The sequence below is a fragment of the Suricata suricatta genome, chromosome 1 (assembly GCF_006229205.1).
Source record: "Suricata suricatta isolate VVHF042 chromosome 1, meerkat_22Aug2017_6uvM2_HiC, whole genome shotgun sequence".
NCBI classification, from domain to species: domain Eukaryota; kingdom Metazoa; phylum Chordata; class Mammalia; order Carnivora; family Herpestidae; genus Suricata; species Suricata suricatta.
In genome coordinates, this window is record NC_043700.1 from 32,887,903 (window position 1) to 32,948,850 (window position 60,948).

Sequence of the window (60,948 nt, forward strand, 5' to 3'; positions counted from 1 at the left end):
AGCTGAAACCAAGAGTCAGATGCTTAACTGACTGAGTCACCCAGGTGCCCTGCACCTTGCTTATTTTAACTTAACAATATATGTCTGTGATCTTTCCGTACATACATAATAGCTTCCCACTTTTAATATTCCATAATAAAACTATACCATAATCTATGAAACTAATGGAGATCTAATTTACTTCCAATCTTTACTAATAGATGATAGTGCAGTGAATAACTTGAAACATGTCATTTCACATGTGTGTAAGTATATTTATGGAATAAATTTCTGCAGGGGCACCTGGGTGGCTCAGTCGGTTAAGCATCCAATTTGAGCTCAGGTCATGCTCTCAAGGTTGTTGGTAGGTTTGAACCAGGCATTGGACTCTGTGCTGAAGCCTGCTTCCGATTCTGTGTGTGTGTGTGTGTGTGTGTGTGTGTGTGTGTGTGTGTGTTTCCCTCTCACTCTCTCTGTCCCTCCCCCATTTGCACTCTGTTTCTCTCTCTCTCTCAAAAATAAACATTAAAGGGGAGCCTGGGTGTCTCTGTTGGTTAAGCATCCAACTTCGGCTCAGGTCATGATCTCCTGGTTTGTGGGTTCAGGCCCCACGTTGGGCTCTGTGCTGACAGCTAGCTCAGAGCCTGGAGCTGGCTTCAGATTCTGTATCTCCCTCTCTCTCTCTCTATGACCCTCCCCTGCTTGCACTGTCTCTCTCTGTCTCTCAAAAATAAATTTTAAAAAAAGCATAAAAATTAAAAAAAATAAACATTAAAAAAATTCTTAAAGAATAAATTCCTGCAGATAGAATTGCCATATAATAATTTGCCAATTTACATTTGCAACTTAAACTTACTGCCAAATTACACTCCCCAGGCAATGTACCCATGTACACCCTTGCTATCATTTTTTTTTTCTTGCCATCATTTTTGCCAGCCAGCTGGAGGTTGGAGGCAAGTGACCTGCTGCTCCGGGAAGTTGTCCTAATGACTAGCCCCAGGAGAGCCAGTGCTGCCTGGTCTGTAAAGGTCATCCAACTCTGGGCAGAAGCATACATTGCCCAGAGAGAGCTTTACTCTGGCCCTGGGCCCCCAAATGACCTTTGTTCTGTGCCCTTGGAAGCAGACAGTGAATGTGAGCCTCTTAATCTGCTGAATTAAGGCCCCCTGAGCTGCTGTTTATGTGTTGGGGGCTCCAAGGGTGCAAATTATCCTGTTGGGTTAAAGGGCAGTTGTGTGATGGTCTGTGATTTAGAATATGCGGTCAGCAGAACCAGAAAAGGCAGAGGCTGACTGGTGGGTAGAGGCTCTAATAGTAGGAGGGAGAGACTGTCCCTCCCTTGCTTTGGTAGCTTGTGGTGGGTCTTATGTGGATCACAGCTCTGTGTGTGTGTGTGTGTGTGTGTGTGTGTGTGTGTGTGAGTGAGAGAGAGAGAGAGGTTAGAAAGAAGCCTAGGGGAGTTTTGGTGACTAAGAGCCTTATACCTCATCCAAGACTACATGTGTTTGAGGTGGTGGAGGCCATGATTTATCATTTCTCCATTTTGCTTTAAAGTTCTTGGAAGGGACCACGAACTAGATGGAAGTTTCTCTCCTCTTTACCCTACCTATCTTCTCCAATTAGTCCAGGGGGATTAGGTGGTGGTGACATAGAATTGGAGCCAAAGAAGTCTTAAAGATCAAATCTAACAACATTTTACAGAATTAAAAGGTCGAGGGCCAGAGGAGAAACTGAGTCTTGACCACGATCACATAGTAAAGGTTCATTCCTATCGGATGCACAGGCATCCAAGGAGCTGGATCCTTTTCCTGAGCACCTCCCCTCACTCCCACCATGGCCCCAGGATGGACCACCGCCCTGCCTCTGGAACTGAAAAGAAGTCCCCAACCTAAGACTTCCCTGATGTTCTGTAACCTGGCATGGCCAACTCTACACACATCTGATGTTTACCAAGGAAAGGAGCTTGAAGGAAGGCAGAGAAGGGGCCTCCATTCTTTGGAAACAAAAGGTCCTCTGGTGCCTAAGTGCTAGCCTGGGCCAAGATCTTATATAGGCCGAGAAAAAGTAGATATTTAGGGTTTTCTAGCAGTGCCTTTTCTCTTTCTTCCTGGCCGTGAAAAGAAGAGACCAGGATATATTTCTTTGACTCCTGAAGTAGAAAAAGAAATATTTGCTTTAGTCTCTTTGAGTAATCTTTAAGGTCCTTGACTCTTGGTGAAGCTACCCACCGCCCCAAGGGGCTGGGAAAGGTCACACACCCAGCCTGCAGACAAGACTTCCTTGAGGATCAGTAAGGCACCACCTCCCAGGAAGGTGGGGTGAGATTAATCCATTGTGGGAGAGAGAGAGCAGGAGAGGGTGCCCACTAACCCACAGATACATTTCTCCTAACCTTCCAAGGCACCCCTGGATACTGCTTTGGCTGATCTCTTTGCACCTCCTTTCTTTGACCAGGAGGAGGAATCAGCTTGGAAGAGGGCAAATCCACCATGTCTTTTGGATCTGTGGTCTCTCTTCTTACTCTTTCCTGGGAAGGAAAGCTCAGACAAGGCAGGAGCTTGTCCGGCTTAAGAGGCTGGTACTCAAGCTGAACACACTCTAGCCCCTTCTCTCACATCGACCTTCACTTTTCCCAAGGAAGCAGGTCCCAGGGAAAGGGTGGCTGGTGCCTGGAAGGAAAAGGAGCAAAACAACCAGGATGGTTTCTCCTCCAACTAAGAAACTAATGCCTCACATGATTTGACCCTTCCTACTGAGCCAGAAGGAGGAGCTATCCCAACTAAAAAGAGGAAGGAAGCTACGTCCTGCAATCCCTTTTAGATTGCCAAAAGCCCACTGGGGAAGAATCAAGTCTGGGGGTAGTCTAGATCCAGATGCCAGTGGAGAGGCTGGGGCAGGGGTAAAGGAAAGCATTTCCTGTTTTTGAAGAAGGCGTGGATGGGGAAAATGGCCCTTTTTTTTTAATCCCAAGAGGAGGCAAGGCATTTTGTTTCTAGTCAGGAAGGGCCTGTCTTCCCCTCTCATGATAAATGGGCAACAAGAGGAGACAAGACATTCTCAGGCTCGCCATTCACAGGAGGACCTCACTGGCGGAGGTGTGGCCTCCTGGTCTTCCCGGCACAGCTCAGCACACTTTCTCTTGTGCCAGTCCCCAGTGATAGATGGGTGACTAGGACCCATCCCCTGCCTGCAGAGTAGAGAGCTCCCAGCCCCAAAGAGGGAGTTGGGTTTCACTTTGTTCCCCCAAAGCCATCCTGCCAGTGCGGTGGTAGGGAGCTTTGGACAAAGACACTGGAAAGGGTCGCTTTATCCCATGATGGAGAAAAGAAAGCAAGCAAGGAGGGCATCTCTTGGGAGCATCAAGGTGACATCTTAGAGGAGGGCCTGCTGTACCTTCCACCCAGCCCCCCACGAGCAGACAGGTCCTTTCCCACTGCTAGTAAGATAGTCACACTTTAACCCTCTGCCTTCAGTCCTGGGTCACATATGCTACCTATCACATGCCTGGGCTCCTGTGAAAATACTGCTTCGTGGATGCTCTACAAGATATTAGCAGCAAAAGGAGGCTGGGACAATCACATATCTTTTCTAAATGGTGCTATTCAGATGAAGCAAGGAGATTGTTGGGGGTCACAAAGGAAATGACACAAAGGTTGAGGCCAGGAAGAGAAGCCAGGTGTCCTGGGTCTCCGGCCTCTGGCTTTGGCTGGTAGCTTGTCCTATCTTCTCTGCTGGAGGGGAACTGGGGTGTAGGGGAGGGGAATGGAGGTACAGGGAAGGCTGGAGACTAGAAGCAAGTCATTAACATTGACCTCCTCTGTCTGCTTCCTGGACTTTGAATTCCACGTTGATCCCCTGTAGGAGATGAAGGGGTTAATGCAGTGGTGAAGGAGTGTGTCCAGGAAGAGTGGAGGAAGGAAAGGCAGGATTCTGAGCTGTGGCAGGTCAGGGTGGAGCCGGCCTCCTCCAGAGCAGGAAAGAGGTCTTTGTTTATAGGGGCACCATTTATCTGTGAGCCCTAAGTGAGGAGGTCCTGGAAGGGGAGGGGAACAGAGAGCAAGGAAGAAAAGAATGTAAACAGTGCTAAGAATGTCAGCTCTCTCCTGGGAGGTGGGGGCAGTGGAAGACAGCCTTGGATTTCTAAAAAGGGTCTTCCCTTTTTGGCACCTGGACCCCATTAAAATATTCTGAATGATGCCAAATGATGCTCTTGTGGGTCCCGGGGCCCTCTCAGAACCAGAGAGTACCAAGAAGAAATGGCATTATGAAGGATAAGAGTCTTTGCTAGGGACACCGGGGGCCTCCTCCATTCCTTCATCCCCCTCTCCAGAAGGAGAAGGAGGAGCCAATGGACCAATTGGAATCCATTGCATGCGGTGCCATGATTAGGGTCTGGGGACAAAAAAGGAGCCATCGTTCTTGAAAACCAGTTGGAGAGCTGCTTACATTCGCTTTGGGTGGACACACATCCTGGAAGCTGAGACACACCGAAGTGCGTACCCAGGAAGGCAGAACTGAAATGGCAGAGCTCTCCCAGATAGGCACACACACAGATGGGCACAAACGTAACATGCACACGACACACCCACACATGCAGATAAGTACACCCCACCTTCAGAGTCACACACACAGAGATACATACACGCAATCTATAGAGACTGAGGTACTCAGATGTACCTCCAAGGAGAGCCATCACATCCGTATGCACACTCACGTGCGCCCAGCTGAAGTCCACCCACTGGTAGATGCAAATCCACACCCCCAGACCGAAGCCCAGACTTTGTACTCCACGAGGGCACGCTCCATCTGTTGAGCTGGGAATGAAACCGCAAACCGCATTGCTACGAAAAGCTCCAAGCCCAGCGCAAAAGCAGAACCAGGTTAGAGGCCGGCACACTTGGCTGCATCTCTCACCACCCATCTCTCAGTAGTGGTGCTAATGGCACAGAACCGCAGGTCCCGAGTCTGTCGTGGGAAAGTCCTTTTAAAGCATGAAAGGCAGAGCAGCCTAAATTAAACCCAGCACCAGCCCTGCTTGCTCCGAGGGAACAAGTCCCTGGCTAGCCAGCTCCCCACGTTTCATTGTCCTTTGTCCCAGGGATATTCCTCGAGGGGAGTCCTTTTTTTGGAAAAAGATGGCTGAGAAAAAATGCCTGCCCCACTGCGTCGATGATCCATTCATCAGTCAGCACTTACTTCACACAACCATGTGCTGGGCACCAAGCCAGGCGCTGGGAGACACCGAGAGGGACCCAACATGAGCGCTCCCTTCCAACAGGTTCCATTCTAGAAGGTGAGATTTACACAACTGGAGAATTAACAGTCACATGACAAGAGCAAGAAGACGGGAAGAGGTGAGAATCAGCAAGAGCCAGATTCTGAGCAGGAAAAAACTTCATGAAGAATGGAATTGAAGCTGAGAATTAGCAAGTGATTAGGAAGGGGAAAGGCATAGAAAAGAAAAAATGGCAGCCCAGATGCTAGGACTGGTGTAAGCAAAAATGTAGAGGCTCTGGATTGGTGTGGCTTCTTTAAGCTGCCTTACTTGCCTTGTTGAATACTCCAGGCACATGGGAAGGGGCCCGCTGACATTTACTCACCATTTTCAGCCTCAATCCTGGATGCCTTACCCTTATCCATTCATTCCTGCTTACATTCAAACTTACAGACATCATACTCATTCCATTGTGGTTCTCCCTTCTGATTTTGAGTTTGACAAAAGGTAATGCCTTCCTACTGAAAAGTTTCCTCGTTCTCAGGGCTAGATATCCACCCCAGTTTTCCTTGAATACTCTTCCCCTGACTGACTTGACTGTAGGGTGCTCATCCGCTATCACCTCCTTCAAGGAGAGCTTCTTGCCCAATTCACCAGCCTAAGAGGATGGTGAGGAACCCCATCAGGAGACATTCCCAAGAGGGGGTCTTCCTTAGGTACAGCTTCCAGACGCTGTAGCAAACCAGGAAAAACTAGGAGTCAAGAAATGTTGTTTGGGGTGCTTGGGTGGCTCAGTCAGTTAAGCATCTGACTCTTAATTTCAGTTCAAGTCAAGATCTCATGGTCTGTGAGATGGAGCCCTGAGTCGGGCTCTGCACTGACAGCTCAGAACTTGCTTGGGATTCTCTCTCTCCTTCTCTCTCTGCTCCTCTCCTACTTGCCCTCTCTCCTTCCTTCTTTCTCTCTCTCTCTCTCTGTCTCTCTCTCTCTCTCTCTCTCTCTCTCTCTCTCATAAACATTAAAAAAATTTTAAAGAAAAAAAGAAATGTTAGATGGGTACCTGGCTGGCTCAGTTGGGAGAGTATGTGACTCTTGATGTATAGTCATGAGTTCAAGCCCCATGTTGGGTATAGAGATTACTTAAATAAGTAAGTTTAAAAGTTTTTTGTTTAATTAAAAAAAAAGAAATGTTGTTAGAACCATTGTCAGGCCTACTGCTTTAAGGATGATAAAACATGTGATTTCAGGGAGATAGAAAGTTGCCTTCCTCCACAGAAAAAAAGTCTCCTAAAATTTCATCATTATAAATGCATACTTTTTACTGAAGTTAATATCACTTATTAAAATGAAAAGAGGGGCACCTGGGTGGGTCAGTCAGTTAAGCATCCAATTTCAGTTCAGGTCATGATCTCAAGGTTCGTGGGTTTGAGCCCCACATCGGGCTCTTTCCTGAAAACTCAGAGCCTAGAAGCTGCTTTGGATTCTGTGTCTCACTCTCTCTATGCCTCTCCCCTCTCCCTCCGCTTACACTCTGTCTCTCTCTCAAAAATAAACATTGAAAAAAACTAAAAAAATAAAATGAAAAGACTTCTGAAAGAGAAAGTCTCTTGGTCAGTTAAACCTTAGGGTGAATGACTTGTAAGATCCTTTCCTGACAAGTTTGTCCAAGGGATCGAATATGTGAAAACACTTGACCATTTTGGGGAGAATGGGAGAAATTTCCCTACACATACCCCAAGTATGGGCCACATCTGGGGGACTGAGCACTTCAATAAAGGGAAAGGTCCCTTTGAGCCACTTGTATGGAGTGATGTCTCATGTGATAATCATAACCATTGAAGTGGAATAGGTTGAACCATAATCTTAAGTGAATCTTTGAAACAAGAAACACTCTTGGAGGGATGCCTGACGTGCTCAGTCAGTAGAGCCTGTGATCTTATTCTTAGGGTGGTGAGTTTAAGTCCCATGTTGGGCATGGAGCTTACAGGGAGGAACTAAGGGCTCAGTGTCCTGAAAGCTAGGCTAACCAGTCATAACTGTGATTACATGTTAAATTAAAAAACTAACCTGGAGAGACAAAATTGCAAAGTGTTTTGACAGGTCATCGTGTTCAGTGTCCTGCTTTTGTAGATTGAAGCTTAAAGAGGCCAAGTGATTTATCTAAGATTTTACAGCATGTGGCTGGTCCCTCAGGTTCTTCACTCTCAGGTGGGTTTCCTTTCCACCACACTCAGCTTCACAACCAGAAAGCTGGACATTGAAAATATACCTTTTATCTTGTCTTGGCATTTTGAGTTCATTAAAATATATTCTTTAAAATGTCAGCATCCCCCTATGAAATAATGGATGTAAGCAATGATTGTCAAAAGCTGATAAAACCATTTGGTGAAAGCTGAAAATGAGTTTTATAATGAATGAATCAGGGGGCACCTGGGTGGCTCAGTCAGTTAAGCATCCGATTTGAGCTCTGGTCAGGATCTCGTGGTTCACAAGTTCAAGCCCCACATTGGGCTGTGTGCACTGACAGCTTGGAGCCTAGAGCCTGCTTTGGATTCTCTCTCTCTGCCCCTCCCTTGCTTGCACTCTGTCTCTCTCTGTTTCTCAAAAATTAATAAACATTTAAAAAACAAATAAATAAATATAATGAACCAATCAGGCTGACAGTACCCAACCCCCTAATCAATTTTAATCACCAAAAGAGAGACAGCCAGATTTTATGTGTCTTTGAATATAACACAGTAAATGTGCATGGCACCTTGACTAAGAAAAAAGAAGAGAAGACTCAAGTTACTAAAATCAGAAATAAAAGAAGGGACATTACTACCAACTTTAAAAAAATAAAAAGGACTATAAAGCAATAATATGAACAACTGTATGCCAACAAAATGGATAATCTAGCTGAAATGGGCAAATTCTTAGAAACACAAATCTCTACCAGAACTGACTCAAGAAGAAATAGAAATTTTTAATAGATCTATAAACAAGGAGATTGAATCAGTAATCAAAATCTCCCAATAGGGTGGACGGACGGGCTAAATAGGTGATGGGGATTAAAGAGAGGGCACTTGTGATGAGCACCAAGTGTTGCATGGCAGTGATGAATCCTAAAGTTCTACACCGGACACTCATATTACACTGTATATTACCTACTTGAATTTAGAGGCACCTGGGTGGTTCCGTCGGTTAAGCGTCCAGCTTCAGCTCAGGTCATATCACGGTTCATGGGTTCGAGCCTCACGTCAGGGTCTGTGCTGACAGTTGAGAGCCTGGAGCCTGCTTCAGATTCTATGTCACCCTCCCTCTCTGCCTGTCCCCCACTCGTGCTCTCTCTCTCTCTCTCAAAGATAAACATATAAAAAAAATTTTAACTAACTTAAATTTAAATAAAAACCTAAGAAAAATAACTTCCCAACAGAGTAACAAAACAAAAACACATGTCTTCACTAGTGAATTCTACCAAACATTTAAAGCAGAATTAATCCTAATGCTTCTCCAATTCTTCCAAAAGAACACTTTCTAAACTCATCCTATGAGACCAGCATCACCCTGATACCAAAGCCAGACAAAGATACTACAAGAAAAGGAAACTATAGAATTATGTCCCTTGTGAATATAGACACAAAAATCCTCAACAAAATACTAGCAAACCAAATTTTGGAGCATACTGAAAGTATAATACACTATAACCAAGTAAGATTTGTCCCAGGAATGAAACATATGAAATCAATGTAATATGTGACATTAATAGAATGAAGGGAAAAAACACATGGTCATCTCAATTGATGAAGAAAAAGTTTGATGTTGACAAAATCCAACACCTGTTAATAATAAAAACAATACAGGGTGCCTGGGTGGTTCAGTTGGTTGAGCATCCGGCTTCAGCTCAGGTCATGATCTCATGGTTCGTGGGTTTGAGCCCCACATCAGCTGTGCTGACAGCTCAGAGCCTGGAGCCTGCTTCGGATTCTGTGTCTCCCTCTCTCTCTTACCTTCCCCTGCTCATGCTGTCTCTTTCTCTCTCTCTCAAAAATAAATAAAACATTGGGGGAAAAAATTTTAATAATAATAAATAATACAATACATTAAAAATAGAGGGAAATGTTCCTCAACATGATAAAAGTGTTATATGAACAACATTACATGCAATAATAAGAGATTGAAAGCTGTTCTCTTAACATTAGGAACAAGATAAGGATGCCCACTTTGCCATTTCTATTCAACAAATTGCTAGAATCCCTGGCCAGAGCAATTAGGCAAGAATAAAAAATAAGAGGCATCCCAAGTGAAAAGTTAAACAAACTATCTCTCTTCACAATGCATGATCCTATATGTAGAAAACACTAAAGAATGCACACATACACAAAAAATTGTTAGTGCTAATAAATGAATTCAGCAAAGTTGTATAATACAAAAAATCAACACCCCAAAATTAGTTGTATTTCTATACACTACCACCAAACAATCCAGAAAAGAAATTGAGAAAATAATTCCAGTTACAATAGCATCAAAAAGAATTAAAATTTTAGGAATAAGTTTAACCAAGGAGATAAAAGACGTATACACTGAAAACTATAAAACATTGCTGAAAGAAGTTAAGAAAACCTTACATAAGTGGAAAAAAATCCCAAGTTCCTGGACTGGAAGAGTCAGTATTGTTAAGACGCCAATACTTTCCAAAGCCATCTACAGATTCAATGCAATCCTTATCAGAATCCCAATGGAGGGGCACCTAGCTGGCTCAGTTGAAAGAGCATGTGATTCTTGATCTCAGGATCATGAGTTTGAACCTCACATTGGGTGCAGATACTACTTAAAAAAATAATAATAAACTTAAAAAAAATCTCAATGGAAAAATCCCAATGATGTTTTTCCAGAGATGGAAAAATTCATCTTAAAATTCATATGAAATCTCAAGAAACCACAAATAGCCAAAACAAACTTGAAAAAAAAAAGAGCAAAGTGGAGGATTCATACTTCTTGATTTCAAAACTTACTATAAAGCAACAGTAATCAAAACAGTGTGGTACTGCCATAAGGATAAATATACGGACCAATGGAATAGAATTGAGAGCCCAGAAATGAACACTCTTGTGGTCAATTGATTGTCAAGAAGGGGGTCGAACCATTCAATAAAGAAAGAAAAGTCTCAGGGAGCCTGGGTTAAGTTACGGACCCTACTTGGGCTCAGGTCATGATCTCGTGGTCTGTGGGTTCGAGCCCCCCCTCGTCAGGCTCTGTGCTGACAGCTCTCAGAGCCTGGAGCCTGCTTCGGATATTGTGTCTTCCTCTCTCTCTCTGCTCCTCCCCCATTCATGGTCTCTCTCTCTCTCTCTCTCTAAAATAAATTTTTAAAAAGTTTAAAAAATTTTTTAAATAAATAAATAAAAACAATAAAAAAGAACAGTATCAACAAATGATGCTGGGAAAATTAGCTATCCACATACAAAAGCAGGACCTTTATGTTACAACTTTTAAACGCAAACACAAATAGAGACCAGACTTGAAAACTCCCTGAGCAGACAAAACCACTTTAATCATGCAAGCAAAGCTTAATTTAGCTTATTTTGCAAGACAAAGAAGACTAACTTGACCTGGGTCATTTCTTGCTTATGCCTCTTAAAATCATAAGTAACTCTCCCCCAAGATTTATATGAGCTAACCACTAACCTGGTCCCCATCACTGAAAAAGTTTATAACACTGTAACCAGTCACTGCAAGGAATAAAGTCACTGCCTCCTCACTATATAAGCTGCTTTATAACAACATAACTCTGACCTCACCGCGTGTTTGGTTTGATTATTCCCAGTTCACGAACTCTCCATTTTGTGTGAGCACAATACACTTCTACGAATTACTACTTTGGCGATTCATTGGTTCTGCTTCTGCTGTTGCTGAACTTTCGACGCACCATATGCAAAAATGAACGGTAAATGGGTCGATCAAAGACCTAAATTTAAGAAGTAAAACTATAAAACTCTTAAAAGGACACCTAGGGGCAAATTTTCATGACCTTAGATTTGGCAACAGTTTCTTAAATATAACACCAAGAACACAGGCATTAAAAGGAAAAATAGAGGGGCTCAGTCGGTTAAGCATCTGACTTCCGCTCGGGTCATGACCTCACGTTTCGGGGGGCTCCAGCGTCACACTGAGTAAGATGGAGCCCTGTTTGGGTGGGACCCTCCTCTCTCCCTCTCCCTCTCTCTGTACCTTCTCTCTCTCTCTCGATCACTTGCACCCTCTCTGTCTCTCAAAAAAAAAAAGGTAAGTTAGACTTTATTAGAATTAAAAGCTCTTGTGCATCAAAAAACACTATCAAGAGAGTATGACAATCCTCTGTATAAAAGAATATATTTGTAAATTACATATCTAATAAAGGTTTAATATACAGAATATATAAAGAACTCCCACAACTCAACAACAAGAAGATAAACAATCCAATTTAATAATGGGCAAAGGATTTGAATAGCTATTTCTCCAAAGAAAACAAACAGTCCATACGTATATGCAAAGATGCTCAACATCATAAGTCATTACAGAAATGCATATCGTAACGAGACATGGCATCATATCCACTCAGATGGCTATAATTTTTGAAAATGGAAAACAAGTATTGGAGAGGATGTGGAGAAATCGGAAGCCTTCTGCACGGCTGGTGGGAATGTAAAATGGTGCGGCCACTGTGAAAACCAGCCTCACCATTCCTCAAACAGTTAAACACTGAGTTATCATATGACACAGCTATTCCCCTCCTAGGTATGCACCCAGAAGGTCTGAAAACAGGGACTCAGATCCTCAAAGACCAGAGTTCATAGCAGCATTCTTCACAATGGGCAAAAAGATGTAAACAACCCAAGTGTCCATCAACAGATGAATGGATAACAAAATGCAGTCTCTATGTATATGCATATATATATTTAAGCCTTGAAAAGGAATAAGGTTCTGACACATGCTAAAACACGGATGAAAATTGGAAACATTGTGCTAAGCAAAATAAGCCAGACACAAAAGGACAAATATGCTATGGTTGTACTTACATGAAATATCTAGAATAGAGTCTGAAAATAGATTAGAAATTGCTAGGGGCTGAGGGGACAGGGAAGGGAGAGTTCCTGTGTAATGGGTACAGAATTTCTGTTTTGGGTAATGAAAAAATTTAAAAATAGTGGTAATGATCACACAACATTGTAATCAATGCCTCTGAGTTGTACATCCAAAGTAATTAAAATGGCAATTTTTTAAATGTTTACTTTTGAGAGAGACACACACACAGAGCACGAGTGGGGGAGGGGTAGAGAGAGAGGGAGACACAGAATCTGAGGACAAGCTCCAGGCTCTGAGCTGTCAGCACAGAGCCCAACTAGGGACTCGAACCCACAAGATGTGAGATCATGACCTAAGCTGAAGTCAGATGCTTAACTGACAGAGCCCCCCAGTTGCGCCTAAAATGGCAAATTTTAGGTTATATATACTTTACCCCAATTTTAAGAATTAAGAAAACTGATTAAAAATATGAGACTCCAAGGGGCGGCGCCTCGGTGGCTCAGTTGGTTAAGTGTCCAGCTTCCGGCTTCGGCTCAGGTCATGATCTCACAGTTCATGGGTTTGAGCCCCACATCAGGCTCTGTACTGACAACTCAGAGCCTGGAGCCTGCTTCCGATTCTGTGTGTCCCCTTCTCTCTCTGCCCCTCCCCTGCTCATGATCTGTGTCTCTCTCAAAAAGAAATAAAAATGTTTAAAAAAATTTTTTTAATGTTTTTAGTGTTTGTCCCTCAGTAAAAAAAAAAATTGTATCTGGATACCCTATACATGTGTGTGTGCATAAAAATTTTCGGGGCACCTGGATGGCCCAGTTGGTTGAGTTCTGACTTCAGCTCAGGTCATGATCTCACAGCTTATGAAATGGAGCCCCACATGGGGGCACAGATCCCTTTTAGATGACTTTGGATCACTCCCCCTCTTTCTCTGCCCTTGGTCCACTCAACACTGTCTCTCTCTCTCTTTCTCTCAAAAATAAATAAACATTAAAAAAATAAATTTTACGTGTATACATTTTAAGATAGTAGCTACTTTTTTGACAATTAACATTTATTGACTACCTATAATGGGCGCTGCACTGTTCCTTTTTAAATAATTTATTTATTTTTTAATCTACATCCAAGTTAGTTAGCATATGGTGCAACAGTGATTTCAGGAATAGATTCCTTAGTGCCCCCTGCCCATTCCCCCTTCCACAACCCCTCCAGCAACCCTCTGTTTGTCCCCTATATTTAAGAGTCTCTTATGTTTCGTCCCTCTCCCTGTTTTCATATTATTTTTGCTTCCCTTCCCTTATGTTCATCTGTTTTGTATCTTAAAGTCCTCATAGGAGTGAAGTCACATGATATTTGTCTTTCTCCAACTGACTTACTTCACTTAGCATAATACCCTCCAGTTCCAGTCTCGTAGTTGCAAATGGCGCTGTTCTAAGTGCTCAGCATATATTACTGCATTGTAAGAAAGGTACAAAAATTGAGATCCTATAAGAATGATATAAATATAGAGGCACTTGGGTGACTCAGTCAGTGAAGCGTCCGCTCTTGATTTCAACTCAGGCCATCATCTCAGTGTTCATGGGATTGAGCCCCACACTGGGCTCTGCACTGACAGGGCAAAGTGTGCTTGGGATTCTCTGTCTCACTCTCTCTCTGCCCCTCCCCAGCTTGCACTCTCTCTCTCAAAATAAATAAAAACTTTAAACAAGAAGAATGAAATAAATATAAACAATATTTAAAGATTTTATTTATCAGGGGTGCCTTGGTGTCTCAGTTAAGCATCCAACTTTGGCTCAGGTCATGATCTTGCAGTTTGTGAGTTCAAGCCCCTCGTCGGACTCTGTGCTGACAGTTCAGAGCCTGGAGCCTGCTTCAGATTCTGTGTTTCCCTCTCTCTCTGCCCTTCCCCACTCACGCTCTGTCTCTCTCTCTCTCTCTCTCTCTCTATCAGAAATAAATAATCATTTAAAAAATTATAAAGATTTTATTTATCAATAATTCAAAAGTTATTTTTTGTACCTGCTAATGAGAATGTTCTGGAAGTGAGTGTTTCAAATGTCAGATTAACCACAGTGGCCTCACACTATCTGTAGTTACTCTCTTAAGTTCTGCTGTACACTTACAGAGAAGTTCATCATTAAGTTTAGAGGTTGTGAAACTTATTTCAAGTGCTTTTTCTGTCCAGCTTCAAGTGAGATTGAGGTGGGTTTTTTTTACCTTGGAATGTGGTTGGTGAAGGGCTTGTGTTAGGGTATTGGAGATGTGCAAATTCAGATACGTAGAGGAAACAAGAGGCGGGCTAAGGGAAGGCTTTCTTTGTGAAGTGACGCTGCTAGCCAGATGAAAAGAAGTAGGGCATTTTAGGGAGAGGAAACAGTCTGCAACAGAATGAGCTGAGACCCAGAGGCACGGAGCAGTGGATTCAGAGAATGATTTGTTCAGCGGTGGTGAGTGTAGAGATGGTGAAGATCATGTTAACAGTTGGGTGGTTTTCTTAGTTTTTTTGTGTGTGTGATTTTTGTTTTTGTTTTTGCTTGGTGTGTTTTAGTTTGGAGGTTGGGTGGCTGTGTTAGAGTTGTTCTGGGCTTGTCTGGAAAACCCTTAGGAAAACAAATTGAACCGAGATGTGAAATTCTTCCCCACAAGAACACCTGCTCCTCAACATGGAAGAACATCCGAGAGGGTTGCGGAAGGGTCTTGCCCCTGACGCTCATGGACTTCATCCCACCCTACTACCAGCTAGGATTCTCTGCATGGGTCCATCAGTAATTCTCAGTGTCCAGGGAAAAGCTGGACATTCAAGTAACTGAGTGGCCATTGACCAACCAACTGTTTCCAAAGAGAGCCCTACCAAGAATCCAAATTCTGCCAAGGCACTGACTAAGTTGGTCTGTTTGGAGGATTCCAGCCCTCTAAAACCAGTGGGAAATGAGGAGCCATCAGATCACGGTAGAAAAAGATAAAGAGAGATTTCCGTTTCAAATCTGCTTCACTGATAGCCACCCATGGACTGATCTGCTTGAAATAAAAAGAAAGGAATCAAGGAGTTGAAGTCAGGAAACATGTGTACCAAAAAGGAGCTCAAGGTTCATGGTGCCATGTTGGAAACCACCAGTGCCCACATGGGGCAGAGGGGATGGGACTGAGTATACAAGACTACTCCTCCCATTCTGGCAGAGGTTTGAAGACCGAGATGCAGATCCTCCTTCTGCATGAGGACCCATCTGCCTGGCTCAGTGAGCACCATGACAGACTGAGAAACTGCATTCTGCAAAGTAGGAGGACCCCAACTTTATCCATGAACAGCTTCAAGGCTGTTGGTTCTGTGTTTGTTGTTTGGTGCTGCTCTGCCCTTAATAAAATCACTGCTACACTTACAGTTTTCTTATGCCAAACAAAAGTGAAACTTCATTAACTCCTTTCATGTAAAACTTAAAAAAAATTAAGGTTTATTGACACTGAGAGAAGTCACAGAAATGATTAGGGATTCTTCTTTAGGGCCCATCAGGTTAATAAAACATAGATGTTGCTGTCCTTGCTTTTCGGTAACTAATGCTGAAATGGAATCTTCAAAGTTGGCTGCTCTTGCCCACATTTTCTTTTTTTTTTTAAATTTTTTTATGACTTTTATTTATTTTTGAGAGACAGTACAAGCAGGGGAGGGTCAGAGAAAGAGGGAGACACAAAATCTGAAGCAGGCTCCAGGCTCTGAGCTAGCTGTCAGCACAGAGCCCTACGCAGGGCCCGAACCCACAAACCACGAGATCATGACCTGAGCCGAAACCAGACGCCCAACCGACTGAGCCACCCAGGCACCCCTGCCCACATTTTCTTGACCGGGGGCTGGCAAGCTCCAGCCCGTGAGCCAACTCTGGTCCACTATCCATTTTTGTATGACCTGACAGCTAGTTGTTAAACTTTTTAAGAGTTGAAAACAATCAAAAGACCTATTGTCAATAACACTGCACTGTACACTTAAAATTTAAGAGGATACATTTCATGTTAAGTGTTCTTACCACAAGAAAAAAGTCAAAAGTGTATTTTGTGACACATGAAAATTATATAAAATCCAAATTTAAGTGTCCCTACATAAAGTCTGGTTGAAACACAGCTACACTCATGCTTATGGGGTTCATGCCACAGCGATGGAGGCTAAGCAGAAGTTTGCTGCCAATGGCCTTGTGAGGCTTGGAGGTTCTCAAGATTGATCTGAATCTACCAGACTAACCTTATAATTCAGGGTTGTCTACAGAATATTAAACCTTTCACAACTACATTGGTGTCTATAAGTCAAACTCACTGTAGACCAGGTGGAGGAGTTATTCAGAGCTGACCAACTCTCAGGGGAAATCTAAGTCAAGTGGGGGTCTCTTGAGAAGTTTCTGGGTTGTGTTACGAGGCAAGTTTGCCCAGTTCCTTAGGGCCGTTGCAAGCAGGACGTCTGGGAGGCCCAGGCCTGAAGAGTCTATCTGCAATCTTTGAGGCAGCCAGCAATGTACCGCATCTGTCACATCTGTCATTTGCTACTGAGAGTAGACTAGAATGAGTCCAACCTCAGGAATGCAGCAAGTCAATGGATAGCTGCTGTTTCTCAGCTTCCTTCCAAACCCCCTCCTTCCTGTCTGCACCCTCCTCCCACATTTTCCCCAGTGCCCTAAGTGCATAGAAGAAGGAGGAGAAGGAGGAGGAGGAGGAGGAAGAAAGAGTTGGAAGAAGGCAAGAACCAGAAACGTCACTCCCGAGAGAGCCTTACTGCCTGTCCCCATTGCCCTCCAAATTTCATGCTGGCAGACAACTGGGTCCAACCTCTGCCCTACTGGGGAGGTCTTCTCCAGGAACCGTCCTTCCTCTGTCCCCTCAGTTTCCCTGAAGGGTGAAGGAGGAGTCCTCAGAGCGGAAAGGGAATGGCAACTTGGGACATGAGCCAGCCCCAGAGTCTTCTGGAGCCTTCTTCGAGGCCTGGGAGAAAGCTGGCCAGTTGAAGGGGAGGGACACAGCTTTCAATGTCAGCCGCTGTTCAGGACATTGATTGAAAGCCTTCTCCGGGTGAAATAGGGAGCAGGAGTCATGAAAAACACAGGCCAAGGGAAATCACGTGATGAGGTGGCACACTCAGCGCCGTGTTGCACTGGGCCATGGCAGCAACCATGTCTGCCCAGGTCTTGCTTGACCAATTAAGCATCAGTTAGCGCTCATTCCTTATTTCTTTGCTTGGTTTGGTTTACCTTACTTTCCACTCACATCCCTGAGCTCACATCTGCCCCAGATTAGAACGTGATCCCAGTGTTGCGATGCCCTTTGGGACCAAAGGCAGTGACCTCGGGAGGGAAAAAGGCATTCCAGTTCAGTGTGGTGGGAATGAGAAATTCCTGGGCTTGCAAGGAGCAGGAAGAGCACTCAGTCACCGGCTGTAATCACCGGGAAGCACAGTGGAGCCCATGGAATGGAGTTTCCCATACTCCACTGGGCTAGGGAATTGTCTCTTTAGCCACTGCAAGCAAGCGTCTGGGACCCTCTCTATAGGCTGCAGAGAGGAAGTCCCTCTGGTGCAGTCTTGCCATGACCCCCACTATGAAAATGAAACGCTGCCTCTCCACAAACACCTCCAGCGTGGAGACCGAGGGGTCACTGGCAACGGCCTTTCATTCCAGTCACTGTTCCCATTTCTCCAGGCTTCCACCCCAGCCCTCCCCTCCCCTTAATGAGTACCAGAAGAGGAAATTCCAGCTGGATGGGGGGCCTGGTCCCCTCTCTGGCCCCAAAGCAGAGCTTGGAGGGGGGAAGGAGGGTTGTGCTGATGTCATTGTTGTTCAAGAGGTTCTTCCTGCCCAGCTCGGGGGTTTTGGGCTCAGCAGCTGGCATGGGGAAGAGATGAAGCTTCTGAGGTCTCAAGCTGGGCCCTTGGATTGCTGATGCCCTCTGGAGACAAGATGCCTCATGGGGACGAAGAGGCCATGAGAAGAGTAGGTTGAGAATATTTATCTCAGACTGTTCTGTCTGCAAAATAACTGAATGCCCACTGGGCACAGAACACCTTCTTGGGCCTGGTGAGATGCAAATAAGTAGATGATGCAATAATGCCCTCACCAAGTCCCGTGTTATTGTAGATTCTTGAATACACACTAAACAATAGGACTACTCACTAATCTCATGTTAACAAAGGCAAAATCATTCAGTGCAATTCAAGTAGGGTATAGCAGGGGCAAGTTAAGTACAGGAGCTACTCCAGGAAGATTTGAGGAATGGAGGGGAGTTTTGAATTTTGAATTGAGTCCTGATGGATGAGGGGGCAAGGGTGTATAGATGAAGTTTATGATTAAGAAGTAATAGGGGCACCTGGGTGGTTCAGTTGGTTGAGCACAGACTCTTGATTTCTGCTTGGGTCAGGGTCTCGCAGGTTTGTGGGTTCAACCCCTGCACTGACAGTGCAGAGCCTGCTTGAGATTCTCTGTCTCCTCCTCTCTCTGCCCCTTCCCTGCTGGCTCTCTCTCTTTCTTAAAAATAAGTATACATTTGGGGTACCTGGGTCCTGTTCAGCTCAGATCATGATGTGGCAGTTTTGTGAGTTCGAGCCCCATTTCAGGCTCTGTGCTGGCAGTGGGGAGCCTGCTTAAAAATTGTCTCTCTCAACTATAGATGCTGGTGAGGATGTGGAGAAATGGGCACCCTCCTACACTGTTGGATGGGAATGTAAACTGGTGCAGCCACCCTGGAAAACAGTATGGAGGTTCCTCAAAAAATTAACAGTAGAACTCCCCTATGACCCAGCAATAGCACTGCTAGGGATTTACCCAAGGGATACAGCAGTGCTGATGCATAGGGGCACATGTACCCCAATGTTCATAGCAGCACTGTCAACAATAGCCAAATCATGGAAAGAGCCTAAATGTCCATCACCTGATGAATGGATCAAGAAGATGTGGTTTATCTATACCATGGAATACTACATGACAATGAGAAAGAATGAAATCTGGCCATTTGTAGCAAAGTGGTTGGAACTCGAGTGTGTTATGTTAAGTGAAATAAGTCAGGCAGAGGAGGACAGATACCATATGTTTTTACTCATAAGTGTAACAAGAGAAACTTAACAGAGGACCATAGGGGAGGGGAAGGGGAGAAAAATAGTTGGGAAGAGGGAGGGAGATGAACATGAGAGACTCTTGAATACTGAGAACAAACTGAGGGCTGATGGGCATGGAGGAGGGCACTTTCCAGGATGAGCACTGGGTGTTACATGGAAACCAACTTGACAATAAACTAAAAAAGAAAAATAAAGAAAAATAAATTGCCTCTCTCTCCCTCTCTCTCTACCCCTCCTCCATGCATACAGTCTCTCTTGCTCTCAAAATAAACTTTAAATAATAAATAAATAAACACTAGAAATTTCTTTTTAAAAAGAAGTAATAAGGTACATTCCTGCAGACAGATAGGATATTACCTAGAGAGAGAAGAACACAAGTGAAAAATCTTAAAACCATAGATATCCTTTTACAGCAAGAAATGTCAAGGTTTACAGGCGCCTGGGTGGCTCAATCAGTTAAACGGCTGACTTCAGCTCAGGTCATGATCTCACAGCTCATGAGTTTGAACTCCGCATCAAGCTCTGTGCTGACAGGTGGAAACCTGGAGCCTGCTTTGGATTCTGTGTCTCCCTCTCTCTCTGCCCCTCCTCCACTCACACTCTGTCTCTCTCTCTCTCTCTCTCGCTCTCAAAAAAAGAAAGAAACCTCAAGGTTGAGGTGATGGAAGACTGACCATAATTAATCAGCATGTTGATGTAATAGAATGTTCCAGCTAATCAAAATTCTTTTTTTGTAACAATGCATGTTTAAAAATTCTTTCTTACTCCAGTGGGCTCAGACCGAGTTTGCAATGACTGGGCTAAGCACACTGAGAAGGTCAGAATTGTCAGTAAGTACAGGTCCCGTTATGTGGTCCCTCCCTCAGGAAAACGGTGAAGATTGACATAAGCCAGCACACCAAGCACATTGGCTCCTGTTGTAATTTTGTTAGAATATTCCTTCTGGGGGTGCCTGGGTGGCTCAGTCAGTTAAGCATCTGACTTCGGCTCAGGTCGTGATCTCACGGTTCATGGGTTTAAGCCCCGCATCCGGCTCTGTGCTCATAGCTCAAAGTCTGGATGGAGCCTACTTCAGATTCTGTGTCTCCCTCTCTCTCTGACCCTCCCTTGCTCGCTCTGTCTCTCAAAAATAAATTTAAAAATTTTTTTAAAAAGAGAGAATCTCAAGCAGGCTCTACTTTGAGCGCAGAGCCCAACATGGGGCTCAATCCCTCCACCCTGAGATCATGACCTGAGGTGAAATCGAGTCAGAGGTTCAATGACTGAGCCACCCAGGCGACCCTCCTTTCTCCTATTAAAATGAGAGTTCACAGAAGGCAAAAAGCAAATGATACAGTCAGAATCACGTCTAGCACACAATATTAACCAGGAATGAGAAGATACCAGTCTGCTTTCAAATTCTGGGTGTGTCTGGGGAAAGAAGTAGAACAGATGGCCCCCCATGAGACACCCTGAAAAAAACAGCACCACTGCACATTCTCCCTCCCAAGCGCTATGGAGTACGTAAGTCCCTGCCATTCTTTTTTTTTTTTTTTAATGTTTATTTTTGAGAGAGAGAGAGAGTGAGAGAGAGCAAGTGCAGGAGCGGGAAGGGGCAGAGTGAGAGAGGGACTGAAAATCCGAAGCAGGCTCAGGGCTGACAGCAGCAAGCCCCATGCAGGACTTGAACTCACCAACCGTGAGATGATGACCTGAGCCAAAGTCAGGCACTCAAAGGACTGAGACACCCAGGCACCCAGTCCCTGCCATTCACGAAAGAGCTCAAAGAGGATAGGGCACTTTCTCTGGGAAATAAGACTTTCTGTGTCCCCTGGGGCCTCCTGGTGCCCCTGTGAGCACTGATTCCCGAGCCTCTGTAAGTTCCATCTCTGCCTTTTGGGGAAGGGCTGGCCAGTGTTGGATCCTCCTTTCCTTTCATCCTGAGCTCCTACAATATCTGTTTTGTCTTATATGGGATAGAGAAATTCTTCCAGTTTATTCTGTTTATTTGCTTATTTCCAAAATTGTTTTAGTTATTCTAGGGTCTGTGCTTTACTATCTAAATGTTAGGATAAGTTTATCTATGTCTACAAATATTTTGCTATGATTTTTAAACTCCAGTACAATTAACACACAATTCTATACATTACTCAGTGCTCATCACAGTAAGTGTACTGTGAATCCCCTTCACCTATTTCACCTACACCCACGCACCTCCCCTCTGATAACCATCAGTTTGTTCTCTATAGTTAAGAGTCTGGGTCTTGTGGGGGGGGCGGTTGTGGGGGGGTTGTGGGGTCTCTTTTTCTTTAATCATTTGCTTTATATCTTAAATTCCACATATGAGTGAAATCATATGGTATTTGTCTTTCTCTGACTGACTTATTTCACTCCCTTACTAGGATTTTGATAGGAAGTACATTAAACCTGTTGAGGAATGTGGGGAGAACTGACGTCTTTTGTGTGTTACGTCTTCCAATCTACGGCCACAGTATGTCTTTCCATTTATTTACGTCTTCTTTGATTTATTTCATCAGCATTTTATAGTTTTCCACATACAGATCTTGTGCATGTTTTGTTAAGTTTCAACCTACGTATTTCATTTTCTTTAGAACAATTATAAATGGTATAGCATTTTAAATTATAGTTTCTACATGTTTGTTGTTAGTATACAAAATTGTCATTGATTTTTGTGTGTTGATCTTGTATCCTGCAACCTTGCAGAACTCATATAGCAGTTAGAGGATTTTTTGGGGGGGAGTAGATTCTTTGAGATTTTCTCTATAGAGAATCATGTCATTTGCAAATAAGGACAGTTTTATTTCTTCCTTTCCATTCTGTATGACTTTTATTCTTTTTCTTGCCTTATTACAATGGCTAGAAATTCCAGGACTAAGTTAAATAAAAGTGATGAGAATAGATATTCTTGCCTTGTTCTCAGTCTTAGGGGGAAGGCATTCAGTGACGCGCCATCAACTGTGATTTTAACTGTAGGCTTTTTGTAGATGTTCTCTATCAAGTTGAGGTTGTTCCCTTTTATTCCTAACTTGCTGAGAATATTTATCTTAAATGATTGTTGGATTTTATCAATTTTTTTTCTACACCAATTGACAAGATTATATGATTTTTCTTCTTTAGCCTATTGATATTATAGACATTTTTGTCAATCCAGCCTTATTGATTACTTGATATGATGACTTTTAAAAATTGAATCAGACTATATATCTGTAATAAATTTTACTTGGTCACAATATGTAATTTTTTTGTATTTATAATTGTTTTATAATGATAGATTCAATCTGCTAATATTTTTTGAGGATTTTGAAGATCTTGATCTAAGTTCAGAAGAGATATCGGTCTATAGTTTTTTTCAAAGTTTATGACAGATACTGGCTGATAGTCTCCTTTTTGTTAGTACTATCTTTTTCTGTCCTCATAAAATGAGTTGGGAAGTGCTCTCTCTTTCTCTGTTTTCTGGAGAAGGTTGCAGAAATTTGGTGTTTATTCTTCTTTAGGAGTTTGAAAGAATTCTCCAGTGAAACTATCTGAACCTAGAGATTTCTCTCTGGAAAGGGAATCTGTTTTATCTGGATCATAACATCTTTATCCACCAAAGTCACAAAGGCTTTGGCCAAGTTTTAGAATATCGAATTGCAGAAAACCTTGGAACTCATCACCCACATCCCTCACCATGTCTGAAGAAACGGACTTGTCCACAGAGCTAGTTAGTAGCAGAAATGAGAAGAGCCTGTGGTTCAGGATACTCAGTCCAGCTTTCTTAGCTGCTGAGTAAATGGAAGCAGCTCAAGAGTTTAGACTCAATTATCAGACACCCCTCCATTCTTTGCCCACTCACTGTCTCATAGGAGGAGACTAAATGCTTCCCTGTGTAGAAGCCCTTAATAAGACTCCCCAAGCCCCTTCTAGTTCAAAGTTAGAACCAGGAAGGGCAGAGGTCAAGAGCAGCACTGGCAACCCATGGCCAAGGGGGCAGAGAGGCAAAACTTGGCAACCAAATCTCCCAAAGAAGAAGAAACCATAGGGCTGATCAGCCTGGGAATCAGCCCCCTCTGTTAGTCTGTTATACCCTTGGATGAGAGACTAAACCAAAGAGGAACAGAGACCATTAGCACCTCTCCCAATTGGGTCAGCAAACTATAGAAAGTTAGGTCTTCCTGATTACACACCCCATTTTCCTTATGGTATGAGCCAGAGGCCACTTTCCAAACCATAGATAAGAAGACAGAAGATAGAGTGCCTGGGTTGAACATCTGATTCGTGATTTCAGCTCAGGTCATGATCTCATAGTTGTGGGATCAAGCCCCACATTGGGCTCCGTGCTGACAGCTTGGAGCATGCTTGGAATTCTCTATTTCCTCTCTCTCTGCCCCCCCCCGACTTGTGCATACACGCGCATTCTCTCAAATTAAATAAACAGTAAACAATATTGAAGGCAGAGAAAGGAGAGGCAAGATTATACCTGCACAATAACATAACATGACATCCCCACAGCTGGATCCCCATCACTGCTTACAATGCAGTCGAACCTTCTGTAATAGAAATATTATATATCTGCATGGTCCAATGAGATGTCCACTAGTCCTATGGGGATATTAAACACTGGAAATGTGAGTAGTGCAACAAAAAAAACTAATTTTTTATCCTAATTTAAACTTAACTAGTCATATGTGACTAGTGGCGACAGTATTGGGCAGCACAGACCAGAGAAGCCCTGTAAATGCACTCATGAGCAAACCTGAAAAGCATATGAAAATCAGAAGCATAACTGACAATAAAGGAATTACTAAGATGCAATAACAAGTCACTTAAAATGGAAGCAAAACCTCACTCCTCAAATTTGCACCAATATTACATGATGCTCTTGTTTCACTTTATTTTGGCTCTATGTGTGCTAATTTTGGGGGAAAAAATCACTTTGGGCAGTACAAAGGAAGAAGCATATAACAGGCTTCCAGGATCCAACTGAAGTTACTAAGCCTATATTGAGTTTCTTGGAGAAAGAACATTATGGAGATTTGGTTTGTTTTATTCACCGTCATTTCTCCAGTGCCTAGACTATCTCCTGGCAAGAAACATTCTCGGTAAAAGTTTGTTGAGTGAATGAAAGGAGGGGAAGACTGTCAAAGGAAATGAAAAAAAAAAACCAAGAAAAATTTACAAAGCAAAACCTCTAGGCTCAGCGGGATGGCCACTAGAGGGCGCGCCAGCCCAGCAGCTAACAGACTGGTGACCCGCCACTGGTAAATTGGGTAAACCTTCTCCCCCTTGGGAGAATTCCCGGGTTTTCCCTAGCACTTCCCACGCTCTAGGGAGGCTGTAAAAGAGTAAATCCCAGCCGCCGCCACCCGCTTCCTATCACACCCCCGTGTCTTTTCTTTTTTATTTGCCTGTATGTTTTCTCATGTGTACCAGACACAGATGTTAGGATCACAGGCTATCTATGTATGGGCAGTGCAAGGCCCCCAGGACGCTAGAAGACTTAATAAATGTCATATTTTACGCTTCAAATAAAGGAAATGGAGAGTCAGAGGCAGCAGCCCACCCCTGGGAATCAGGAGGCGGGTTTCTAGACAACTCTACTCAATGCAAGTCCAACATGGTCCCAAACACTGTCCTGTAAGTTTCCCACAGGCAGTGCTATCACCATTTTACAGATGGGAACATGGGATTTCAGAGTAATCTGCAAAGGTCACATAGATTATAAATGGATTTTGAACCCAAGATGCTTTGTCTACAAAACCCTCGGAATTACCTCTGTAGCATTGGTTTTGAGTTCAAACTCATCAATGCTGAGAGCATGGCTTTCTAGGAGATCTGGTGAGGCTAGAAGTCAAAGTGGGGGTGCCACTGGAGTCAGGGAAGGGAAAGAAAAGCCAGCTGCATCAGAGTCCTTCCTGGGGGGTTAAGCAAAGGCAACCTTGGGCAAGGGCTCATTTTCCTCATGCATGCAATGTGGATAGTGCTTGCCCCATGAGGCTGTGGTGTGATTTATTGATTTCATCAATGCCAAACCTCTTGCATTGGGTGTAGGCACAGAGCAGGTGTTATGCCCAAGTCGCAATATCCTCAACGACCAGAGACCATCAGGGAGACCAAGGTACGCATGCAAAGGCAAAGGGCTTTATTACGGGCTCGGGCTCACAGACTTTACCAGCGCAATGGATCTGTGTGAGAACCACGAACAAGGGCTGAGCAGGGTGTTTATGGGGTTTGGGAAGGGGAGTTACAGGAAATTGTGACAGAGGTACAGTGATCCAATCATTATCGCATCACAGCATTGGCAGCAACTGTAACCATACATTTTGTTTACAGCGTTCATTACTTTTGGCGGGACCCAATCACAATATTTAGTGTTTCTTTGAAATTAACCAGTTACAGAGTGGACCCAGGACCCCCACATGGGGTGAGTAACTGGTTAATCTAGTATCAAACAACAGGTCACTATCTATAGTTTCCATCTACACTCCTGTCCTTAGGAACGTTAAGGGTGTTAGCTGGCCTTTCCTGATTGGGTGTTACAAGGGTGGTCTCTCCTGCCCTGGGCAATGTGTAACTGCCTGATAGTTTCAGGGAAACTGAAACTTAGGCCTTCTAGTTCAGAGGGGAAACTTAAAGCCTATCATGGAGTCAGTTTGGTTCCGACCTGCGTCCTTATACAGGACTCAGGAAGTGTTCATTTCCTTTTTTCCTTACTTGTGGTGTCACGAATGCCAAGGACAGTTTACATTTAGCAGAACCTTAGCTGAAAGGAAAAGGCTAAACTGGAAGAATTTCAAGCATCAACCTGTGAGTGGAGAAGATAGCGGGGGTAGAGAGAAAGATTTGAAGACCAAGACCTTGACTTCTCACCTTGGACACAGGGGATTGTGCACATGGGTCCCTGCCCTCACCTCAAAACAAGAAGAGCGCCTTGTGAGGCTCAACACACTTCCAGCACATGCATACTTACATTTGCCCAGGACCAAGATTTCCTCTGGACTGCTTTATTCTACACAGCATTCCCCTCCTGAGTTTTTCTCTACTCCAAGGTGCTGAACTCTGCTGTTTGCCTCTGTAGATCCAATCTCCCTGCACTCTTTTCTGTCCCGTCTGTGCCCCAAAAGGTTGGGCTATCAGGCAGCATCAATGGGCTCCCTTGTCCTTTTTTTGTGGATTAGGCTGTCAGGGAGTCTGACAGGAGAGTGGAGGGCTGGAGGCCAGAGAGGTGAGTTTCTGTTTCCTAGCTCCCTCCTTGGCCAGCATGGAAGGCCACACACAGCTCCAGTGTGGCCTCTCCACACAGCTGTTACTGCAAATACCCAGCGCCCAGGAAGAGACAAGCCAGAGGCACTGGGGAATCAGGAAAAGACTGTTGCACACGGGTACCAGCCCAGTGGAGTCACCTCCAAAGGCTGAGCCCCGAACCTTGGCATTGGCCTCCTTTTATGGCTGGGATGGTAGGGGGTTGAGAGACAAAAGAAAAAGGGGAGGATCAGTGGTACTAGCTACATGGGTGGTTGGTGGAAGCAGGAGGCAAACAAAATAAAAAAGGGAGGGGGTCGTTATCAGTGGTGCTATCTGGACAGTTGGTGGGCACAGGAGGCAAGTAAGATTACAGAAGCCAGAAGTATGCGAGGTGGGTATCCTGCCTTGGACATCCGCTGGCCCCTTTTATCTTGTTTTCACCAGCTTTTCTTCCCACAGTGAGTGTGTGCTTTCCTTACCAAGAACACACTCTCTCTCTTTCTGGATTTCAGTACACAAACCTTCCCCTGGCTCCTTCGGGCCCCATTACAGGGCCAGATACTGTTGTACCCAGATTTAATATCGCCCCCAAAAACCAGAGACCGCCAGGGAGACCGAATCACGCATGCAAAAGCAAAGGGCTTTATTATGAATTTAGGCCCGGTCAGCCTACACTCAGGCTCACAGACTTCAACAACACACTGGATCCACCTGGAGCGAGCCCCGAGCATGGGGGGGGGGGGGGGGGCAGGGGCTCTTTTAGGGAGGAGGCATTACAGGAAATGGCGACACAGGCACCGCGATCCAATCCCTAACCCCCCTATCAATACTGGCAGCAACTTTAACCACACATCGACAACCCCAGGGGGAGCCAATCACAACACCCAGAGTACCGACCAATCACAGAGTGGGCCCAGGAACCTCACGTAGGGCGTGACTAGTCTTAACCTCCATCTTTAGGCCCACCCCCAGAAATGTTAATGGCGTTAGCTGACCTTCAAGGTCAGAAGGGAAGCCTGAATCAGATATGCATCCTTACAATACTACAGTTTGCCAGATGGTTTCCCTTCCTCCTGTCCACACCTTCATAGACCATCCTTTTATCAAATTCTCTTCAGAGTACCCAATTTGAGTGACCCTAATCGATATAATACTGATGATGAGGGATCCTAAGTCAAGGTGAGGGCAAAGCTCGGGTGAGCATTACCCCACTCCCCAGCTGGGGTACACATAACATTCCTCAGGCCCTCCTGCCTGCCCAAGAACAAAGGAAAGAGGAATACAAATGGTTAACTGATAGAGATCACAGCTGAGAGTCTCCATCAGTTTACAAAGGTCTTAGTGAATTACAAGTAAAAGGCAATCTTATCAACGGGCTGATCTCCAGAAACCTGTGGACTCAGGTTCCTGGAGCCCTAATGTCACCCTCCCCTCCTTAGTGATGTGGGGAACAAAGGCAAGAAGAAAACAGCAGGTAACATTAAATTTCCTTATAACCTGCAGCCCATTAACAAACACTTGAGGCAAATACAGAGGAGAACATTTTTCCAGGAACCCACTTCTGTCACAACATTAATGCCTCATGGGAGGGAAAACAACCAGAGCTTGCCACTAGCAAGGCCTCAGGTGTCTTAGGAGTCCTCTTTAGCACATCCAAGTCCTTCTGGAGGCCCCCTTTTGCCTTTACCTCCCCCAACTCCATAGTACATAACCAGTCACTCTGCACAGCCCAAGCTCAGCATTTCCTGCTCAAGGGGCCTGTCCCTGTGTTTTAATAAAATCATCTTTTTCTACCAAAGACGTCTCAAGAATTCTTTCTTGACCATTGGCTCCAGACCTCCACCCCTCCAAAACCATATCACTGAGGGCTGGTTAGGCCCAAGTGGCTGGCCTCCCAATGACCCGTGGAGACCACAGGGGCCACTGTTCTTCATGCCACCGAAGGCTCTCTGCTATTTTGCTCTCCAGGCCAGGACACAAAGCCTCAGGTGGACACATCCAGACCCACCAATAGGAGGGCAATCCCCAAGCAAACTCCAAGTGGCCAGCCGCTCACAGCTCTTGGCAGCACCAAGGTATTGTGCCCACAGGGGATGAAGATGGTTTTTTATTTATTTATTTATTTATTAAGAGAGAGAAGAGAAAGGGAGAGTCCCAAGCAGGTTCCACACTGTCAGCGCAGAGACTGATGTGGGGCTCAAACTCACAAACTGTGAGATCATGAGCTGAGCTGAAATCAAGAGTGGGGTGCCCAACAAACTGAGTCTCCCCGGTGCCCTGGGAAGAAGATGATTTTGAACCTGAGAACCTGCTTGTAGGTCCTTTTAAAGATTGCATACCCTGCAATGAGCCACTAAAAATTTTTGGAATCTCTTGAACCAAGAAATGGTACTAAAATGTTAAATCTACCATTGGGAATTGTTAGAAGAGAAACAAGAAGCCCAAAATGGAGTCATTGGTCTCCAAACACAGCAAACAAGACCAAATTGTAGTTTGAAACTCTCCCAGGAATGTGTGACCTTTTAAGAGTCAATCTGAAATTTCCTGGTAATCATGTGATAAAAACCCAGCCATCCCTTCCCCCTCAAAAAGATGTAGCAAGGGGATCCTGGGTGGTAGTTGGCTGTGACTGACTCTTGGTTTCAGCTCAGGTCATGATCTGATGGTTCATGAGTTTGAGCCCCATATCAGACAGTGTGGTTCCTGCTTGAGATTCCTTCTCTCCCTCTCTCTGTTTCTACTTTGTTTGTGCTCTCTCAAAATAAATAAACTTGGAAAGAAAAAAAGATGTAACAATCCCTTCCTTTGCTGATAATGTCCTTGCCCCATCCTCCTTCCTATAAAAATCTTCCATTTTGGGGGTGCCTGGCTCAGTCAGTCCAACTTCAGCTCAGGTCACGATCTCACGGTCCATGGGTTCGAGCCCTGCATCGGGCTTTGTTCTGACAGCTCAGAGCCTGGAGCTTGTCTCAGATTCTCCATCTCCCCTCTTCTTTCTGCCCCTCCTCCACTCACACTCTGTCTCTCTTTCACAAAAAGTAAATAAACATTTAAAAAAATCTTCCATTTTGTACAAATCCTTGGCGATCCCTGTACTTGCTAGGTGTTGTTATGCCCAGATTTTAATATCGCCCCCCAAAACCAGAGACCACCAGAGAGACCGAGTCAGGCATGCAAAAGCAAAGGGCTTTATTATGGGCTTAGGCTCGCTGGGGCCTAAACTCGCGCTCACAGACTTTACCGGCGTAGTGGACCCATGCTGAGAGCCCTGAACAAAGGTGGGGTAGGGCTTTTATGAGTTTGGGAAGGGGGAGTTACAGGAAATGGTGACACAGGTACAGTGATCCAATTATTATTATACGATATTATTTTTTTTAATTTTTTTATTGCTTTTTATTTTATTTTTGAGAGACAGAGCGAGACAGCTAGAGCAGGGGAGGGGCAGAGAGAGAGGGAGACACAGAATCCGAAACAGGCTCCAGGCTCTGAGCTAGCTGTCAGCACAGAGCCCGACGCGGGGCTCGAACCCACGAACCGTGAGATCTGACCTGAGCCGAAACCGGATGCTCAACCGACTGAGCCACCCAGGTGCCCCATATTATATGATATTATTGACAGCAGGTTTAACCATTCACATTGCCTAGAGTATTTGTTATTTTTGGCGGGACCCAATCACAACAGTTACAGTGTCAACCAATTAGAGTCGGCCCAGGACCCTCACGTAGGGCGTGACTGGCCTTCTAGGCCTGCCCTTAGAAATGTTAAGGTGTTAGCTGGGATTTCCTGATTGGGCGTTACAAAGGTGGTCCCTCTTGCCTTGGGCAATGTGTGCCCTTCTGTTGTCTCATGGAGTCAGTTTCAGACCTGCTCCTTACACTGTGATGCTAACCAATTCGCAAATCGCTTGATAAAGCCAATTCAGTCCTCAAATTCCCTCAGTAGAACTTTTTTTTAACAGACTCCTTTTCGGTAGCTCATGTGACCTCCACAAAATGTCTTTGGGCTCCCCAACATTCAGCCCCTTCATGCTCAGCAGTTGTGACACCCCGGCTCTCACTTCTGCTTTGCCTCCGATGATAAGGAATGGCCAAGCTATTCCTCACTGTAAGAGATGTTTATTTTTAATGATAATCTGTTTATCCTCTAGTCAGTGGAGAATCTGCCTGTTTTTTTTTTTTAACATGTCCTTTTTTTTTTGGTATCTTTTGACCCCCTTTGAGAATTCCTCCCCACCCCGACTCCACCTCTGGCAACCACCAATCTGTTCTCTGTATCTATGAGGTTTCTGGTTTTGTTTTCTTTTGTTTTTTTTGGTTTTGTTTTTGTTTTGAACGTGTCTTTTTTTAAATGGCTGAATCTCAATCAGGGGCAGGAAGTATAGGGCTTCCTATATTGTACAAGAAAACACAATAGCCTCCAGAGGCCAGTGGGGCCAAGGCAACAGGATGCATCAGCTAATTCAAAGGACTCCCAGTGGTGAATGGGGAGCAATTTCAGCACCAAATACATTAGGGATGGATTCCCTAACCTGAGGGGCTTCCTAAACAGCCTTTATTGTAGTGTGATTCAGAGAATCTGAAAGCATAAGTCCCCCTCGTGGCTCCTGCTACTTTCTTCCCAGGCAGCCACTCCTGGGGACCCTGTCTTGGTACTGCTAAGCCCACACTGGTCCAGTTCAGCAGACATGTGCTGAGATGAACACCCGGAAGGGCCAGTGCCTGCATAAGGACTAGACCTCTGTGTCTGATTGGCTACCCAGAGAAATTCCATTTACTTAAAGTGGTAAAAATTGGCCTCTTGTCCCTCTTTGCCTACAGGTCCAAGTAGAGCAACATGGGATGGAAACTTCTCCAACCTATGTACACAGATCATTGCCAGTGTGGAGCTAAGCAGGTGCCTTCCCTGTTAGTTCAGCTCTAACCAAATATGCACATTCGATAAGACAACTGAGCAAACCCCCTTTCAAAACAGATCTTCCTGAGGCAGGAGGATGGGTCACTCTCTTTTCTAGGGTAGTGACAAAAGGGCAGGCCTGGAAAGGAGGGGATTCTGGGCCCTCTAGTTTTACCTCAGGTCTTTCATCACTGAGTGATCTTGGGCAAAACCCTGCTCTTCTCTGACACTCTGGTTTTGGTTTTTTAAAGAAAAATGTGGTGAATTAAATTAAACAAACAAAAAAAAAGCATGGAGAGCTCTAGATACTAGAACTAGGGGTGCCTGGGTGGCTCAGTCGGTTAAGCTTCCAGCTTCAGATCAGGTCATGATCTCACGGTTCATGGGTTCGAGCCTCACTTCAGAGCCTGCTTCAGATTCTGTGTCTCGGTCTCTCTCTCTGACCGTCCCTTGCTTGCACTGTCTCTCTCTGTCTCTCAAAACTACATAAAAAACATAGATACTAGAACTAGAAGATTTTGCCACAGAATGTTAGCATATTTTAGCTCAATCTGTGAAAACCTCAACTGAAGAAAATCTATATGTAGGATCATTTGAAAGCCATTTTCCGTTTACTCTCTGAGATAATTTTAGTTTTTAGTCTTTGGCCAGAACAGACTTAAAAAAAAAAAAAAAAGACCTGAGCTTAAAATTATAAGAATTATGGAATTATTTTGGGATTTCTTTTAGACCTAATGCCAATGAACGCTTTCTCTTTCCTTAATTATTAGCCTATTCCTCATAAACAGTGTAAATTGTGGCCTGAATGAATGATTGAAGAAAGTTTAAATAAATAAATAAGATGGTGGTGAATATTGTCCTGGATGACTTATAATGTAAAGGCCAGAGCTAAAATCTGATGATTGGGTAGTTTCCTAGAAGAACTTTAGGATTGCTTTCACTACTGCCTCATTCTTGAGCAGCACTATTCAGTAGAAATATATACATACATATTATATACATGTAATTTATTTTTTTAATCTTTATCTTTGAGAGAGAGAGAGAGAGACAGAGTGTGAGCGGGGGAGGAACAGAGAGAGAGGGAGACACAGAATCTGAAGCAGGCTCCAGGCTCTAAGTTGTCAGCACAGAGCCTATGGGCCCACAAACCGTGAGATCCTGACCTGAGCCAAAGTCAGATGCTTAACCAACTGAGCCACCCAGGTGCCCCTATGTACATGTAATTTCTTATAGTTTCACCAAAACAAGTAAAAAGGAACAGGTAAATTAATTGTAATGTTTTACTTATTCCAATATATTCAAAATATTTCCACATGTAATCAGCATAAATTATTGAGGTATCTCAAATGTTTTTCATGCTGAAGTCCTTGAAATCTGTATATTTTACACTTGTAGATATGGATTAGCCATATTTGAATTGCTCTGTAGGCACAGGAGGGCAGTGTCTCCCACAGCAGGCAGTGTAGACCTAGAGTTGAGCTCAGGAGTGCCCATACCTGGGTCTTCCTCCCTGGGGCCTGACCCCTCCAGTGGTCCTCTCTCAAACCCATAGCCAGCCAGTCATCTTTTGGAAACAAACAAAAACCCAACCCTAATTCTGTCACTCCCCAGTTTAAAAGATCTCTGATATCTCCTACCCTCGTAGGACAAAGTCTGAACACCTTGGCATGACTGTAAAAACCCATCGCAATCCAGCCCCAATTTCTCTCTTTTTAAAAAAATTCTATAGTTTATTTATTTTTAAAAGAGACCGAGTGCTAGTGGGGGAGGGGAAGAGAGAGAGGAGAGAGACACACAGAATCTGAAGCAGGCTCCAGGCTCTGAGCTGTCAGCATAGAGCTGGAAACTGGACTTGAACTCAGGAGCGATGAGATCATGACCTGAGCCAAGTTGGGACACTTAACCGACTGAGCCACCCAGGCGTCCCTGGCCCCAATTTCTCTTTTAAAATGTTGTCCTGTCTCCTCTCCCCTTGCTCGACGTTGCCACAATGACAGAAACTGTTCTCTCACACAACAAACAGGCTTTTCCATTCCTCCTAGCATTTTTCTGTCCCCACTTGGGGAAGTCCTTGAAGACTCGTTCGTTCGTTCATCCATTCTTTTAGAGTGCCTAGTAAAATGTCAGGCAGCCTGGGGGCCTCTGTACCCAACTCAAGGGCCTACAAGGAGCCTCTGTGGCCAGTTCTTACCCTCTCCACTCCTCCCTGCCCCCCAACCACCACCTATGTCCGACCCATCTCAGCTCCACCTAGGCTCTAGTTTTAGCTTTGATCACCCAGCAGTGTGGTTCGTTCACAGTCCTCCCACATCTTCCCCAAGCCGTGGAACGCCCATTCTTGGTTATTTCTTCACACTGTGAAGGCTCAAAAAATCGATGAAGGGTTTATGACCAATCAACCCCCATTTTCTCATCGGAGGAACTAAAGCACGGAACAGAGAGGTTTAAGGGGACCAGTTGGGCCCCAAATCCTCAGGTAGAAATCAGGCCTTCTCCAACCGCGAGGACTCCTAGGATCCCCGCACAGCTCTGAGACACGCCCCCGACCCAGCGAGGGGTTAACCAGCCGCCAGCCCCCGGCCCCACCCCAGCTCTGCCAGCGTGGAGGGGAGGGTCCCGGCAGCGAATTGGGCCGGCCGTACAGGGGCGGCGCCCGCACCTGCACGCCGAGGCCGTCGGGAAGAGGCCTCGATCCTGGTCTGTGGAGGATCGCACGTATCTGCCCCCGAGCCGAGGCTGGTGCGGCTGCGGCTGCTGCACTTGGGAACTACAAATCCCAGGGGGCGCCGAGGCGCCGTGGCGGAAGGGGTGGGCGGGGGCGGGGCGAAAGGGGAGGGCCCAGAGCGGCCAGAGGGCCACGCTCCTGCTGCAGGCACTGCGATCTGGAGATCATGTCCGGGGGCAGCAGCTGCAGCCAGACCCCAAGCCGGGCCATTCCGGCCACCCGCCGGGTGGACCTTGGCGACGGCGTGCAACTGCCGCCCGGGGACTACAGCACCACTCCCGGCGGCACGCTCTTCAGCACCACCCCGGGAGGTAAGCGCGGGCTCCGGGTGCGAGCGGCTCGGGAGGACTGACTGGGCAGAGCGGGAGGGGTCGGGAACCGCCAGTTGGACGGGGCGATCGGAGGATCGCGTTGACTGGGGAAAAAAGGGCACCACGGAGGCAGTGAGGGTCACGAGGGGAGGGCCGCTTCCCATTGCCAGCCCTCTGAATGCGTCCTCCGAAGCTCGGGCTGCAAGCTGCCCCATTCGTTCCCTCCTGGGAGAGACAGCCGCGTACCCCTACCCAAACGGATATGCACGCTTCCAGAACAGCCATATGCCGTGGTGTGCTGCCTCTTGTGGGTGTGGGGCGTACTGAGGCAAATAGCGTCCGCTCAGGGTGGCCTGGGAGCAAAAGGAGAGGCCTGACCTAGGGGTTTTAGGGGATGGGACGGACGTTCTCTTTGGGGGCAAACGACTCTTGCAGAATCCTTTTTCCTTCCCGAGGCACCCTCAGATTTGCATTGGGCCAGCACCCCTGACGCAGGATTTGGGTTGAGGGCTCTCTTCTGTTCCAGCAGCGCCTCACCTGCATCTGTGGCAGGTGGCCCACTTACGCGTGTGGAATCTCCGCAGAGGGACCTGGGGCCTCAGGCAGGACCGTGCAGGAAAACATGTTCTTCTGTCCGGGGGGAGGGGGAACCGTGTGACCTCCCTGAGTGTATGAGGAAGAGGAAGCTGAGCTGGCACGAGTTGGGGCCAACCTTAGGCTGCCGTCGGGAGCCAGGCATTCCCTCCCAGCCCGGGAACCCCACAGGCGCTGATGAAACCCTCCCGCCCGTTTGCATGATGAAATCCTCGTGGCTCACCACTTCCTTGCCGTCCTCGCGCTGCCCTCACCCCGCTGTGCCCTTCTCCGCTCCCCTACACCCTCCACCCCTCCACTACGCTCTTGCCCAAACTTCTGGAAAACGCCGCCGCCGCGGACAGTGGCGCTCCTTGGAGAGGCACGAGTGCAGGTGGAGGCGGGCGGGGCAGCAATGTCGCGGGCCACATGCTTATTTTCACAGGCGGAGGTCCCGCCATCAGCCATCAGCAAGCACAGCCAGATCCGAGGTCTCCGGCCCTTTGATCGAAAACATACAACGCGGGGCACCTGGGTGGCTCAGTCGGTTAAGTGTCCGACTTCGGCTCAGGTCATAACCTCACGGTTCGTGGATCCGAGCCCCGCTTCGGGCTCTGGGCTGACAGCTAACTCAGAGCCTGGAGCCTGTCTTTGGATTCTGTATCTCCTTCTCTCTGACCCTCCCCTGCTCCTGCTATCTCTGTCTCTCAAAAAAATTTTTTTTAAATGGGAAAGAAAAAAAGAAAACATACGTTAGAAACTGTTAGGAATCACAGATGTACTTGTTTTATTCAGGCCCCAAACTCGAATACACATGTCCGTTGTCCAATGTCACACCGTTTTCTCAGATTGAACGAAAAATAGTACCCAACTGTAGAGGGGGAAATGCTCTCTCTTCTATTAAAAATGATCCTAGGAAAAGTTCTCAGCAAGCCTTGTGTTCCCCCCTTGGCTCAAATTCCCTTTCCATACTGTATAGTTCTTTTGTAGTCCATTTGGTCTACTTTCTCTGTGTCATACTGTGTCTGCCAGGATCTTTCCTGACCGTTTTGGGTTTCTTCAAGTGAGGGTGTGCATCTCTGCTTCATCTTTCAGAGGGTGCACAGGGGCAGCCCTGAAGGCTCAGGTGCCCTTTTTTGCACCTTTTGTTGCTGCATGGGGAAAAATCAGATTGGAAGCCACGTCCAGAGGTACTGTTTATAGGGAACTCTGATCTACTTCTCACCTTGGACTGGGAAATGGGTTTTTGTTTGTTTGTTTTTGGTAAACCACAGCAAATCTTCCTGCCTTTGAAGGTCTTTAGTTGGGAGAGAGGGAAAGGGGCTCTGGGATCAGAGTATAATTTTGTTTCTAAGGCCAGCTTGTAGGAAGCTAGCAGTGCAAGGAGCCTAATGCCAGTTTTTTTGTCTGGAGTGTCCAGCGGGACAGGCATAAAGCACGGGCTGTCACCCAGAAAAACACACCTTGTTTTTGCCAAAGTCAGCCAGTCTGTTCTGCCTCAGTTAGCCAAGGTCTGGAATCTTCCTCCAAAGCCTGCTTCACCCTGCTTCTTTGCCAGGGCAAAGAAGCTTAACCTAAGAAAAGGTCATTTCTGGCACCCTTTTGCTCCAGCCTTGACTCCCGTTTCTCATTCCTCAATAGACATGTGAACTATTCTCTGATTCTTTAGGTCCTCCGGTTGGGCCTGGGATTCTACACTTCTAACCAGCGCCAAGTGCTTGATCTCAGTACCACACTGAGTACTCAGGAATTAGTGGACTTCCCTCACCTCAGGGTCTGGCAAAATGATGCTTCTATACAAGGAGACTTCTTTTCTGGGTTGGGTTTGATATCAGCCCTCCATCCAGACTCTGGAGAGAGTCTGCACAGGTGCCAACACTAGTTTCTTTACAGGTGTCAAGAGCTCTTAGAGTGTCCCCAGGTCACTCATGCTGGGAATGGCACTGCGGTGTTTGTCCCCAGAGAAACAGGAGCTGTGGTTGATTTGAACTATCTGATTCCTCAAACGCCAGTTTACTTTCTGTGGTCATTAACCTTTCACCGGCTAAAACATTGATCTGGTGAGAAGTCTGGAGAACTTCAGAGAAATTTGTTGAAAGGAGTGTTGTATATGATGAGCCTCTGGAGTCTTAAAAAGCACCAGTGACACCACAGCCTGGTAGAATCTTCGAATGGGTCTCATGAACCCTTCTTCCACCCCTCTCCCATCCACCTCCATGTCCACCAGTCCATGTTGGATGTTTGACCCCACAGCCTCTAGGGTTGCTTGGCTGGTCATCCTACCTAAACCCTGTCACTGGCTGAGGTTAATCAGAGGTAGGCAGGTAGGGCTACAGGTGTTAATGGCACCCTGGCTTAGACAAACAAAGTCTCTGCCCAGGAAGCGTACCTTGGAGGAGCTCCCAAGTCTTTGGCTATAGAACAGACAGTGCTGGGAAGAGGAGGAGGTGGCCCTTCCAGGCACTGAAGCTAGGACATAGCCAGTGTCCGGAGGCCCCAGTCACACAGCGGGAGATTACGTCTCCTAATTGCCTAGGGTCTACAGTAACTCTAATGATTAGACTAGGGTCTCGTTTTTTAAAAAGTTTTTAACATTTATTTATTTTTGAGAGACAGAAGGAGCAGGGAAGGGGCAGAGCTAGAGGGAAATACAGAATCTGAAGCAGGCTCCAGGCTCTGAGCTGTCAGCATAGAGCTGGACGTGGGGCTCGAACCCACGAACCACGAGATCATGACCTGAGCCAAAGTCAGACGCTTAACTGACTGCGCCACCCAGGCGCCCCGACTAGGGTCTCGTTATTAAGGACAGGTTAAAAGAACTTGGACATTAGGCAGTGAGGGAAATGTAACGGGTCCTCTTCTCCCATTGATCTGAGCTTCCTTTTAAGGCATTTAAAACATTCCACACTATGTTCCTCATTAAAGACTGACAGGGAACCCTGGTGTAGAGCACCCCAAACTCCGTCTGATGCCCACCAGCCTGCCCAGAACCCAGTCTGACCTCAAGGGCTTGGCTTACTACTTAGGAGGATGAAGACACACCTGAAATAGAATTAGGAGCATCAGAGTTGTAGCCGTAGAATGAGGCAATTAGGCAGACACCCCCCACCCTCCATAACCAGTAAAACTTGTATGATTCTCGTGTGAGGATTGCCAGCTTTGAGTCGGCAGCCTGCTCGGTCTTCCATTCTAGCAATGCACACACAGCTGTGAGATTTTAATGTGAGGCTCACATTTTGTTGTTTTGTTTTCCAATATCCTCAAAGGATGGCAGGGCCTTATTTGAAAGAGGAACTTGAGGGACGCCTGGGTGGCTCAGTCGGTTGGGTGTCTGTGGTTGAGGGTCTGACTTCGGCTCAGGTCATGATCTCACAGTTTGTGAGTTTGAGACCCACGTCAGGCTCTGTGCTGACAGCTCAGAGCCTGGAGCCTGTTTGGGATTCTGTGTCTCCCTCACTCTGCCCCCTCCCCTGCTCACACTCTGTCTCCTTTTCTCTCTCAAAATAAATAAACATTAAAAAACAATTTTTTTAAAGAAAGGAGTTTAATCTTCTACTAATTTTTTTTTAATGAAAGAGAAAAAAAGTCCTCCATTTCCAAATTTAGTAAAAGGACAGACAGGGTGGTACTGCATCTATCTGTTGGTATCAAGCAGAGGCCTTTTCTGGTGTGGGTCTTTAAAGTTTATTTATTATTGAGAGAGAGAGCATGTGCATGGGTGTGCACACAAGCAGAGGAGGGGCAGAGACGCCAAAACACAGAGCCCCACGCGGGGCTCGAACCCATGAACTGTGTGACATCATGACCTGAGTCCAAGTCTGATGCTTAACCAATAGCCACCCAGGTGCCCCCTCTTGGTGGGTCTTTATTTGATATCCTTGCAGAAGAAGAGCGGGGGAGGGGCAGCAGGACCTAAAAAAAGGATTGCTTCCCAGGGTGAAAGTTTTGAACTAGGAATGTTCATTCGCACACTTACATTTTACATGTTCAAACAAACAGAAAACCTGTTGCTTTCTGGGCTCAGAGCCACGCCAGTGTTCTTCCTCTGTTATGATTCATGACCAATGAGTCACATGTGCTTGTTTACATGTTTGTTCCCTGAATAGATGGGGAGATCTTTCCCAGCAGTCTTACTCATCATTGTATTGCAGTGACTGAGTGTGGAGTCTGGTGTCTAGAAGGTGAGGAGTTGAAAAGAACCTGGGAATGCCTGTATTCTCAGGGGAACCTGGCTCCTTTGCCCTTAGGCCTGGGTCTGAGCCCGCTTAATGAAGACACCTAAGTTTTTCTTTTCTCCTCTTTCAGTTGCAGGGTATAATGCTTACCCTGGAATGTCCTGGGGGCAAGACTAACTTTCCCTGAACTTTTTCACTTACCCCAGCCTTGTTAATACTACTTTTCCCAACTGTTGCACAGAAAGTTGAAGGAGGTGACCTTCATACCGATCAGGTCACTACTGGGGCCAGGGGCTCAGATGCTCCTTATTTACTTGTTTGCACCGAACATCACTGCTAGGCAGGAGGAAGTCACATCTGCCATGTCATTTGGATGCTCCAGGACATGGGCAACACAAGGTGTCTTGTAATCCCGTGTCCGTGCCCCTGAAAGTTTGAGAGAGCTCAGACACTAGGCCCCCAATATCACAACACTTGGTAACTTCAACAACAGCAGCAGCCTGTTATTTCTCTCCATTCTTTGGGCTGGTTGGGCATTCTCTGATGGTATTCCTGAGCTCACTCATCTGGCTGCATACAGTTGGCAGCTAGGTCATCTGAGGCTAGAAGGGCCAAGGTGGCCTTACCCATATATCTGGGGCATTGCTGGAGACACCTGGAAGGCTGGGAGATCTCTCTGTTTTCTTGGTCTCTTGCTGTACAGGAATCTAACCTGAGCTTATTTACATGACAGTTTTCAGGGCCTCTTAAGGCCTAGGCTCAGAGGTCACGTAACATCGCTTCTGCAGTATTCTGTTAGTCAAAGCAAGCCACAGGGCTAGCCCAGATTCTAGGAGAGGAGAGATACCTGTCTTGGAATGGGAGAAACCTGCTGTCCAGGGACAGGGATGGGAAAAGTTACGGGGCCACATTTTCAGGCAGTTTTCCCCAAGGGCCAAGCCTCAAAGAGGGGTCCTTCGAGGGCACTTAACTGCCCATCCTGTTGTACGGCCAAGCAGAGCCAAGGCCAGGTGCAGAAAAGAAGCAGACCAGAATCGCAAGCCTGTGAGTTGACTCTTGGTTTAAGAACTGAAGACTCTTTCCTGAAAACACGGAGTTCTAGATCCTTTGCCCCGTTTTCCAGGCTTTATGTTCAGCTCCACAGAGCAAAGTATACAGGTGGGCGTGAGGCCAGGCCGCTGGGCCATACCTTCCGCTCTGTGCCATGCCTCTCCTTGCTACCTAGCCTGCCTCCTCTTTCCCCCTCAAGCAGCCAGGCTTTGGGAACTCCCTTCAGGGGGCCCACGCTTGCCTGTCTGCCCAGCACTTCCATCCAAACAGCCTTGATTTTCTGGAGTGCTGGCAGTCGGATGGAGTTAAGTTCTGAGGCCAGCGGTCCAGAAATGTGTAGGGGTGAGAATTCCAGGAGGTGCAAGTGGCTTCACAACTCCCTTTGGTTTCCTGGTGACACAAACAATGCAGACATTAAACCAGGACTGTTGCCTTAGAGAGTGTGTGTGTGTGTGTGTGTGTGTGTGTGTGTGTGTGTGTGTGTGTGTAAATCGATTTCTCTCTTCTGGTCTTTGGAATAAAAGGAGAAAGCAAGCCTATCTTCATCCACTCAAGATGCCATAACAAAATACCACAGACTGGGTGGCTTAAACAACAGAAATTTATTTTCTCACAGTTCTGGCAGCTGGAAGTGCAAGGTCAAAGTGCCAACAGGGTTGGTTTCTCCCGAAGCCCCTGTCTCTGCTGCCACTCTATGTGGTGTGTGTGGTAGCTCCCTCTCTCTCTTCTTATAAGGACACTAGTATATTGGATCAGGGCCCCACCCTAACAGCCTCATTTTAACTTAATGACCTTTTTAACAACTTTATCTCCAAATTCAGTTACACTGAGGTACTGGAAGTTGGGGCTTCAGCATCTGAATTTTGATGTGGGAGGTAGGGGGCAATTCACACAAAAAACAGGCCCCCTTCTCTTTCCAACCACAGCTTTTGTCCCTGTGTGAAAGGAGGCATTTGAGGTGGTAATGAATTTCAGGGGTAGCCTTGACCTGCTTGCCACAGGTGCATTTTGAAATGTTTGGGTGGGGGAGACTAAGGGAACATGAAGGAGCTTGGCCAGTCCTTAGAATAATTATTTCAGGGGCACCTGGGTGTCTCAGTTGGTTAAGCATCTGACTTTGGCCCAGGTCATGATCTCACGGTTTGTGAATTCTAGCCCCGCGTCGGGCTCTGTGCTGACAGCTCAGAACCTGCTTTGGATTCTGTGTCTCCACCTTTTTCTGCCCCTCCCATGCTCATGCTCTCTCTCTCTCTATCTCTCAATAATAAATAAATGTTAAGAAGGAAAAAAAAGAATAATTATTTCAGCTATTGTGTTCTACTTTCCTGTAAAAGCTTTGTCCTTCCTGCTTAATTTTCTTTTTGTGTGTGTTTTTTATTTTATTTTTGAGAGACAGAGAGAGACAGTGTGAGCAGGGGAGAGTCAGAGAGAGAGGGAGACACAGAATCCAAAGCAGGCTCCAGACTCTGAGCTAGCTGTCAGCATAGAGCTGAATGCGGGGCTCAAACCGAAGAACCATGAGATCATGACCTGAGCCGAAGCTGGATGCTCAACCAACTGAGCCACCCAGGCACCCTGACCTCCTGCTTAATTTTCAAATTAAGTGGACTTTTCCCTCACAAGTCAGGGCCTCAAAGGGAGGGACTAGCCAGAGGACCCTTTGTTATTCACCGATTGCCCTCCTTTGGTATTTGAGGAGCTTCATGAGATCCCTGACCCCTAAGAAATGTCGAGATTTTGGTCTTCTTTGCAGAGCTAGCTGGTAGGGCCACAGATGAAGAAAAATCTCAGACCAAACACGCTCTGGTCGTCCCCCAGATTTTCTCCCTGACAAGGTGGCTCTTCTCGCTAAACAGACTGCCCAGCAAGGACAGCCACCCCGGTGCATCGAGTTCCTGGCCAGTGTGTGGGGGGTGGGGTGGGAGCCCCCCAGTTGACCCCGCGTGTTGGCCTCCAGGTTGACACAGAGCTGCTGGCGAGAGCTGAATGTAAAATTATCCGGAGTATGTTGCTCACAGGCCGCTGGCTTGCCTCTGAACGTAGGCATCTGAGCCTCCCCCAAGTGTGTTGTGAAATGCTCTCCCTTTCCCTGGAATGGGAACAGCAGTTCTAGGAATTCTGTTCTTGTACTCTGGCTAGGCGCCTCACCGTGGCCAGCCAGGGGAAGAATGTTTCCATCCGGAGAGGCGCAGGGGAAAGTGAGGAACCTGCAGGGCTCAATTTACAGAAGTCCCTGCCAGTCCCATTTTGAAGCCGAGTGTGGGTGCTCTGGGGAAACGGAGAAGAGATCAAGGCCAGCCTCCCTCTCAGGGAACATCCTGTTCTGGCCCAACACTCGGAAGAATAGGAAACAGTCTGAAGCCCCCTGGAATGTCCCTAGTTGCTCGTGCTGGCGGAGGCACAGTAGCCTGGTCTGCCTTGCTACTTTTAATTTTCTTCTTTCTTTTTTAATATTTTATTTATTTTTGAGACACAGAGAGCATGAGCAGGTAAGGTGCAGAGAGAGAGGGAGACACAGGATTCAAAGCAGTCTCCAGGCTCTGAGCTGTCACCACAAAGCCCAGTGTGGGGCTCGAACCCACGAACCGTGAGATCATGACCTGAGCTGAAGTCAGATGCTTAACTGGCTGAGCCACCCAGGTGCCCCTGCCTTGCTAGTTTTAAACAGAGGTTGGCTTTTAGGACTGGAGACTAGGTCTGTCCCCTGGAGGGCTATAGAGGGGACAGCCTTTCCGAGCCTCAGCTTCCTGTCTGCCAGTTGAGGATACCGTGTCTCCCTTGTGGGGAGTGGGGGATGGGGCACTGAGACCTGGCCTGTCAGGCTGTGAGCAGTGATTTAGTCTTCACACTACTCCTGTGAGCTGTGGATTTTGTTAGTACCCTCCTCTCAGAGCTGAGGAATTCAACGGCCATTCAGAGTTGAGGGGCTGGTACATGGCAGACCCAGGTTTGAGCCCAGAACTTGTGCCTCCAAGCCCCGTGCTATTTGCACCGCATTGAGCACCCGCCAACCAGAAGATCCTAAAAATAAATGGTAGTGTATCAGAGCTGGAACAGACCCTAAAGATTATCTACAAAGCCTGGCATATGGTTGGTGCTTTAAAAATAGTTTGAATGAGCCTAGTACACTGCCGTTGTTTACAGCTAAGGAAAACAGACCCAAGAGGCATGTCCGCGTTGCTTTGTACATTCAAGGAAACTGCTGTCACCACCCACAAAGCATGCCTTGTGAAAAAATACCATTCTTGTATTTGGCGCACATCTGAAGTTTTCAAAGTCCCAAGTGACACTGGTTACCAAACATGCCGAAGCTCGTGTTGGTTCTTGAAGCATGTTTCTGTGGACCAAAAAAGGATAGAGGGTGCCCTTACTCTACCCCTTCCGCCCCCCAGGCTCTTTCCAGGGTTGCTTACCTCCTCTCTGATTTGTCCCAGCTTTGACCATTTAGGGACCACGATTTGTCCCTAAATCGTGTTGCCTGAAACCATTCCAGTCATGATAGCTAGGATTTGTTTGTACAGGGCTGACCTCGTGTCAGCCTCTGTTGTATACCACAGCGTAACCGTATGACGTAGGCACCATCGTCATTGTCCCCATTCTACAGAAGAAGAAACGGAGGCACAGAGAGATTGAGTACTAACTTGCCCAGAGTCGGTAGAGCTGGCAGATGGGAGAGCTGGGTTTCTAACCAGGAGCCTGTGTGGGGAGAGGAGCCCCTATTCACCCCGGTGTGTTGTTCCCACACCCTGTCTCCACAAGCAGGTAACTCTCGCAGCCCGCTGGATTAGGCTTTTCCCCACGTGTTTGCGTGGTGATGCGTTTAAAAGGCTTTCACTTTGAGGTGCGTGGGTGGCTCAGTCGGTTAAGTGTCCGACTTCAGCTCAGGTCATGATCTCAAGGTCTGTGAGTTCAAGCCTGCTTCAGTTGCTGTGTGTCCCTTTCTCTCTGCCCTTACCCCCTTCTCAAAAATAAATAAACATTTAAACAATAATAAAAAGGCTTTCACTTAGAAAATAGCGTCAGTTCTCCTCTACAAATGGCTCAAAACCAAACCTCACTGTTACCCTCAGGACCCAGCAGGATCCCAGCTCCACAGGCGATTTAAAGCAGGGGGGGGGGGTCTGTTTCCATTCTCTCCTTACCCTGCTGAGAGGCAAAGTTCTGGATACCCTTGCTCTGTAACATCTAGACCTGGCTAGACCACCCTCAGTCCATAGAGCGCCTCCACTCTGGGGGAGTGCAGAATTGAGGTGACATGGTGGTTTCTCTGGATGCCTCAGACTTATGGAAGGCTCCATATCTCTGTCCTCACTGGCACACACAGCGTAGATCTCTCCCCTGTCTCTGATCCCCACATATCCATATATGCCTCCGTCCTCAGACTTTACCCACTTGACCATAGTTGTTTGTTTACAGGTCTTTCCAACTAAATTGTGAGTGAGATCAGGAAACCATTCTTTACGTGCCTAGCACTTGACATGGTGCTGGTACGGAGGGGTTCGAATATGTGAGACCAGCACACCTGTTTGGGGATGCACGTTCAAGCAAAGATTGATAAAAGTCTAGGCGAGGGTTTCCACTTGTCCATGGAGGTGAACACTTGTCCCTGGGTTGCTGTGGTCCCTCTCCTTGGATACAGTTCCTGGGAGCTAAAGTCTAGCGTGGACAGGGTCTGGCACGTGGCAGCCCAGAGCGGTGCTGGAGAGGCGGGCTCACCACTCCACTTACCCTGCTCAGCTGAGAGCCCCTAGGTTTATTGTGGGGAGAGGGGGGAGTCCGCCTAGTTCCAGTCAAGGCCATTTTAACTTGACTTACTAGAAAAGGAAATTCTAACCCTATATCCTTATTTATTTGTTTGCTTAATGCCGTACGCATTCGAGTTTTTTTGTATTAAAAAACAAAATGTGCTCAGTGTAAAAGATGCTTGTCTTGCCTTGATCCTTATGTCACCCACGGAGGTGACCAGACACAAAATCCATACAATTCTGTGACTCTTTTACAGTGTGTTGCAGACGATGTACACTTGTTCCAAATAGAAACCACATGGCACCAAATCATAGGTCCGATCCATAATTTAACCTGTGCCTTAATTTAAAAAATAAATCAAGGTTTTATATGCCATATATGTGTGTGTATAATTATATAATTCTGTCTTTCGTATGTGCTTAATGTTTTTTCTGTAATAAAAGTATGTCAATGTTATTTATAAATTGTTTATGTAAGTAGTTAAATCTCAAAATTACTAAAAGGCTCCTAACAGGACAGTAACCTCGTGCCTCTCCACCCCCATTTCACTCTTCAGATGCAGCTCACATTTTTCAGCTCTTTCTTTGGGGATTTACCTCCATATTTCTGACCTTTTCTTGACTTTATGTAGTGATAGATGAGGACTTATTGTCATCTGTACACTCTCCTCTTCCTTTTTTTTAATGTTTGTTTTTGAGAGAGAGAGAGCTGGGGAGGGGCAGAGAGAGAGGGAGACAGAATCCGAAGCAGGCTCCAGGCTCTGAGCTGTTAGCATAGAGCTGACGCAGGGCTCGAACCCACCAACCGTGAGATCATGACCTGAGCCGAAGTCAGAATCTTAACTGACTGAGTCACCCAGGCGCCCCTCTCATCTTCTCTTCCCATTCCCTAGTATAACTATATCACAAATTTAAAAAATATATACACATTACTTTTATTACTATGGCCCTTGATGAGCCAGGTAGTTAATTATTGTACAACTTAAAAAAAATAGAGTTAATAATTGCTTCATTTTAAAATGTGCCTAGTTTTCAGGGGCCTGGCTGGCTCAGTCCATAGAGCATGGGACTCTTGATCTTGGGTGTGAGTTCGCGCATCATGTTGGTTGTAGAGATTACTTTAAAAAAAAAAAAAGTACTTATACTCACTTTGAGGACCCCAAGTTCAAAAGTAAGTGTTGGCCCTGCTTTGGGGTCCAAGAATAGGTGTGATGGGTGAAGGATCTGGACTGTGGCAAGTAACCTGTTATAGACTTATGAGGTGGATATTTGAGACTTCTGGTGAAATCTGCACCTGTGTGCCTTCTGTTTCCTACCCTCTAGCCCACACCTCATTACTGGGTAGCCCAAACCAGGTGAGAATGCGTTGAGATTTTTTTTTTTTCTGTGTTTAGCATGATAGGCAAATTGTGAAAAGGTAGAAACAGAGCAGGAAGTGGACTCACAGGGGCTGCTAGACCTGGTATGCAGGAGTGTGAGCGTGTGTTGAGCTTCTCCCTGCAAAGACACAGTGCTCTTGGCTTTCATGGAAAACCTTGGTTTGGTGATTTCAGCCCAGGGGCAAATAGATTGTAAAGGACAAAGCAGTATCTCAGTAGCAAAGACTAGTGCTAACTCTGGTCTATACAAATATAGATATAGAGGGGCACCTCGGTGCTGACAGCTCAGAGCCTAAAGCTGCTTCAGTTTCTGTGTCTCCATCTCGCTCTGCCCCTCCCCTGCTCATGCTCCATGTCTCTCTCTGTCTCTCAAAAATGAATAAATATTTTAAAAATATAGGTAGATAGATAAATAGATAGATAGAGAAATGGGCTTAGCCACAGATGTTTAAACTATCTGGTGTCCCATACATTAACACAACTTGGGGCTCGGATACACAGTTGTATTTAATGTTTTTGGTCTGCTAGCCTTTCCAGCCCAGGCAATTTGGGACAATCCTTTGTCCTCCTGCAAGGTTTCCTTGTTAGGATTTTGTGTTTGTTTTTGTGAATACTTGGCTCATGCCATCCTTGAGCTTTGCAGGTGTGATTCAAAACTTATGTTCCGAGGCATGTCTTGTAGTGGAGTAATTGGTTTGTAGGAATAAGTCATGTTTTTCTGCTCAAGGCGGGCAGAGGTGGTAATCCACAGGATAAGCTAAAGTTGTTAGAAGAATTTCCTGGTTGGAAATTTTAGCTTTGAGTTTTGTTGCTCTAGTTACTGAAATAACTTGGAGATGCTCATTTGTCCATTCACTGCTGTGATTCCTTGGGTCCTGACCATTCTTTCACTTTAAGAAAAGCAAGTAATTGTTGCAGGTGTCTTTACTTTGTAGCTGTCCTTTTGTAAGAAGCACTTTTCCCAAATAAAACAATTTTTTTTTAAATGTGCTTAGTTAAGGGACACCTGGATCGCTCAGTCAATTGAGCATCTGACTCTTAAAATTTTTTTTAAATGTTTCATTTATTTTTGAGACAGAGCATGAGACGGGGAGGGGCAGAGAGACAGGGAGACAGAATCTGAAGCAGGTTCCAGGCTCTGAGCAGTCAGCACAGAGCCTGATGCGGGGCTCAAACCCACAAGTGTGAGATCATGACCTGAGCCAAAGTCGGAGGGTTAACCGACTGAGCCACCAGGCACCCTGAGTGTCTGACTCTTGATTTCCGCTACGGTCATGGTCTCAACAGTTTGTGGGTTTGAGTCCTGCATCGGTCTCTGCGTTGACGGTGTGAAGCCTGCTTGGGATTCTGTCTCCTCTCTCTGCCTCTCAAAATAAATAAATAAACTTTTTAAAGAAAATGTGCTTAGTTTTCATTCAGGTCAGTCTTTCATACCTTCCAGCACCTCTAAAACACTAAACAAAATACAGTTTTACACACAAATTTGACTTCCGGATTTATGAGTACATTTTTTCCCTCCATCCTGAACTGACAAGGTTTGACAGCTCTGGACCCACCATGTAGCTGCTGAAATGAGATTTCCTGAAGCCCTTCAACTTGTTCTAATTTTATTAGAATATTCCTTCTGGGGGCGCCTGGGTGGCTCAGTCGGTTAAGTCTCTGACCCTCCCCTGCTCATGCTGTCTCTCTCTCAAAAATAAATATTTTTTTAAAAAAGTAAATAAATGTTAACAAAAAAGTTTCACTCTCTTCGTCTACTCCTCTCTCTCTCTCTCTCCCCCTCTCTCCCTCTAATAAATTTTAGGGGCACCCAGGTGGTTCAGTTGGTTAAGCATCAGCATATGACTTCGGCTCAGGTCATGCTCTCTTAGTCTGTGGGTTTGAGCCTCCGTCGGGCTCTGTGCTGACAGCTAGCTCAGAGCCTGGAACCTGCTTCAGATTCTTTGTCTCCTTCTCTCTCTCTGCCCCTCCCTCACTCACACTCTGTCTTTCTCTCTCTCTCTCTCTTTCTCTCTAAGAGATAAACATTTAAAAAAAAGTTTTAATAAAAATAAAATAAGTCTTTAAAGTCCAGGGTGCCTGGGTGGCTCCGTTGGTTAAGAGACTTCGGCTCACGTCATGATCTTATGTGAATTCTAGCCCCACATCAGTCTCTCTGCTGATAGTTCGGAACTGCTTTGGGTCCTCTGTCCCTCTCTCTCTGCCCCTTCCCCACTCCTGTTCTCTCTTTTTCTCTCTCAAAAACTATTTCCTTCTGTCAGTTTGTTTGGCACTCTCCTTAGATGTAAGCTTTTCTCAGAAATGCGTGGAGACGTCTGGCTGGTTATATTTAAGAGTGAGGCACTCCAGAGCTGACTGGAAGCCCTTTGTGAGTTCTGGAGGCTGGTGGGTTCAATCTGGTGGCTAGCTGCTGGTGTTTTTCATTGGTAATCCCCTTCCCAAAGTCAATTTCTTTTTTTTTTTTGTTCTTAGTTTTGTTGTTGTTGTTGTTGTTGTTTTTTTACCTATTTTGAGAGAGAAAGAGCATGAGCTCATGCGAGAGCAAGCACGGGAGGGGCAGAGAAAGAGGGAGACAGAATCCTTGCTCTCAGCAGAGCCCGACATAGGCTTCAGCTAGGTGAACCAGAGATCATGACCTAATTTGAAGTCAAGAGTCAAATGCTTGGGGTGCCTGGGTGGCTTAGTCAGTTGAGCATCCGAATCTAACCCAGGTCATGATCTCAAAGTTTTGGGTTTGAGCCCCACATCTGGCTCTGTGCTGACAGCTCAGAGCCTGGAGCCTGCTTTGGATTCTGTCTCTGTCCCTCCTCGCCTTGCACTCTTTCTCTCTCTTTCTCAAAGATAAATAAGCATTTAAAAAAAATTTAAGAGTCAGATGCTTAACTAACTAAACCACCCAGATGCCCCTCCAAAATCAACTTCTCTTGGTCTTTATTTTTGCTCTTTATTCTGAAGCAGAGCAGGGAAGGGGGTGTGAGGCTCACCATTCAGGAGGTCAGCCTGAACGTAATTTCCCTGTCTCCCATCCCTCCTGGAGTGAGGGACCGTCCAGACCTCTGCCCATGTTACCTCTAGTTCCTCAACTTTCCTGGGGTTCTCCAGAACCCCACTTCCTGCTGTAACATCCACCCCTAGCTCCCTGCATTTAGATGCCACCCTTGTCCTCTCTGTTGGAACTATTTCTCCATTCACTTTCTGTCTTCATATATTGTGATTTGGGGTAACAGTCTGAGCCCCACTTGCTTCCAAGTTGAGTATGTGCTTCCTTTTCTTGTTTTATTTCTTGGTGCTTGCATGACTTTTGAGAGAAGCATCAGGGGGAAAATGTCTTGGCCTTGTCATCTTAAAGCCACCTAGATCCTCAAAAGCTCTTCTTGATCTTATTTGTAGAAATCTAATGGAGTTGGATCATTTTTCCCCACACAGAGAGAGAAAAGGTAGACCCTCGGCTGAAGAGTATCATGTGGAGACCACGGGTGTGATACATACCCCAGAAGGTGACACCCGACCAGCACCCAAGGCGCTGCCTGCTGCTCAGTGCCTTGCAGGGACGTTGGTCCGCCCCCCACCCGTTTTCCATTTCCTGTTCCTGTATGCGGGCCAAGTCCCCAGCTCCGGGAGACTGTGTTTCAGCCAAGGGTGCCTATTTTTGACAATATGAGACTGTGTGTTTGCTGTTTGTCTCATCTGTGGGAGACATAGGGAATTTCCAGAAGATCACTGTTGATATATATTGATAGATCCCGTGAAGGGATGGGAGAAAGAAGGGTTAAGAAGCTAAATCTGCTTCCATAGGAAACATTTCCACTGCATTGATCTCCATCTCATATTCCTCACTGACCCCAGATGGGTCACAGGGCGTTCGTGGTCCCCTCCTAGGCTTGACACCTTGTCAGCTGACTTTCTGAACACCCCTGTCCCTGACCGCTGCATGGCCTCCCTCCCCAGCTGAAATACTCCCACGGTGGGTGACTTGGGAACCACCTCTGCTGGCATTTGGTTTCCGGGTTTTATTAGCACAAATGAGGTTTCTTATTTTTAAACAAGGGCCCTAGGTGGAGGGTAAGGGGCTCTTTCTTTTTCTCTTTTAAGTATAATTAATGATTTAAAAATTGCCCAGTATAGACCCCCAAGGAATTGAAAGCAGGGTCTCGAAGAGATATTTGCACACCCGTGTTCACAGCAGTTTTATTCACACTAGCCAAAAGATGGAAGGCAGATAAACACAATGTGACATATCCACACATGGAATATTATTCAGCCTTAGAATGGAAGGAGATTCTTAGACATGGTCAGCAATGTAGATGAACCTGGAGGACACCATGCGAAGTGAAATAAGCCAGTCGCACCAAGACAAATAACGTATAATTCCACGTATACGAGGTACCTGGAGCAGCCCAATTCATAGATACAGAAAATAAAACGGTGGTTTCCAAGGGTTGGGGGGAGGGAAATGGGAGTTGCTATTTCATGGGTGTAGAGTTTCAGTTTTGCAAGATGAAAAGCATCTTGGAGGTTGGTTGCAGAACGCTGTGAATGTACTTAACGCACTGAACTGTACACTTAGGAATGTTTAAGATGCTAAATTGTGTGTTATTTGTCATTTACCACAATTACAGAAAAATATCTGGGGGCTGGTGGCCTTTCAGAGCTTCTCCAGGAGTGTTGACCTCCTCGTTCGTTTTTTGGGACTCTTGAATCTCCAACTCTTAGGTTTGACTCAAGATGGGGTCAGTTCCCTATTCTGTGGTGGACAAACCAATAAAAAGGAAAACTGGAGAGTGGCCAGGACAGGGGTGACTCTTGCCAAGCCTTGAGGACTAAGAAACAGACAAGAGTGGTCTCTCTGAAGCCAAGGCACTGACCCTAAAGGAGAAGGCACGGTTGTTCTCCATTTGTAGCCTACTGGGCTCATAGTCCTTTGTGCTACAGATGAGGAAACTAAGGCTCAAACAGGGGAGCAACAGAGGTCCGTGTGCACAGGGTCAGACTCCTGGTCGGTGGCATAGCCTCAAGTACAGCGTGGGTTTTGTGTTCTTTCCTTTACACTCTCCCCCTTAGAAATGTGAACTGTGGGGGGACCTGGGTGGCTCTGTCGGCTAAGCATCTATCTTCGGCTCAGGTCATGATTTCACGGTTCGTGAGTTCGAGCCCCACATTGGGGCACTGTCCGCATGGAGCCTGCTTGGAATCCTCTCTCCCTCCCTCTCTCTCTGCCCCTTTCTCGCTTGTGCTCCCTCTCTCGCTCTCTCTCAAAATAAATAAACTTTTAAAAAAAGGGGAAGAAAGAAATGTGAACTGTGAACTTTAGCCCACACAGTGATGATGAGAGCAAGACTGTAAATTTCAACATCATTGCCTCTTGGACAAGAAGAACGAAGCTCTGGGTACCTTAGGGCTAGAGTCAGACTAGGACAACATGCATGAGTAGGCCTAGGGCACATTTTGGTGTCTCTGACCATTTCTCTGATCTTCAGCATCCTAATCCTCAGCAGAAGGACCCCAACCCCACACAGGCCTACTCAGAGCCCAGAAATACAAATGCATTCCCCTCCAGGGTGCCACACCCAGAAAGCCAGCGCCCAGCATCTGAGCGGGGAATGCCCACTGTTGGGATGGCACTTGTTGTAGCCTTTAAGTGAGGGAAATACTTGAGGGTTATGGATAAAGAGGGGCATTCCTGAAGTCTAAATCGTAGCTTCTAGGTTCTTCTCCAGGAAAATATCAAATGGCAGATGGCCTTGGTGAGGCCCTGGAGCAGGGGCAGAGACCCTGAAATGCCAAGGAGGCTTCCACGGAGTCTTTGGCAGTGGCATCCATGGCTGGGGCCACGGCCATGGAGCTCAATGAGCCAAGGCAGAGGTCAAGGAGTGGATCCGCGTCACCAAGCTGGGCCACCTAGTCAAGGACATGAAGATCAAGTCCCTGGAGGAGATCTCTCTTCTCCCTGCCCTTCAAGGACTCTGAAATCATTGACTTTTCCTGGGGGTGTCACCCTAGGATGAGTTTTTGAAGATGATGCCTGTGTAAAAGCAGACCCGTGCTGGCCAGTGGACCAGGTTCAAGGCATTTGTTGCCATCAGAGATTACAATGGACATGTTGGTGTGAATGTGAAGTGCTCCAAGGAGGTGGCTACTGCCATCCATAGGGCCATCATCCTTGCCAAGCTTTCCAGTGAGGCCGCTGTGGGGGGGAGGGAGAGGGACAAGGTTGGCAAGCCCCACACTGTCACATGCAAGGTGCCCAGCTGCTGTGGAGAGCACTGCCACCCTGGGCAGCTTCACCATGGCTACTTCTGATGCCATTTCCAAGACCTACAGCTGTCTCACCCCTGACCTCTGAAAAGAGACTATTCACCAAGTCTCTCTATGAGGCATTCACTGACCATCCTGTAGAGTAGAGACCCACACCAGAGTGTCTGTGGGGAAGACCCAGGCTCCAGCTATGGCCACCACATGGTTTTCTACAAGAAAATTGAAATGAGTTAAAGCTTGTTTAAAAAAAAAAAATGAGGAACACCTGGGTGCCTCCGTCGGTTAAGTAGCCAACCCTCAACCTTGGCTCAGGTCATGATCTCACACTTCATGAGTTCGAGTCCCACACTAAACTCTGCACTGACTGGAGCCTGTTTGGGATTCTCTTCTCTTTCTGCCCTTCCCCTGCTTGCAGTCTCTCTCTCTCCCAAAATAAAGAAACATTAAAAAAAATTTTTTTTTAAATCATAGCTTCTAAACTCCGGGCACTTACTCCCTCTGCAGTTTGCATTGTAATTGTACCTTGCATTTTAATTTAGTATTCCTCTTTATATCCCTCACTTTATTTTATTTTATTTTATTTTATTACATGCATTATTTATAACATATTCTATTAAGTTATGTCATGTTCTATATTAAAAGGAAATTTGATATCACAACTATATATGGAAAACCAGATTCACTTACCATAAATAGAAGGTAACTATAAAAAGAAGTCTAATGACACCAAGGCAGTTTTAAATTCTCTCTGGATTCCACTGCCAGCTGAAGGCTTTGAGCCTGACACCTGCTCTTTGTTGAAAAGGAAGAACCAGGAGTGTGAGTGAGGCGTTTAAGATAAGCCACTAGTACTGAGTTGCCTAGGTGGTTCAGTCTGTTGGGCTTCGACTTCAGCTCAGGTCATGATCTCGCAGTTCGTGGGTTCATGCCACGTGTCAGGTACTGTGCTGCCAGCTCAGAGCCTGGAGGCTGCTTCAGATTCTGTGTCTCCCTCTCTCTGTCCCTCCCCCTCTCATGCTCTGTCTCTTTCAAAAATAAATAAACATTAAAAATTTAAAAAGATAAGCTACCAGTACCATACTGGTGCTTTAGAGGTGATCTTGATTAAATAAGAACCCAACATGAATCACCTCTCATTAGTCACTGTTCTTTGATGAAATCAGTGAGTCTCCCACAAGAATCCTGGGTCCTGGACTTGAGAAAATTCTCCTTTGTAAGGTATCACTCGGGCAGCTGCCCTCACAGGATGGAGGGGTGGGTCCAGGGTGTGGGTTAAGGACCAGCTCCCTGAGAGTTGGTCCTCACCCTGGGGGGATGCTTGGGAAGGAGAGTGAAGAGGGAGTGGATAGAACACAGACCATGTGCAAGCCTGAGGTGCAGGGACATGTCAGAGCAAGTGTCACTGGGAACACGCTTAGCAGGAGAGCCTTTGGTGGGAAAGGTGGAGCCCATGCGGCACTCCTGTCCACAAAGCCCGGGAAGGGAAGTGTTCTCATTTTTACTAGTCCGGGGGAGTCCTTTTTCTGTTGGCTCATCTGTAAAATGAAGTTAAAGGTTCTGGATATCCCAGGAGGGTACTATGAGGACTGAATTGAAAAACAAATAAAAATGTACCTTTCCCAGTAGTGGATATCACTGTCCTGAGTAATAACACTGGTTAGGGAAGTGAGTTGGTGGGCTTTAAGGAGAGAGCCCGGGATGTGCTGAGGGGAGAAAGCGTGGTGTGGTGGCCTACCCGGCCCCCCTTCCATCAGAGTGCCCCACGGGATGGGGTTAGTGGTTCTGAGACCGCTGAATGGGGCTGCAGCCCAACGCCTGAATCTGCATAGTTCCTCTCTTCCTTTTTTCGTTTCAAATGTTTATTTTTGAGAGAGAGTGCTAAGGGGGAGGGGCTGAGAGAGAGGGAGACACAGGATCTGAAGCAGGCTCTGTGCTGACAGCAGAGAGCCTGGCACGGGGCTCAAACTCGGGGCTCAAACTCATGAACCGTGAGATCATGACCTAAGCCGAAGTCGGACACTCAACTGACTGACCCACCCAGGTTCCCCCTCACACCTTTTTATGCTTTTTTTTTTTTTAAAGAAAATTCTACCCCCAAGGTGGGGCTAAACTCACGACCCCAGATCAAGAGTTGCAGGCTCCACCGACTGACCCAACCAGGCGCCCCAGTCCCACTCCTCCTTGATCCAGATTTTGCAGAAAAATGTGCTGCCTCTGCTGCGGCCATGCCTCAACGATGTGGGAAATGAGCAGGCAGAAGGTCTGAGGTGACTTTCCCAATGTCCCTGACTCCTTCCAGGTACCAGGATCATCTATGACCGGAAGTTCCTGATGGAATGTCGGAACTCGCCTGTGACCAAAACACCTCCACGGGACCTGCCCACCATTCCCGGGGTCACCAGCCCTACCAGTGATGAGCCCCCCACAGAAACCAGGCAGAACCACCTTCGCAACAGCCCAGAAGAGAAGCCGGCAGGTGGTGAGTGGCCAGCCTTGGCTATGCTCTCCCCTGGAAAGGGAACCTATGCAGCCCATGGATCCTCTTCAGGGAGGAAATTTCCAGAAGGCAGGGGGATTGATGGTGGCTGCCTCCGCCCCCCATGGGGCAGCTTAGAGTGCACAGGTGGCGTTGGGGGGCAGAATTGTCACCAGTCCCAACTTACCGCATGAAAGGGGCCCAAGAACTCCAGGAGATGGGATTTGGCCCCATCAGGGGGTCTAATTAGTGGAGAGCTTGTTTGAAATGAGGGGGGCTCCACACAGCAACTTTCATAAATAAGCATGACCCTTTGTATCATTGTTCCTGAAGCATTTCCACTTGTCTGCCTCACGTGGGCCACACCCACGACGGGCATGTGCAGGAGAGGACTTCTCAAAGATACGGTGTACTTGCCCTCTAGGAAATCACATGTCTGCAGGATCAGAAAGGCATCCAGGACGCCTCCTGTCAGGGTATGGGCCCACGAGTGGGTTCTTGATGAAGAAAGGTAGAAACCACGAACCAATTGTCTCTGCAGGTTTGACACAGGCCAGCTAGGTCCTTCCTGGTATCTCTCCCCACCTTCGCCCTAAGTAATCTGAGCAGCCACCCTGGTAGAGGTGTGTGAGTGCACTCTTCGTGGTGTGACGACTGGCTTGCCAGGGCGTCTGAGCGCTCCCTGTGTGGGAGAGCATAGTGTAAGCACTTGCAACTGACCTGAGTCAGATTGGAACCCGCTGACCCTTCACCCGGAAGGCAGGGCACCAAGCCCCGGCAGGAAGCAGCTGGGGCCTCGGGCTGGACTGGCCCTGCTGACAGCAGCAGAGCCCATCTACCCAGGGCCTGCAGGATGTGATTCATAATTACCCAGGGAACCCCACAGCCACAGACAGACAACCCTTGCCTCGCCTTGCCTTTCAGACTCAGACAAGAGTGGAAGGGAGGTGGAGGTGGACACACACAGAGCTGAATGAAGGACAGCACCAGGCAGTGTGGCTCCTGCCTTTCTTTGCAGGATGCAGAGAAGGGTGCCTAGATTCATGTGGTCGGTGACATGGTGCTTCCCAGCCACCCCCTTTTACTTCACACCAAAGAATGGAAGTTGAGGATGGAGGTAGTCACACCTGAGGATGCTGAGCCATCGCTGCCTGAAGGCTGTCCCTAGCCCCTCCCAGTTTCTGGAGCTGCAATCACCCGTAGCCCATGTAGGGTTGGCCCAGAGGTGCCCCGGGCTGACAACCCTCAACCCATAATAATGGCCTAAGAGTTCCACTGTGATGGGGTGGTGAGGGATGGACATAACTTTTCATTTTGATGAACAGGGTATTAGCCAGAGCTCCTAGCCTGGGACCGTATATTTGGGTAAATATAACCAGAAGTGGCTGGTTTCTCAGGGGGGCCAGAGCAGGCTTCTCAATCTATAGAACCCAGAGCAGCCTTACCCAGGAGATCATGAATGAGGCCGCTCCATTTAGGGAAACAGCTTCCTGCAGCATGAGTTACTTGGGAGATTTTTGTGGAAAGAATTAAGGTGAGGGCAATAAGCAGGTGAGTTACCAAAATAACTCCTTTGCTGCAGAGCCCGGCTACTCTGGGCGATTGGACATATGCCTCCTATGCTGTAGTCCCGTTTTCTAAACCACAGTTGAGACCTGCTCAAAAAAGTTTTATGTGTAATGAATATTTTTCTGTGAGGTTGTATTGTTTAAGAGTTTTTTTAAGTTTATTTACGTAATTTTGAGAGAGAGAGAGCATTAGTGGAGTAGGGGCAGAGAGAGGAGAGAGAATTCCAAGCAGGCTCCGCACCGTCAGTGCAGAGACCGACACGGGGATCAAACTCATGAAGTGTGAGATTGTGACCTGAGCTGAGATCAAAAGTCGAACACTTAACCAACTGAGCCACTCAGGTTGCTGTAAGGTTATATTTATATCAAATCCAAGTCACCATTTACTCTTAATAAGAACAATAAAAATCGGAGCGCCTGGGTGGCTCAGTTGGATAAGTGTCTGACTTCGGTTCGGATCATGATCTCACAGGTTTGTGAGTTCAAGCCACGCATCAGGCTCTCTGCTCTCAGTGTAGAGCCCACTTTATTATTATTATTTTTAATGTTTTTATTTATTTTTGAGAGAGTGAGAGACAGGATGGGCAGGGGAGGATCAGAGAGAGAGGGAGACACAGAATCCGAAGACAGGCTCCAAGCTCTGAGCTGTCAGCACATAGCCCGACACGGGGCCCAAACCCACGAACTGTGAGGTCATGACCTGAGCCGAAGTCATACGCTCAACCGACTGAGCCACCCAGGTGCCCCGAGCCCACTTTAGATCCTCTGACTCCCTCTTTTTCTGCTCTGCTCCCTCCTCTGCTCATGCTCTCTCAAAAATAAATATTAAGGGGCGCCTGGGTGGCTCAGTTGGTTAAGCCTCCGACTTTGGCTCAGGTCATGATCTCACATTTGTGGGTTCGAGCCCTGTGTCAGGCTCTGTGCTGACAACTAGCTCAGAGCCTGGAGCCTGCTTCCAGTTCTGTGTCTCCTTCTCTCTCTGCCCCTCCCCCTCTTGTGCTCTGTCTCTCTCTGTATCAAAAATAAATAAAACATTTTTTAAAAATTTAAAAATTAAAAAAAAAAAAGCATTAAAAAAAATAACAAATCAGGGACACCTGGGTGGCTCCATCGGGTTAAGCGTCCAACTCTTGATTTTGGCTCAAGTCATGATCTCATGGTTGTGAGATCAAACCCCAAGTCAGGTTCTGCACTGAGCCTGGAGCCTGCCTAAGATTCTCTCTCTCTCTTACCCACTGCCCCTCCCCTGTTTGCACATGCAAGCTCTCTTAAAAAATAAATAAATAAAATTTTTATTTTTATATTTTTAAATGTTTACTTTTGAGAGAGAGTGAGCATGTGCATGCAAGTGAGTAGGGAGGTGTGGGGGGGCGGACAGGATCTGAAGCGGGCTCTGCACTGACTACACGGAGCCTTATATGGAGCTTGAACTTTTGATCTATGAGATCATGACCTGAGCCACAGTCAGATGCTCAGCTGAGCCACCCAGATGCCTCTAAAATAAAATAGTTTTTATTTATTTTTTTTTTATAAAATAGTTTTTAAAAAATAAAAATTGTATGAAATTCAGGACTCACTTTTTCTGTGGGAATACCTGGTCTCCCTTTTTCCTTTGGGATTGGGAAAGAGAGCACAACTGGACAGGGAGCCTTCAAGCCTGTGTCCAGGAATTCTTAGCGGCGTCCTGCCCTCCCGCCATTCTCCTACTCTTGTAGGAACAACAAAATGAAAAATATCGCCTCTCCCAGGCCTCTCAAATGTGAGCCCTACCATTCACCCCTTGCTTACCTGGCCGTCTGTCTCTTCTCTCCCCAGGTGAAGAGTCACAGTTTGAGATGGACATTTAAAGGACCAGCCATTGAATTGATCAGTGCCTCTGGGCCCCTGTGGCCCTTCTCGGGAAGAATAACACCAGCCAGACCTTTTGCAAGTTCTACTCCTGGGCAGGCGTTGAGCTTGGGGCCGGCCGTCCCAGGCCTCTGCTCCCTCACTCAGGGCACCTGCTCCCCCTCCTCTTCGTGAACACCAGCAGATACCTCCACGTGCCTCCATTCATGCACCCTAACGGGAGTGACTCACAGGAGCACGCCCCACAGCCCAGGGCCAGGAACTGGACATGGAGGAGCCCTTCTGAACCATGGCCCGGCTCTTCCAGCCCCATCCTCTGGGGGCGCACCCACCCCTTCCTTAGGTTGGTGTGCATGCAGAAGCTCCCCCCCCTTCCCCAAGAGAGGAAATAAAAGCCACCTTCGCCCTAGGGCCAAGAGTTGGCCCCTGTCTGAGCTCTTTTCAACTCCATGTGGATCACTAACCCCACCTACTATTTGTCCGGTGCTTCTAAGCACTTTCCTCTACTTCTCTCATTGATTCTCACACTGAACCTATAAGGTAAGTAGGCTAAGTGTTACCCTCGTTGTGCAGCTCAGAGGAGTTAAAATCCCAGTAAGTGACGGATGGGACTGGCTCTGAGCTGTGCCGCACCCCATCTCTTGCTGTTCAGTGCTGGGTGCACTGGGCTTTGTCCTCCAAGCCTGTCAAGTGACTCAGTCACCTTCATCCTGTGGCCCATTCCCTACAAGAGTCAAAGGGAAGAACTTGAGCCTTGGCTGATACAGACACGCACCCCTCATATTGTCCCGTGATCCCTTCGTGTGAGCCATCATGGGGCGGGCGCAGACGTGCTCTGCCTCGAGGATTTCACTGACACAAGGTTTGTCCATAAGGAACGGGAGTATAAACGAGACTGTACAGGATTGGTTATCAGGGAGTGGTCCATGCAAGTGAAGGCTTCGTGGAGGTGATCTACAGCTGGGTCCTGAGTAGGAGTGGGCTGGGGAGAGGCAGGAGCCCAGTATTGTCAAGGTCAAGTGGTCTTGGGCAACCAGGGCATGCCCACTTTAGACAGAGCAGGCAATTTGTGTGGGCGGGGGCAACTTTTATAAATGGCCATAAAAGGGCCACATTTCTAAGGGCCTTGAATGCCAGGTGGAGGGCTTGCTGAGGAGCAGCAGGTGTTTCTCATTATAGGATATGCTAGGGGTTGGATGGCCTTTGGCCAAGAGGCAGTGGCCAACTTGGACCTTACCATTCTGGACTCCTAGCATTTGTCAAACCTACCATTTGGGGGGCAGCAGGCCTTAGTGGTCAAGTACTTTGTCTAGCCTTTTCTACATCCAAGTTGGAGCCCCCTCCCCTCACAAGGACTGTGAAGGCATCTGGAATCGCTGTGCCTGGTGAAGGTGTGTTGGCTCCCATACAGACTGCCCTTTTCTTACAGATGGAAAGTGAGCATGGAGGGTCCATCCATCAGAGCAAAGACAACAACGGAAGCTCCAACTAGGATCAGTGTAGAGACCAATCAGCCTTCCCAATCTCTTAGCTTTCCAGTAAAAGCATCTTACTCTCCCCTCCTGACATCCAACCTGAGGGCTTGCCTACAAGTCTACATGGCAAATCCAGTCCCCTTGGTCCTACATCTTACAGTCCAAGAGAGGGTAAAAAAGAGGCTTCTGTGACAGTAAGGAAATCACTTATAAGTTGTACGCCTTTCCCACTGAACAAAACCACCCTCCAGGAAACCCAGGTATTTCTCGAATGTCATTTTAGCTGGGTGCTACGGAGCAGCAAAGATCTAGGACATCCATGCCCTCAAAGAAGTTAAAATCTTGGGGAGATAAGGCTCCCCTGGTCCAGTTGAACATCCCAGTGTAGTGACTTAAAGCTTTTGTAGCAATAGTCTAGGCAACCATCAAAGTTGGGCCCACCTACCCACTGACATCCCTAGTGACAGCTGTAAGGACAGACACGTGCTGTGAAGCACGGAGTCCAAAGAAGGGTTTCAAGCTGTGGTATGTGTTCCCAAGGTATTGACTTGGTCTGGAGATGGGAGGGGCTATGAATAGTAAAAGGGCACCTAGAAATGACATAAAACCGAATTTCTGTGGTTGTCCAGTGTGGTAGTTGTGCGGGTGCTGTGCGTTAAGGGAATCTGAGAGGTCTTCAGAGAGGAGGAGGGACCCTATAGGATGCTGTGCAGGGTAGGACTTGAACCTAGGAAGGGCCTTCCCAGGTCATGAGCAGCCTGAGGTACAGGGGCCAAGAGCAGTTTAGCTGGGGGATGTCACAGCTATTGGGTTTTCTGCACATGAATGAAGAGGCCGAGTCACGGGCTACACTGGGAAAGGAGGCTTGAAGGCACGTGGTGAGGTGGAAGGAGGAGAGACGCGTCCTGGAGGTTTCTGGTCTGGGTGGCCCAGAAGAGTGG

At 46.6% G+C, this 60,948-nt stretch overlaps 1 protein-coding gene across 1 annotated transcript; it reads left to right on the top strand.

Moving 5' to 3' along the window:
* The first annotated feature begins 34,262 nt into the window (after positions 1-34,262).
* EIF4EBP1 (eukaryotic translation initiation factor 4E binding protein 1) lies at positions 34,263-58,966 on the top strand. Its single transcript, XM_029936162.1, has 3 exons — positions 34,263-34,463; positions 54,940-55,119; positions 58,500-58,966. Exons 1-3 carry the CDS (start codon positions 34,319-34,321, stop codon positions 58,529-58,531), a joined length of 357 nt encoding a protein of 118 aa, XP_029792022.1. The 5' UTR covers positions 34,263-34,318; the 3' UTR covers positions 58,532-58,966.
* The last annotated feature ends 1,982 nt before the right edge of the window (positions 58,967-60,948 follow it).

Excerpts from the sequence above, each read along its gene's own strand:
- EIF4EBP1 (XM_029936162.1), top strand. The coding sequence starts at position 34,319 with ATGTCCGGGGGCAGCAGCTGCAGCCAGACCCCAAGCCGGGCCATTCCG. Across the intron at positions 34,464-54,939 it reads CTTCAGCACCACCCCGGGAG|GTACCAGGATCATCTATGAC; the intron begins GTAAGCGCGGGC and ends GACTCCTTCCAG. Across the intron at positions 55,120-58,499 it reads AGAAGAGAAGCCGGCAGGTG|GTGAAGAGTCACAGTTTGAG; the intron begins GTGAGTGGCCAG and ends TTCTCTCCCCAG.